Here is a 54,272-nt window from a genome sequence, read left to right as displayed (position 1 = left end):
GTCAGTTAAGCGTCTGACTCTTCATTTCAGCTCAGGTCACGATCTCATGGTTCACGAGATAGAGCCCCACATCAGGCTCTGCATTGATGGCACAGAGCCTGCTTGGGATTCTCTCTCTGGGTCCCTCCCCTACTCACACACTCTGTTTCTCTCTCAAAATAAATAAATAAACTTAAAAGGAAAAACAAAGAGTATACGGACAGTTCACCCAGTAGAGCAGGAGGGAAGACAGAGTCTATGAGCCCAGATACTGATAGATGGGTAGTTGTGGTTAAGGGAGCTTATGATGGAGTTTTCTTCTGATGGCTTCCATATTCTCAGTATATAGGACAGTATATCATGACAGTGAGGATGGGGAACGTGTGGTTGAAGTACTGAAAAGAGAAGAAAACGGCGTAAAACCATCCCCTGCCAGTAGAGTAAAATGAATGAAAAGCCTAGGCAAAGATAGTTTGGTTGCTGGGCAGCTGGAAGAGTCCACTAGAGATGAATGATCCGCAATTCAAAATGAGACCAGTCAGCTTGATGGTGCGTTTTTCTCCAGCTTCATTCAACTGTGTGGAAAGGAGCAGGGAAAACCTTTAATAAAGGTGGTAGTTTAGCTAAGTAAGCTTAACCAAGTGGGAGAGGGACAAGGAAATCGAGAGTATGTTCAAGGAAGTGATGAAAAATTTGACCACAGATTTAAGCTGAGTAAGGAGGGAAGTGAGGACCTGAAAAGAGTAAGCGGCAGTGAAAACACAGTTGGATTAATAGATCTTAGGTTCCAAAGGGGTTGAAGGATTGTTGAAATTCACAGAGTGTTTCAATGTCCACAAATATAAGCCTTAATGATGTCCAAAAATGCTAGAACTCAGGGGCTTGCCAGTGTGAGCTCCCACATAAACTCACCCCAAAATAAATAAATCAGGCTTCCTTAGCAAAATAAGTCAGAGAAAGAGAAATGCCCTAGGATTTCACTCCTATGTGGAATTTAGAAAACAAAACAAATGAACGAAGGAAAAAAAAGAGACACAAACCAAGAAACAGACTCTTAACTCTAGAGAACACACTGATGGCTACCAGAGGAGAGGTGTGTGGGGGAGGTAGGTGAAATAGGTCATGAGGATTAAAGAATACAGTTATCATGATGGCCACTGAGTAATAATATATGGAGTGACTGAACACCATATTGTACACCTGAAACTAATATAACACTGTATGTTAGCTCTACTAGAATTACAATTTTAAAACTTAATGGAAGTATTTTTTAAATAAAATAAATAAATCAGTCTTCTCCCCTCTCAGTGACGGAGAGAGTGACCTCATAATGTGGCATGATTAAATCCTGTTGCTGGATTCCGGATTTTCACACACTTCCTGCCATTTCCTGCAAATGGCAAAGTAGAGATTCCAGTGGGCTCTCTGACATGGCAGAATGCCAAGTCAACCAAAGAACCTCTCATTTCTGTAGCCTGAGGAGAACTGAACATCAGATCTCAGGCAGTCTATTGTGTTAATCAGATTTCAAAGCAAGGTCACATCTGTTTTAAGCTCTCCCACAGAGAGCTAGGTTACTCTTTCTTGAGCCCACTCTTGCCTCGGGTGTGGAATGGAGCGATAGACCAGAGCCTCCCTGGCCAAGCTCTTTAGAAGGAACAATGAAGAGCCTAACGCCTTGGACACGCACAAGAAGAGAAAAGAAGCCCCAAATCAAACATCTCAGGAAAGCCATTCTTTCTGAGTGGAGCGCCAGGGCTCACTCTCCTACAGCCAGTATCAAGCGAATGCTCTCCCAAGCTCTTCAATATGACTAACATCACAAAATATCTTAGAATCAAAAGGGCATATACACAAGTCATGCTGAAATTCTTTCTCTTCGTCTCTACCACTGAAAACTCAAAGTTTCTTCTAGTGTCTAAAATTAGTGACTCCATAGTCAGGCACTTTCAATTTCCCTTATATAAAGTCTCTTGTCAGGATTTTAGGACTTTAAACCTTTGTGTTCATTGAGTAACACAGGCTTGGAAGAGAGGAAATGGTCAATTAATAGCCTCCTTTCCCCCCACCCCTTTCAGCTTTTTTTTTTTTTTTAATCTCCCAGCAATAAATATAACACCAATTCTGAGTAAATGTGAGTTTATTTGGTTATGAACAAACAAAGCCAGCAAGTAATGTGTTCTGCTTTCCTGCAATTAAAAAAAAAAAAAGATGTAAAAAGCTTTAAAAAGTTTAAAATAAGCAACAAACACTACTCCTCTTTCACTTTTTAGTCAAGTTGTACATACCTACAATACCTGTCACCCTTCACAAACCCCAGATCCTATAAAAGGTTGAACTTAGATTATAAGGTAAAGATTTGCCATCAGAGAATGGAACTGAAATCAGAATGTCCCGCTTCTGTGAGTTTAAGAAAAAGCCTTAATGGTTCTTTTTAGTGTGGGGTTTTGGGTTGAGTAGTATTTAAAGCACTAAACTGTCTCTCCAGTATTTGAAGGGATTAGGTTTAGAGTTCATTGTGTTGACTGTCTTTTGAAAGATTAGATAGTTTAGTTAGGCTCCTACTGACCATGTAAATGTCTCAGTGTTTATTGACTGTCTGCAGTCATTATCAAAGACTCTGAACACAATCGACACCTTGTAAACAGAAATCCCATTATTTTTGTGGTACTGATAAGATTTACTGAGGATTTGATTTTTTCATGATTGACTAGCCAGTTAAAAATATTAATACAGTACAGGAGAGCATGATAAATGAGTATGAATTCAGTCAACAAACTTGCCCTTTTGTTTGGAAACTACAATCTCATTTTGCTTGCAGATTGTAGAAATAATGATCTGTACAGTACAGTGCTCTGTTTAAAAACACTTCTTGGGGCACCTGGGTGGTTCAGTCAGTTGAGTGTGCAACTTCAGCTCAGGTCATGGCCTCATGGTTTGTGAGTTCGAGCCCCGCATTGGGCTCACAACGCTCTCAGCACAGAGTCCACTTCGGATCCTCGGTCCCCCTCTCTCTACCCCTCCCCTGATTGCGCTCTCCCAAAAATAAAATATTTTTTTAAATAATAAAAATAAAAACACTTCTTAAATGCATTTGGATGTGTTATATGCATTTCTACTAACCCTTCAATGATTCACAAAGAGATTTAGGGCTTTTTTTTAAGAAATATGTCTTAAGTTTTTCAGCACACAGAAAAATTCTATGGATAGTGTACTAATTTAGTTCGGGAATATTATAAGGGCTTGTTTGTTGAGGGATCTAGGTCTGCATCTAAAAATGTTTTAATCAAAACAAAACTTGGAAAGGCAAGCATAGACGTGCTGCATTTGACCACAGGTAAAAACCCATGGGATCAATGTTATTTTGATTCTGAATTTGGTGATCACTGCCAGGGAGTTGCCATGCAAACTTCCTTCCCCACCTCCAGGAAGGTTTGTGAAAGATGCGAAAGATGGGTAAAGAAGTGTGCCTTCCCTGGGGACCTACACAGCAAGGCTTCAAGAAAAGATGACTTTTGGCAGCAGCTTCACGAAAGCGAGGAGGAGCCTTGCTGCAGGAAGCACTGGAAGAGATCTAATGTTCAACAGAAAACAGAAAGGCAGAACTGGGATTAGACAGTTTTGCCTGAGAGATGTAGAAAGGGTGCCCCCCCCCAGATTGCCTCAGAATCAAACATAAACTACTTCAGATAAAACACCGTAACTTTACAATTAAGCCCCAACACAGCCTACCAGCCTCATCAGCTCCCGGCCTTTGATCCCAGCCTTCAGGCCGCTGGCCTCTGTTTTTGCTGCACCCTGCTTCCTCAGCACCTGATTTGACATGCCACCTGCTTCCTCACCTCTCCTCTCTAGCGCCCAAATGTCAGCTCTTCTGTGATGCCTTCACAAACTCCCTCAGGCAAATACCTCACTTGCTTCACCGTCTGCACAGATTGCTATCATCTCTGTGTGCCCAGCTTCCCCACATCTGTAAGCTCCTACAGGGCAGGACAAATCTTATTAAAGCCCCTCAGGGTCTAGCACATACTATGTGCTCAATAAATGTATAGGGCAGGAAGAAAGAAGACACATACCCCTGCCTTTGCTCACTTACCCGCCTTTTTCCCTTCCACAATGAAACCTGCCCATCAGTGAAAAACCAACTGTGTTTTGAAAACATCCCTGACCAATGATCTCCCACCTCGGTCTAAACTCCCATAGCACCTAAGTGAGAATTACACAATTGACACTTAACGGACTTGTGTCCTCACCCTACTTGTGTTTTTGTATCTATGTGCTATTTCCCCAACCACAATCAAAGAGCTGTTTGGGGGGGGGGGGGGAGTCTTTAACGTCCTCACATCACCCACAATGCCTAGCAGTGCTCAGTGGAGGGTCATTACCTACCAAGTGTTTGTTGATGAAGGAGGAGAGAAGAAAGGTCTGAAAGGGAGCCAGGAAGGTGATTTTAACAGGCTCCGTGAAGGAGGGCACATTCAGGACAGCCCAGGCCCAGACAGAGGACAAGCAATGAGGAGCAGCAAGCAGACTGCCCCTAAATAATCAACCCTCAAAAGGAGACAAAGTCAGTCTGCCAGGTGTTTAACAGGGGAGGAAGAAAAAGGCCTGCACTTAAAGCTAATGACAAGCCAGAGTGTTGCAAATAGGAGCAAATGTCCACAGTCCGCTGCTGGAGTCAAACCAGGCAAAGAGAAAGTCCAAGAAGTGAGGACTTACTGAGCATTAATTATGTGCTAAGCATCTGATATACATTCTTTTCTAAAACATCTTTATTGAGGGGCGCCTGGGTGGCTCAGTTGGTTAAGCGTCCAACTTCGGCTCAGGTCATGATCTCGTGGTCCGTGAGTTCGAGCCCCGCGTCGGGCTCTGTGCTGACCGCTCAGAGCCTGGAGCCTGTTTCAGATTCTGTGTCTCCCTCTCCCTCTGACCCTCCCCCGTTCATGCTCTGTCTCTCTCTGTCTCAAAAATAAATAAACGTTAAAAAAAATAAATTAAAAAAATAATAAAACATCTTTATTGAAAGGGGCACCTAGGTAGCTTATTAGGTTGAGCGTCCAACTCTTGATCTTGGCTCAGGTCATGATCTCACAGTTCATGAGATCGAGCCCTGTGTCAGGCTCTGCACTGACAGCTTGGAACCTGCTTGGGATTCTCTCTCCGCTCCTCCCTCTCTCTGCCCCTTCCCAGCTCACTCTGTAAATAAATAAATACGTCATAAATAAATAAATATTTTTAAAACATCTTTATTGAGATATAATTTACATACCATACAATTCAGCTATTTAGCCAAATTCAGTGCAATTCACTGGGTTTTAGTGTATTCAGAGAGTTGTGCAACCAAAAGCCCAATCAATTTTACAATATTCTCATCACTCCAAAAGAACCCTGCACCCACTAGCAGTCACTCCCCATTTCCCTCATAGCATCCTTCCCCCCTCCCCCCGCCACCCAATCCCTACCTCCAACTCTAGGCAACCTCTACTCTGCTTTCTGTTTCTACAGATTTGCCTATTTTGGACATTTCATATAATGTAATCATACAACATGTGGTATTTTATGCCTGACTTCTTTCACTTAGCATAGATTTTAAGGTTCATCCATGTTGTAGAGTGTATCAGAACTTTATTGTTTCTTATTGCTAAATTGTATTCCATTGTGTGGATATATGACATTTTATTTATCCATTCAGCAGTTCGATGGACATTTCAAATGATTCTTGACATGCATTCCTTCATTTTTTCTCCCCAATACTTCTGGGAGGCAGGTATTTGTGTTCTCATTTCACAGATGAGTGAACTGAGCCTCAGAAAGGTTAACTACCCTGCCCCTTCATGTAAATAATGGCATTGAGACTGAACCAAGTCTGCCTGAGTCCAGAGCCTCTAAGTTCAATCACCACCTGTTATTTGGCAAACACTGTCAATGGGGGCATATAGATCATGCCAAGTTCCAACCACTCACAGACATCACTGATGTTCCCCACTGAGCTATAAATTTTAAAATGTGATAGTTGTGTGACATAGCAGGAAGATGATGAGCTTTGCAGCTAGACAGTCTTGAATTTGAATCCCACATACTAGCTTTGTGATTTGGGGTAGACTGTTTAACTCCTCTGAGCCTGTTTATTCACCTATGAAAATGCAGTTAATTCGTACCTTGCAGGATTAAATGAGCTCATAAATATAAAGTACTTGACATATAACAGGTAATCAAAATGTTATTCTCTTTTTGCAGTGATAATAAAATCAAGTAAAATACACACACACACACACACACACACACACACACACACACACTTCCCTCAGAGAGAGGAATCTCAGGACGCTGGTTTGGGATATGCAGTAGTAAGAAATCCAGTCAGAAGTCTCCAATGGTAGGCAGACACAGATAAGAGGCAGGAGCTCAGGTGAGGGGTCAGGGCTAGAGATATAGACTTGGGGGTTATCAGCATGGCACTCAGGGTTGAAGCTGTGACCACTATCTGGGTTGAACCGGGCAGAAAGTAAAGAAATGAGTCCAATGCCTGAGCCTTGGGATGTCCACAGTTAATTCCAGGAGAAAGAATAACAAACAGTAAGGGTTATAGAATTTGGAGGTTTGTAGTTATACCAGTATGGCATTTAATTTTGAAAGCCAAAGAAAAAATATATATTCAAGAAAGGGATAAGAGGTAGGGGAGAACGTTGAGAAGTTTATGTTGTAGAGACGTTTGCAATAAGGAGAACTGAAAGCAGACCACTGCATTTTGTAGTCAGGCAGTCAGTGTGACTTAGATCCTGAGCATCCATCCATCCATCCATCCATCCATCCATCCATCCATCCGTTCCTTGTTCATTCAGCATTCACTGAACACCTGTGGTGCACCAGGCACTGAACTATGCCTCTGAGAAACACATGGATAAAGAAAGCACAATCCTTTGCTGAACTGCACATGGCATAAAACGGAAGGGAAGTTCAGTGTTCTGAGACCCCTTCTGTACATGAGTTGGGCCCAGCAGGAGAAACTAGCTTCATGGGACAATTATGATAGAAAGAGAGAATTTGCAAATCAGGAGGGAACTGAAGGGCATATCAAAGGCAGGCTGAATGAAGAGGGGCTTTTTAATTTAATTTTAATAGGGGGATTAAAGAGGCGGGAAAAGCGAAGGCTGACACATCTGGGTTCACATATTTGACACAAATGTCATCTGGAGGCTTCTTCTCTCCTTGGTTCACAGTTGGAATGTGGCTACGTGAGTCTATCAATTTTTGAAACTTGGGGTGAATTTTTTTAAGGTTGACACTGCATTTTGAGTGCATATATGGATCATTTCTTTCTTTCTTTTTTAAGTTATTCTATTTATTTTGAGAGAGGGAGAGTGGAGGAGGGAGAGAGAGAGAGACAGAATCCCAACCAGGCTGTCAGCACAGAGCCCAACATGGGGTTCAAACCCACAAACCATGAAATCATGACCTGAGCCGAGATCAAGAGTTGGATGCTTAACCAACTGAGCCACCCAGGTGCCCCTATATTGATCATTTCGTTCCAAGAATCTTCAAGGATACAGAATTTTTTCTCCCAAAAGCTTGAGTAAAATGAATCCTTCAAAACAGCATACTATGTCCATCCTTTAATTCATGTAGGTCAAGTTTTAGCCACTACAGAAGCTAGAGATTCCTCCCCTTCCCCCATTCCCCAACCTTCAGTCAAGGTAGCCCCCCAGCGGAGAGACAAGTCAAGGAATGGGGGTCAGGATGCCATGGCATCAAGTCTGTGGCATACTTCCTATTTCTCATTAAAACACATAGATAAAGAACAGTGAAGAAAAATCAGTTCAGAAGTTACAGGTAGAAAACCAAAAATAGGCATTTAATAGAAATGGAAACGCTGAAGTTAAATAAAACCAGAAGCCCAACAAAGGCAAAACATTGTGACACATTTAATACTAAAGGATAAAACAAGTTGAAAGAGCTAAGTAAAAAAAAACAACAAAAAAGTTAGAGAACTAAGCTTGAAAAAGCTGAATGAACAAAAACCACAAAAATAAAAAAGACTAAATATTGACAAGCTGAAGTTACAACGAAACTTTTAAAACTGGATGATGCAAAAATGTTAGTAACATTACGATAAATAAAAAGGAAGACGATAGGAGAAGATTTTAATTTTTTTTTTTTTAGTTTATTTATTTTGAGACAGTGCGAGTGATGGAGGGGCGGAGAGAGAGGGAGAGAAAGAGAATTTCAAGCAGGTTTCACACCATCAGTGCAGAGCCCGATGGGGGTTCGAACCGTGAGATCATGACCTGAGCTGAAACCAAGAGTCAAACGCTTAACTGACTGAGCCACGCAGGCACCTCAGGAGTAGATTTTTAAAAGTCTAATCAAAATAGTCGAGGAATAGAAAAGAAAATAATAAAATGATAAGGTAAGAGAATAAAAATTATTCAAATACTAAAATCAGATCAAATGTAAAAGAATACAATTATATGGGGCACCTGGGTGGCTCAGTGGGTTGAGCGTCCAACTTTGGCTCAGGTCATGATCTCACGGTTTGAGTTCGAGCCCCATGTCGGGCTCTGTGCTGACAGTTCGGGGCCTGGAGCCTGCTTCGGATTCTGTGTCTCCCCCTCTCTGTGCCCCTCCCCTGCTCATGCGCTGTCTTTCTCTGTCTCTCAATAATAAATAAACGTTAAAAATTTAAAAAAAAGAATACAATTATATCAAATACTAAAATGCATAAAATTAGTGAAAATCAAGTTAAGAGAAATCAGGATTTAAAAAAACACATTAACAAAAATATGTGAATATTTTTAAAGCTAAGGTGTTAAAAATAAATCTCTGATAAGAATTAAACACACATCTACAGGGAAAAATTGACAGGTAGTATCTGTTCATAACATGATCCTCTGGGTTGAATGAAGCCACACCTACCCTGGTTCCTGATGGAGGGCGAGGACAGAGCCCAGGGAATAACAGCAGAGCAAGATTTCTCTCCTGCATCTTGATGGGGACACAGTACCAAGCCCTGGGTTCCAGGGCAGCTGGGAGAGGCCAGGCCTCCCCAGGATTCTGCTCCACCCTGCAAAAGTTCTTGAAAGTGATAACATCAGAAGACAACTGGTCACAGGGTGAAGGGCTCACAGGGTGTCAGCAAGATGTCCCTCTCTCACATATAAAAGGAAGTATCAGTTAGTTTAGGGTTAGCTGCAAGTAATACGGATCCAGAAAAAAAGAGAGTTCCACAACCTGGAAGTGCATTTCTTTCTCGTGTATCCATCCAAAGGTAAGCCCAGGCTCAGATGATAATTCTGCTCCCCGAAGTTCTCAGGGTCTTGGGCTCCTTCCGGCTTTCTGCTCACCATTCATAGGACCCTACACTCAGGCCTTGTCCAGCCAGTGGAGGTCCAGCCCCTCTCTCCAGAAGGAAGGAAATAAGAAAGGGCAAAGGGAATATGCCAGTCAGCCCTTTTTTTTTCCTCTTTTAATTTTATTTATTCCTGAGAGAGACAGAGAGACAGAGCATGAGTGGGGGAAAGGCAGAGTGATAAAGGTACACAGAATCTGAAGTAGGCTCCAGGCTCTGAGCTGTCAGCACAGAGTCCAACACGGAGCTTGAACTAATGAGCCAAGAGATCATGACCTGAGCCCAAGTCGGATGCTTGACCGACTGAGCCACCCAGGTGCCCCAGCTCCTTTTATTTAAAGTTTATTTATTCATTTTGAGAGAGAGAGAGAGAGAGGGATAGAGAGTGAGCAGGGGAGGCACAGAGAGAGAGGGAGAAAGAGAATCCCAAGCAGCTCCACGCTGTTAGCATGGAGCCCAATGTGAGGCTCAAACTCACAAACCGTGAGATCATGACCTGAGCCGAAACCAAGAGTCAGATGCTTAACCAACTCAGCCACCCATGCATCCCATTAAGGAAGGTTTCCAGAACTGCCCCCACAGCAGTTGTAAGTAACTAAGTAACACTTAGCGGCAAGAGATGCTGGAAGATGTAGTTGCACCTGCACAGCTGCACATTTTGTTATGACGGAAAGTGAGAATGGATCCTGAGGGTCATTAAAAGTCTCTGTCCTGGTTGGCTGTAACATCAGCACCCTTCTCCCTTCCTCTCCTGAAGAAGGTGCATTTATTTCAGGTGAGAGACAATTTTAAGCATCTTTGATAACCCATATCTTGCTAGAGGAAAGAAGACTCCAGTAAAACTACATGAACAAACACTGGCATAAATATGAATGTTTCCACACACTGTGAGAAGGGTCATGATTTGATCACAAGACGCCAACACCTTACCCTGCTCTAATGCGTCAGGAATCTGAAAATGAAAGTTATTATCCGGTGGTGAAGACCCAAGTTTGCCTCTTGATACAAAGGAAGTCATTAGATTTCTGGTTTGGTTTCTGCCTTCTATTTACTTCCCTCAATGTCCTGCCCTGAGTAAGTTACCCACCCGGATAAGCAGCCTTTCTCCCCATTTCCCTCTTTGGGATACACTGTTGGACCCAAAGAAATTTACAGAGGAATACAGAAGAATGTACAGGTCTCCCATTATACTTCCAGCACCGTATTAGTGACTAAGGAGTATCACAAAAGGAAAAGCCTTCAGGCCCTGTGACAAGCAGATGCATTTACAGGGCCTCAGTTTTACTTCCGTGTAATAAAGGAATTGAACTGCATTGGGGGTTCTATGGTCTGTATAAGGATATACTAAGTAGCTGGTCAAAAACGCCAGATCTCACATAGATGAGTAAATTTTAATGTAACAGTATGAAAACTCTGGTGATGTGATATCAGATTCCACACTGTAATTACCCTTTAAGAAACTGTTACTTGTCCCATTTTAGTGAAATATCAAAAAAAAAATCACAATTATCTGAGAATGCTATTAAAATGTCCTTATTTTTTCCAACTACATACCTGTACGAGACTCCCCAGACTTCAACCAAAACAACGTATCACAACAGATTCAATCAATGCAGAAGCAGAAAAGAGAATCCACCTGTCCTTAATTAAAGCCTGGATAATAAGGAGATTTGCAAAAATATAAAGATGATACCACTCTTCTCACTAAATTATTTGTTGTTTTGGAAAATATAATTATTGTTCATGAGATGTGTATGTTAACGTGCGATGTTTTTATCGTTATCTCAAAAGAGATTAATAAATAAATATTTCAACTTTAAAGACGAAAAAAATGATAAAATCCAAGCATCCAAGCCTTCCAACCTTCCCCTCACACCACCACGGCCAGCACCATGAAGGCTTCTGGTTCAGCAGGAATGAGGCTTGGACTAAGAATGTCCATTCCTTTTCCTTCTTCTTCTTTTTAAACTTTAGTTCACATACAGTGCAATATTGGTTTCAGAAGTAGAATTCAGTGATTCATCACTTATATACAACACCCAGGGCTCATCGTCACAAGTGCCCTTCTTAACACCCATCACACATCCAGCCCATCCCTCACCCACCTCCATCCGTCAACCCATAGTTTGTTCTCTATCATTAAGAGTCTCTTGTGGTTTGTTTCCCTCTCTTCTCTTCCCACCCCCCACAACATATTCATCCATTTTGTTTCTTAAATTCCACATGTGAATGAAATCACATGGTATTTTTCTTTCTCTGATTGACTTATTTCACTCAGCATAATGTATTCTAGCCCCATCCACATCATTGCAAATGGCAAGATTTCATCATCTTTGATGGCTGAGTAATATTCCATTACACACACGCACACACACCCCACATCTACTTTATCCATTCATCAGTCCATGGACATTTGGGCCCTCTCCATGGTTTGGTTATTGGTGATAATGTTGCTATAAACATTGGGGTGCATGTACCCCTTCAAACCTCTATTTTTGTATCCTTTGGATAGATATCTAATAGTGCAATTGATGGATCATAGTTCTATTTTTAGTTTCTTGAGGAGCTTCCACACTGTTATCCAGAGGGGCTGCACCAGTATGCATTCCCAACAGTACAAGAGGGTTCCCCTTTCTCTGCATCCTCACCAACACCTCCTGTTACTTGTGTTGTTAATTTTAGCCATAATGACAGGTGTGAGGTAGTATCTCATTGTGGTTTTGATTTGTACTTCCCTGATGATGAGTGATATTGAGCATCTTTTTATGTGTCTGTTTGCCATCTGTACGTCTTCTTTGGAAAACTTTCTATTCATGTCTTCTGCCCATTTCTTAACTGGGTTATTTGTTTTTTGGGTGCTGAGTTTGATAAGTTCTTTATAGATTTTGGATACTAACCCTTTATCAGATGTGTCACTGGCAAATATCTTCTCCCATTCCGTAGACTGCCTTTTAGTTTTGTTGGTTGTCTCCTTCACAAGAATATCCATTCTTGATAATTCCCCCAAGTGGTTCTGATGCAGATGGTACTCAGACTACGTTTTGGATGGGAGGTCTCTGTAGCCCTCCCACCCCTAATTATAAATAGGAAAGAAAGGAAGAGAAATATATTACTTGAAGGACAATGGAGAGATTTACAAATGGTATTTTTGTTTCCTCTGAGTAGATTTCAGGGCCAATCATGTGATCTCCCCTCACTTTGAGTTAATGCTTCAAAGTGTCATGGCTTCCTCACCTGTCCTTAAACCTGCCTATCCGGCCAGTGTGCATTTAGCTATGTTTGAACTGAATGTTTCCTTTGGTAAAGCTTTGCTCCATTATAGTCATTTCTCAAAGGATTTATAACCTTCAAGGTAAAGGTCCCTGAAACAGGATTCGAAGGATGATCTCCACCATAGACTCATTAAGACCACTTCAGGTACATTAACGTCCTCGGTCCCCAGATTTATTGCAACACAGTAAAAACTCTTTTTAGAAAGCATACTCTTAGTTCCATTTATCCAGCAAGCTTTTCCAGAAAGAGATTAGAAGTAAAATGATTTGAGATAGAATCAAAGAATTCCATCTTTTTAATTAGTGTGTTAAACACAGGAACACCTAATACAAATATTTGACTATGTGGTCCAGCATTGGCTCTGAGGTCACCAGGGTAAATTTATAGGAAACTCTGAAGGCCCTCACAATAATTTTCTTTGGTTATGACTTCTCGAATTGCTCTTCATTGCCAATAGCACTGCATTTGGACATAAATAAAATTTGCTGAATTAGGGCACTGCTCTGGTTAAAATGTTTAATCTTCACTTTAAATGAGTGGTGGTCATTGAGGCCCTTCTGTTTTGTGGAAGAGGGTACCTTTATACAAGGTAAGTTCTTTTTACACAGCCTAATGACTCACTAATTTAAAATCCTTTTTGGGTAGATGCCAGGCTTGTCTGGTCAACATGGGGACGGAGAGGAAGCAGAAATCTGTTTCAAAAGTATTTTATGTTAGTACAATGCTACGATGCATAGTTTATTATTGAACATATTATGTAAATGGTTTTATTACGTGCTTCCGTGGGGAAAAAGTTGCTAATCACATGCTTAAACAGTATCTGCTTTGCACAAAAACCTGTCTCACAAAAGAGATTTAGTATTTCATCACTGATGCTTTATATCACGGGCTCTGGACTGTCTGTGTCTAATGTGCCAAATTTGTTCCTTGTCTGAAGTAAGAGGCAGCTGTGCTATGGAGACAGAAGAGGCAAAGAACCTTGCACAGCCAGGACAACATGAGGACAAAGAGAGAGAGGAAAAAGCCCTAGGGACAGGGCATGGGGTGGAAGAGTGTGTGTTCTATTTCTGAGCACCTTTAAATGGACTTTTACCTTTCTATTAAGTTTTTACTCAGGGCTGTCTTTAAATTCTGTGTTAGGTAGAACCCTGAAATGTCTCCCTGTTACAGCACACTCTTCCAATAGCACCCCAAAACTGCCCACCCTCTACACAGCACCTAAAAGTTTCTTTGCCTCTCCAGGGCCCAACCTAGTGCCCAGCACTTGGTAGACATTCACTAAAGGTTTGTTGAATGAATGGATAGTTGGATGGAGAGAATAGAGAACCACCAATTTAACACATCTTTTAAAGTACAGATCTCTTCATGAAGGTTAGAGGTCTGTTGGTTGTTGTCATGAATGTGGATGGGTTGAATTAATTTCATTCCTTGGGAGAAGTTGAAGTGACAAAAAATTTGGAGTATGAGACACTAGCAGAGAGGAGAGGAGAAGGCAGGTCCTGTTCAGGACATCAGTGAGCAGCCAGAAGCAGAAGCAACATGAGGGCTTTGAGCCCCTGGAGGATGGTGGTGAGGGTGTAAAGAATCCCAGTGAATTTTCCAAACTAGGCTCACATTATTTCTGGTTGGACATGGTATCTCTCCTGAGCTTTAACAAAATTATTTTCTTTCTATTCATCCTCCACCCCAGTGTCAAGCCCCTGAGAAGCCAAGGTATCCTCTAGCAAAGAAATGCTTGCAATTACTTATTTTGAGCATCTCAAGGGGGAAATGGCATAGCTCCAAGAGAGGGCTCGGGAAAGTTAGAGAGGCATCAGCAGTGGCTCTCAGCCATACAGTTTGAACAATTTATTTAATTTCCCAATCTCTGACAGACCTGCCATCCTCCTCTCAGAAAATGATGCTATTTTCATCACCAGAAACAAGCCATTACGGGGGTGCCTGGGTGGCTCAGTCAGTTATGCGTCTGACTTCGGCTCAGGTAATGGTCTCATGTTTCATGAGTTCAAGCCCCGCATCTGGCTCTCTGCTGTCAGCATGGAGCCCACTTTGGATCCTCTTTCTTCTCTCTCTCTCTGCCCCTTCCCCACCTGCTCGCTCGCTCTCTCTCACACACAAAAATAAATAAACTTTAAAAAAAAAGCCATTACATTTATGTTAGAAAGAGCCTGTCCAGGGGTGCCTGGGTGGCTCAGTCAGTTAAGCATTCGACTTCAGCTCAGGTCATGATCTCACAGTTCGTTAGTTCAAGCCCCGTGTTGGGCTCTCTGCTGTCAGTGCAGAGCCTGCTCAGGATTCTCTGTCTCCCTCTCTCTCTGCCCCTCCGCCACCCCTCTCAAAACTAAACAAACACTAAAAAAAGAAAGAAAGAGCCTGTCCATTGATGAGGAAATAGTTATATTATAGATGACTATGCAACAGTTTAAAAGAATGAGGTTGATAAAAATCTACCAACAAGAAGAGTTCTCAAAGCCAAATTCTTAAATGAGAAAAGCAAATTGGGAAAAGTATGCTATTTCACCAATTTCTAAAAAACACACGTGTCAACAATATATTTCTGGATGTATGCATATATGTAAAATGATACAAATAGATCTAGAAGCACCACACTGGCAACACACTGCTCCTAGAGACAGGATTAGGACCAAAGGAAAACTGATCACAAGTAACTTCTGTTTCATCTGTATCAGTGCTGGAAACAAACAAGCAAAATCAAATTATGGCCTTTTCCTCTGGAAAATAAAAGAGGAAAGAGGTTCCTGGATGGCTCAGTCGGTTAAGCGCCTGACTTTGGCTCAGGTCATGATCTCACCGCTCGTGAGTTTGAGCCCCACATCGGTCTCTGTGCTGATAGCTCAGAGCCTGGAGCCTGCTTTGGATTCTATATTCCTCTCTTGGTCTGCCTCTCATCTGCTCGTCCTCTCTCTCTCTCTCTCTCTCTCTCTCTCTCAAGAATAAATTAAAAAAAATAGAGAGAGATATTCACGAATCACTCATTCACATTCTGGTGGGCCTCTGTACTCTTGACTTACTGAATCATTATCTCCAAAGGCTAGAAAGGGCCTACTCCATGTTTCTGTTGTCCATTACAGTTGCTACACAAGGCTAATGAGCACTTGAAATGTGGCTAGTCCAAGCTGAAATAGGTTGTCCCAAAATATACACCAGAATTCAAAGATTCAGTAAAAGCAAAACAAAACAAAAAATAGTAAAATACCTCATTAATAATATTGTGTATATTTATTACAGGTTGAAATTATATATTAAATAAAATATATTACTTAAATTAATTTTATTCATTTATTTTACTTGTTTTTCATTTATTTTACCTTTTTAAATGTGACTACTGGAAGATTTTAAATTACGTCATGTAGCTTATGTTACATTCCTGTTGGACAGTGCTGGTCTAGGTGATGAAAATTTTAAACATGGCAATTACCTGAATAATCCTATGAAATTTATACAGTAAACATTTTTTTTCTATCAAAGAAAATTTAAATGTGTGCTTCATCAGCTTTGGATCCATTTTGGCTGGCTTACATTCAACACATGCACTGAGTAGGTATGTCCAAAACTTCATACCGAGCTTTAGCTAAAGCTCATTACCTTGTAGGATTATAATGAAGATCCCAAGAGATGGCCTATTTAAGGTGCTTAGTCTGGAATTGTCTAAATGTGAAGTCATCTTTGGGCTGGAGGCTGAAACGAAATTATCCTTTTACTTCTCCCAGTCATTCAATAACCCTTCTAGGCCCAATAAATGTAAGTGCTCTCATCCTTCCTCAATTCAGTACTAAAAAGACACCCATTCAATTCTCAATTGCTCCACACAGATTTTTTTAAATAATTTTTTTTTCAAATTCACCCCACCTAATTTATTACCTATTTCCCTTTTTTCTCCCCTTTGGGTTGCTTCAACCTTTTTCATCATATTCTTCTAAAATTAACACCTCATTCTCAAACCTCTTCATTTTCTCAGCAACCTCCTCCAGGTGACCACCTCTGCCCTCTCGTTGTTATTTGCTGCAAACACAGACCTCCTAGAAAACCATTTATTCAGACTTAGTGATTTGGACATAGCTGTTTATTCGAATCAGCCATTTCCTTATTGTTCTAATTTCACTTTCAAATTCTATTTCCTTGGTTATTTGCTTCTCAGATTACAAATCACTTTTTTCCAGAAAGGAGGGAAAAATTTAGTACATATGGCAGCACTGAAGTATTTTCTCCAGTCCTTTCTTATAAAAGTAGTTGAGCTTAAACTGTATGTTTAAGAACTGTTCAATTCCCTGAAGGCAAATTAAGCTTCAATTAAAAAAAATAATAATAAGAGGGGCGCCTGGGTGGCTCAGTCAGTTGAGCGTCCAACTTCGGCTCACGTCATGATCTCACGGTCTGTGAGTTCGAGCCCCGCGTCGGGCTCTGTGTTGACAGCTCAGAGCCTGGAGCCTGCTTCGGATTCTGTGTCTCCCTCTCTCTCTTCCCCTCCCCTGTTCATGCTCTGTGTCTCTCTGTCTCAAAAATAAAAAAACATTAAAAAATTTAAAAAAAAAAAAGAGTAATTGAGCCAGACGTGTTTTTCTCTTAAGAAAAAAAAATTTTCAAAAAAAAAAAGAAAAAAAGAAAACAAAAGTTTCTCCCTAGTCCTCCGTTGACATTCCTAACAAGGAACCTTAACGGACACAAGGAATAACAATAGCCAACATTTATAGAGTCTGTTATAAACCCAGCACAGTTCCATGCACTTGACATTTAATTTTTTTTTTTTCTTAACAGCAATTCCCCAGCCTGCTCAAGAGGAAACTGCTGGGTAAAAGTAGTAGTTCATTACCTTGTCTTCTATTTGTTTTGTTTTGTTTTTTTCTGTTATGCACCAGGGAAAACCCTGGTCATAGGTTTCCCAATCCCTGGTTTTGAATATTCACACCCAAAGTCACTAATCTTTCTTGTTAACACCTTGTAGTTTGGCCCTTGATTAATTCAACCAGTGATTAGCACTTCTACAATAAGTGTTAATCTCTCTTTCAAAATACCTCAAAGCTCAGCCCTTTATTGAGGCTTTCTGCCCCAATCACAGTACACAGGAGAGGGTTTCCCTATTGTGAGTGGTATCTACAAGGCATTTCCCATGCACACCACCAGCTTGGGAAAGGCCTGCTTCAAAGTCCTTTGCACAATTAAAGCATGGACTCGTAGGCTCAGGTTTGCACCCACCACATGCAGTAGACTCCAAATGTGTACAGCCATTAATTATGTTAAAAGCAGGAGGCCAGCTACTTCGACACCAAAAGGGCATAAACCTCCAGAGGGCAACGTCAGCAGTTTAGCCTGGGAGGAGGGGACTCACTGCTGGGCAGTGCTTTCTGGTTCCCAGCCGCCCAGACGCGAAGTTGGTCAAGCATGAGAAACAGAGCCTTCTTAGAAGCAGCCAGCCTGGCCGTAAGTGCCTCGGCTGGCAGGTGTGAAGGCCTCAGCTCTCCCAGAGCAGTTTTCTCCCTGACAATGTATGTATGTGAACTAACGCATAATTTCGGGGAGGTACCCTAGTCCTTTCCATTTCACAAGTGAGGATATGGGTTTACTTTAGAGGCATTTGTCTAGGCTCACACTCTTGAAGTAGCAAGCCCTGAGAAGGCACCCCACGTGAAGAAAGACAAACATAACAAGCTAACTTTTCCTTTTCCATTTAAAAGAGAACGGCTTTGATCTTGGGTTCATGGTAGGTGGTCAGCTTTCATTGGAGGCTATAGTTTCAACACTTTAAAAAGTTTCATATAAAGGCAAACTTCCCCACATGCCCTCCACTACTTGTAGCTGGGGGAAGGGGGCACTCAACATAAAAGACTATTCTAAGAGAACACGCCAACTAATTTAAATATTTTTCTTTTATAGCACAGCAGTGATGCCACAACCCCACCTTTAGGATGCATTTGCCCATTAGCCCATTCTTTCCAGTCATCAACTCTTTGACACAGGCATAGCGAATATCCTCATTCCATTTTACAGATAAAGTGGAAGCCCAAAGGGGAAGCCCAAAGTCACCTAAATATATGATCACACAGCCATGATACTGAGTGGAGGTGAGATTTATATTTAGGTCCCTCTAGCTTGTGTGGCCAAGAGCATAAGCATGCTCTATTGGGCTCTTTCTCAATCAGAAGGATCAGAACTTGGCATAAGCTGTTTATCAGCAGCAGAGCAAGGGCTGGAAAAAAAATCAGTAAACATCACAGTTGAGTCACAGTAGAGTCAACAGTAGAGTCAAAAGGCTCAGGGAGCAACAAGCCTGGCATGGTGGTAGCAGTCCATTATGCAAAGACCCAAGAAACTAGGGTAGAGAGAAGTGGGAATTCCAAAAGAGGAGTCAAGGGCAACTGTGGGTAAAGGCATGCTTTCATTACACTTTACCCTCACTCTCTCCTAGACCAGATGGACCTGGACCAATACATGGTTCTTGAGTTTTAAAGTAAGATCTCAGTGAGGGGAGAGGGGTGGCTTATTAAAACACAGGTTCTGGGGGCACCTGGGTGGCTCAGTCAGTTGAGCATGTGACTCTTGATTGTGGCTCAAGTTGTGACCTCATGGTTTGTGAGATCCAGCTCCATGTAAGGCTCTGAGCTCTGAGCCGATGGCGCAGAGTCTGCTTGAGATTCCCTTTCCCTCTCTCTCTGCCTCCCCTCCCCCACCCCACTCATGCTCTCGCACGCTCGCTCTCTAAAATAAATAATTAAAAAAAAAACACACAGATTCCTTGTTCCACCTATTCCTATGAATCAAAATCTATGAAAGTGAGAATGTGCATTTAAACAAGCTTCCTAGGGATTCTGGCCACACTTGGAGAAGCATAGGCCAGATTGCAGGGGAAAGTGTGCAGGTGTGTGTGGCTTCCTGCAGCCAAGACAGCTCAGCTTGCTTCTGCATTGAATGAGAGCAGATAAGCAGGGGAAAGCTTTTGCATGAGCTGAAACAGGAAAGGACAATTACTATAAGAAGTGTGCAAATCCAATGAGAAAATGTTCCAACTTTTCCGACAGTGGTCCAGCATTGCAAAGGTGTAGGCGTATGAGATTAGACGGAAGAGCTGGCTCCCTGGACATCTATTACCAAACCAAGTCTAATGCCAGAAATGAAAGAGAAGATATCACTACAGATCCCATGGGCATTAAAAGGATAATAAAAGAATATTATAAACAATTCTATGCCCACACATTTGATAACCTAGATGAAATGCACCAATTCCTTGAAAAACACAACCTGCCAAAACTCACACAAGAAAAAGTAGCCAATCTTGGGGCGCCTGGGTGGCTCAGTCGGTTAAGCATCCAACTTTGGCTCGGGTCATGATCTCACAGTTTGTGAGTTCGAGCCCCGCATTGGGCTCTGTGCTGACAGCTCAGACCCTGGAGCCTGCTTCAGATTCTGTGTCTCCCCTCTTTCTGCTCCTCCCCCACTTGTGCTCTGTCTCTCTCTGTCTCTCAAAAATGAATAAATGTAGAAAAAAAATTTTTTAAATAGCCAATCTGAATAGGTCCATATCTATTTTAAAAAGTGAATCAATACTTAATAATCTTCCAAAACAGAAAGTGCCAGGCCCAGATGGGCCCACTGGTGAATTCTACCAAAAATTTAAAGAAGAAATTATACCAATTCTCTATCCTCTTTCTAAGGATATCCTCCTTCAGAGGACAGAAGCAGAGGAAATCTTCTGAACTTGTGCTATGAGACCAGCACTACCCTAATATCAAAACCAGATAAAGATACTGCAAGAAAAGAAAACTGCAGGCCAATATCTCTTATGAACACAGATGCAGAACTCCTTAAGAAAATATTAGCAAACTGAATCCAACAACAATGTATAAAAGGAATTATACACCATACCAAGTGGGACTTGTCCCAGGTATGCAAGACTGGTTCACAATTCAAAAATCAATTACTATAATCTATCATATCAACAGGCTAAAGAGGAAAAATCATATCATCATATCAAAAGATGCAGAAAAAGCATCTGCCAAAATTCAACAAACACCAATTCATGATAAAAAAAAAAATCTCTCAGTAAACTAGGAGGAGGATAACTTCCTCAACTTGATAAAGAATATCCACAAAAAAACCTACAACTAACATCACATTTAATGGTAAGAAACTTAAAGCTCTCCCACTAATCAGGAACAAAGCAAAAATATCCTTTTTCACCATTTGTTTTTAACATCATGCTGGAGGTTCTAGATAATGCAGTAAGACAAGAAAAGGAAATAGAAGATATACTGACTGGGAAAGAAGAAACAAAACTGTCTTTGTTCAAAGATGACATGATCATCTATGTAGAAAATCTGAAAGGAATGACAAAAAAAACTCCCATAATTAATAAGTGATTATAGCAAGACTGTAGGATTCAAGTTCAATATACAAAATCAATCACAATATACAAAATCAATCACTTTCTTATATACTATCAATGAACAAGTGGGACTTGAAATTAAAAAAAAAAAACATAATATCATTTATATTATCATTCCCCCAAAATGAAATACTTAGGTATAAATCTAACAAAATATGTACAAGATCTACATGAGGAAAACTACAAAACTCTGATGACAGAAATCAAAGAACTAAATGAATGGAGAAGATATTCCATGTTCATTCATAGATAGGAAGACTCAATATCATTAAGATGGCAGTTCTTCTCAACTTGATTTGTAAATTTAAGTCATTCCTCATCAAAATCCCAGCAGGTTATTTTGTGGATTTTGGCATACTGAGTTTAAACTTTATATGTAAAAGCAAAAGACCCAGAATAGCCAACACAATACTGAAGGAGAAGAACAAAGCTGAAGAACTGATAATACCCAACCTCAAGAATTACTATAAAGCTGCAGTAATCAAGACAGTGTACTATTGGCAAAAGAATAGACAAATAGATCAGTGGAGCAGAATATAGAGTCCAGAAATAGACCCACATAAATATAGTGAACTGATCTTTGACAAAGGAGCCAAGACAAATGGAGCAAAATAGTCCTTTCAACAAATGGTGCTAGAACAAGTGGATATCCACACACAAAATAATGAATCTAGACACAGACATTGCACATTTTGAATTTAACTCAAAATGCATCCTGGACCCAAATGTAAAACACAAAACTGTAAAACTCTTAGAAAATAAGATAGGAGAAAACCTAGATGGCTTTGGGCATGGTGATGACTTTTTAGTTACAACTCTAAAGGTATGTACATGCTGGACTTCATTAAAATTAAAAAGTTCTGCTCTGTGAAAAGACAGTATCAAGAGAATGAGAAAACAAGCCATAAACTGGGAGAAAGTATTTGCAAAAGACATACGTGATAAAGAACTGTTATCTAAAATAAAACCCAACAATAAAAAATGAACAGCCTTACACCGTGGTGAGCACAGCATAATGTATAGAGAGGTTAAATCAGCGTGTTTTACACCTGAAACTAATGTAACATCGTGTGCCAGCTATACCTAAATTTTAAAAAAATATTTTGAATGAATAACCTGATTAATAAATGGGCAAAATATCCGAACACATCACTAAAGAACATGTACAGATGGCAAAGAAGCATAAGAAAAGGGGGCGCCTGGGTGGCGCAGTCGGTTAAGCGTCCGACTTCAGCCAGGTCACGATCTCGCGGTCCGTGAGTTCGAGCCCCGCGTCAGGCTCTGGGCTGATGGCTCAGAGCCTGGAGCCTGTTTCCGATTCTGTGTCTCCCTCTCTCTCTCTGCCCCTCCCCTGTTCATGCTCTGTCTCTCTCTGTCCCAAAAATAAACAAATGTTGAAAAAAAAATTTTTAAAAAGAAAAGATGCCCAACATCAAAGGTCGTTAGAGAATTGCAAATTAAAACAACGAGATCCCACTACACACCTACTTGAACGGTCAGAATCCCAAACACCGACACCCCAAATGCTGGCAAGGCTGTGGAGCAACAGGAACTTTCATTCATTGCTGATGGAAACGCAAAATGATACAGACACTTTGGAAGACAGTTTGGCAGTTTCTCGCAACACTAAACATGTTCCTACTGTATGATCCAGCCATTGTGTTCCTTGACATTTACCCAAATGAGTTGAAAACATATGTCCACACAAAAACTTGCATACTAATGCTTATAGCAGCTTTATTCATAACTGCCAAAACATGGAAACAACTGAGATTTTCTTCACTAAATGAATGGATAAACTGTGGCACATGCAGACAATGAAATAGTATCCAGCACTAAAAAGAAATGAGCAACCAAAGAGGCTACACCTGTGTGGGGGCAAGGGGTTTATGGGAGATCTCTGTAACTTCCACTCAATTTTGCTGTGAACCTATACTGCTCAGGTCATGACCTCATGGTTTGTGAGTTCAAGCCCTTTCTCAGGCTTGGCACTGGCACTGTGGACCCTGCTTGGGATTCTCTCTCTCTCTCCCTCTCTTTCTGCCCCTCCCCTGCTCATACTCTCTCTCTCAAATTAAATAAACTTTATTTTTAAAATTAAAATTAAAAAAATTAAAAAAAATAAAATTATTATTATTATTAAAAAATTATAATAAATAAAATGTCATAATTAGTACACAGCACTTGGTCTTCCAAAATACTTTCAAATTTATACTGAAGATTTAAAAATATTGGGGCATCTGGGTGGCTGAGTTGGTTAAGCATTTGACTCTTGATTTTGGCTCAGGTCATGATCTCGCAGTTGTGAGATGGGGCTCTGCATCAGGCTCTACACTGACAGCACGGAGCTTGGGATACTCTCTCTCTGCCCCTCCTCTACTCACATGCTCTCTCTCAAAATAAATAAACATTTAAAAAAATATATCTACGTGGGTGACTATGTTATAAAAGGGACATTAAAAAGACCAGTAAGCTGGGGCGCCTGGGTGGCTCAGTCGGTTAAGCGTCCGACTTCAACTCAGGTCATGATCGTCAGGCTCTGGGCTGATGGCTCAGAGCCTGGAGCCTGCTTCGGATTCTGTGTCTCCCTCTCTCTCTGCCCCTCCCCCGTTCATGCTCTGTCTCTCTCTGTCTCAAAAATAAATAAACGTTTAAAAAAATTAAAAAAAAAAGACCAATAAGCTTAACTTTAATGTCCAAGAAAACACTGGAGAAAAAAATAATAAACCAATTTTTAAACCCCACAAGAGAACAAAGTACATGATACTGACTTTAAAGAAAATTCTGGTCAGGAGAAGAAGGCAGATTATACAGAGTAGCAGCAGAGCAGAACTGATCTGGCTAATTATCGTGAGACTTTTGTCCCACCTCCTTGGGCTTTCTAAAAGGTCAGGAAACAGGAGTTTAGTGATATTGTTCTTGGCTGGAAAGGCAAACATTTTCAATGAATTAAAGAACTGCAGAGAGCCTTTAGAGGTCAGTTGTGGGTCCAGTGGTATTGAAAGGGTCTGTGGGGAAGCCTTTAATACAGGAAAAAAGAAGGGCACTGCCAAGGTGGTGGGATGGTCAGAGGGAAGAGGTATGCTACCAGGCACCCCACTTTGGCAGGTCTTAACCAGAACTCCCTGAAAATTGCTCTTGGAAGGCCCCATCCCAGCTACAGAAACACTGATCCGGAATGTTCTGACCCTGTTGAAGTAAGAGCCATGTGAAACAGAAACAAAGACCAGATATGCACTTCTCCTCTTGCTTCCCCAAATATTCATTCATTCACTCTTTCCTTCATCAATATATATTGATAGAGTGCCTCCCGTGTGCTAGGGTATGTGCTAGGTGCTGAGGTCGCATCAGTAAATAAAAGAGTCCTCGCTTTCATGGAGGGAGAGGCAAACAATAATATAATAACTAGATATGTGATAACATGTTGGGATATGAGAGGTGCCATGAAGAAAAACATGGCAGGTAAAGGAATAGAGAGGGATGAAGTATTGGGGTGCTATTTTAGATGGAGGAAGGCTTCTCTGAGGGGGGTGAAGTTGGTGCAGAGACCTGACTGAAGGTGTTTTTATTTTTTATTTTTTTATATTAAATATAATTTATTGTCAAATTGGTTTCCATACAACACCCAGTCCTCATCCCAACAGGTGCCCTCCTCAATGCCCAGCCCAACACCCACTTTCCCCTCTCCTCCATCCCCCATCAACCCTCAGTTTGTTTTCAGTATTTTAGAGACTCTTACAGTTTGCCTCCCTCCCTCTCTGTAACTTTGTTTTTTCCCCTTCCCCTCCCCTTGGTCTTCTGTTAAGTTTCTCAAGATCCACATATGAGTGAAAACATATGGTATCTGTCTTTCTCCGACTTATTTCACTTAGCATAATACCCTCCAGTTCCCATCCACGTTGTTGTAAATGGCCAGACTTCTTTCTTTCTCGTTGCCAAGTAGTATTCCATTGTATATATAAACCACATCTTCTTTATCCATTCGTCAGTTGATGAAGGGGTTTTTAAAGAACTAGATTTAGTAATATCAATAGGAACGTGATGAAATGTTTCCTGTGGTACTGCAGGGATTCTCAAATATGAACTGAAAGGTGAAAAGGTGGTACCCAACTGAAAACAAGAAGTTGGGACAAGGAGACTAGAACGTGACAAGCAGAAGAGGATGGTGAATTTTGGTATCAGACAAACATGGCTTTCAATCCCCGCCCTGCTGTGTGACCTTTATGAAGTTATTTAACTTAAGTCAGCCTCAGTTTCCCCATCTGTATAACAAGGCCCAAGTAAAGTATCAGCTTTACAGATTTATAAGACTTATAAGAATTCAATGAGATGATATATATGGCTATCAAGCCCAGTACCTTGTCGTACTGTAAAAGTTTTTTTTTCAAGTTTACTTATTTTGAGTCAGAACGAGTGTGGGAGGGGCAGAGAGAGAGGAGAGAGAGAGAATCCCAAGCAGGCTCCACACTGTCAGCACAGAGCCCAACACGGGGCTCAAACTCACAAAGCTGTGAGATCATGACCTGAGTCAAAAGCAAGAGTCAGAAGTTTAACCGACTGAGCCAACCAGGCACCTCTACTGTAAGTTTTTCAAATAATAGCTATTATTATTTACCAGAATGTTACAAATTGGTTAGTTTAATTTTCTTACCCCAAAGAATTTTATTTTGTTTTATCCTATTCTATTTTCAAATATTTATTTAAATTCTAATTAATTAACATATAGTGTAATATGGTTTCAGGAGAATGTAGTGATTCATCAATTACATATAACACCCAGTGCTCATCATAACAAGCACCCTCCCTAATATGCATCATCCATCTAGCCCATCCCTCACCCACCTCCCTCCACCAACCCTGTTTGTTCTCTATCTTTAAGAGTCTCTTGTAGTTTGCTTCCCTCTCTTTTTTTTTTCCTTTCCATATGTTCATCTGTTTTGTTTCTTAAATTCCATATGAGTAAAATCATATGGTATTTGTCTTTCTCTAACTGACTTATTTCACTTAACATAATATACTCTGGCTCCATCCATGTCTTGTAAATAGCAAGATTTAATTTTTTTTTGATGGTGTGTGTGTGTGTGTGTGTGTGTGTGTGTGTGTGTATACCACATCTTCTCTATCCATTCATCAGTCAGTGGACATATTGCCCCAAAGAGTTTCAAAACAAATATGCCCAAAACATGCTCAAAAGAGAAGAGGGGTTTTAGTCTAGAATCCATGGATCTGTGTGTTGGGAATGAGAGTGTCCATGGATTGGTTTTTAAGATGTCTGTAAATCCCTGAAACTGTGTGCAAAATTTGGGGGATTATATGTGCATTTTTCTGAGAAGAGGACAACTGGCTTTCGTTACATTATCAAAGTAGACAATGACCTCAGCAATTAAGAGTCACTGCTTTTTAAATGAGCGTTTAATTGTCTTTGTTATTTGCCTGATTTTCCATTATAGGTTATTCTGGCTTTCTGATCAGAAAGTATTTTTTTCCAGAACAATGTAAGTTTTAAAAATGAACAAAAATATTTAAAGGTCTCTCTCTCCTTACCATCTTATTAGTTTAAGGATATTACCTATTGGTGATAACATTCTCTCTTTTTTTTAATGTTTGTTTATTTTGAGAGAGAGACAGTGAAAGCAGGGGAGGGGCAGAGAGAGAGGGAGAGACAGCTCAAGTAGGGGGGAGAGCAGAGAGAGAGGGAGAGAATCTCAAGCAGGCTCTGAGCCGTCATCATAGAGCCTGACACAATGCTCAATCCCACAAACCACGAAATCAAGACCTAAGCCAAAATCAAGAGTTGGACAGTTAACCCTCTGAACCACCCAGGTGCCCTGATAACATTCTCTTTCATTCTCCTTTTCACTTGCTAGGGCTGGAAAGTGAGTTTTGTTTGTGTTTTTTTAGTTGATTTACTTATTCTGAAACAGAAAGAGAGAGAGAGAGAGAGAAGGAGCATGCGTGTGAGCAGGGGTGGGGCAGAGAGAGAGGGAGAGAGCAAATCCCAAGCAGGCTCCATGCTATCAGCACGGAGTCCTACACAGGGATCAATTCCACGAACTGTGAGGTCATGATCTGAGCTGAGATCAAGAGTCGGCCATTCAACCAAATGAGCCACCCAGGTGCCCCTGCAAAGTGAGTTCTTATTCACTTTGATATTTCTTAAAAGGTGCATCTTCTTGGGTTGACTTTCTGATTCTATGCTTAAAAGAGACAGCTGCTGTTTCATTCTCCTTCTTACCTTTATAGCCTAATTTCCTTTTTTTTTTAATGGAATTTTCTTTTATTTATTATCTGCGAGTACAGCTGAAACCCAAGTTACATGAGTGATACACTCCTTAAAAAGAAGAAAGAAAAAAAAACAACTATGCAATCTGAGTCTATATAATGGAGAGCTTCACAACTATGGACTAGATTTAGAATGCATAAAATCTTGCAGTGAAATTTACAAATTTATCAAAAACTAGTACATACCAATTGCAATCTGAGGAAATGACCCATTGTTTTTATACTTGCATACAGTTTGCTAGGTCATTTGCTTCATTGGCCATATGACAGACTATGGCTGGCTCCTTCAGCCTGCCTGGTTGATTCTTTGGTGAGAAGTTAACAGTATCTGAAGAGTCAGGGCCTCCTGAGAGAAGAGAGTCTCTGAATACATTATTTGTTAAGACTCTTGATAGCAAAATCCACATCCACCTTCAACTGGACTAAGCACAGAGAGAGAACTCATAGGCTGAAGCAACTAAAAAGTCCAGGAGTCAATCTTTAAATTTAGACTCAACCAGACTAGGGTCCCACACTATCAGGCCCTCTCTCCATCTGACCTCTGAATCTCAAAAAAGCCCCATGCATGTAGGGGTCCTGGTAGAACAGGACATAAGTTTCCCTACAGCCAGCTCTCCCAACAAGAAGGCTTCACTTCCTCAAATAAGTCCAATGGAGGTTCTTGCAGGAATTAGAGGTGTCCTGCTATCCTCCTTACACATGCCTTGTGAATGGGGATGGTCCCTGTGATCCACATGGGCTGAATATGGGAGAGAGTAGATTCCCCAAAGAAAAACTGAGGTTCCATATCAGAGACTGTCCACTGCCACTCAGCATACATTTCCCCCCTTCCCTGCACAGAATTCTAATTATTCAGGTAGAATAGAGATCCCTTGATCGTAGGAAGAATTTGATCCCTGCACTACAGGATGAATTATGATTAGAAATCTTATTCCTTCAGCCCTACTATTGTTCTAGGGCTGGTCATGTGATTCAGTTCCAACCAATGAGAAATAAGCAGAAGTGTGTTGAGTAGAGCATTTCGGAAAGATGTGCTTTGCCGGAAAAAAAGATCTGCCATGATTCTTTCGGCTCTTTTGCTCTCTACCCTTCTTTCTACTAGGAATATGGATGTGATGCCAGGGAGGCAGCAGCCATATTGTCACTATAAGGCAATAAGCATGAGGATGCATATGAATACCCCCTCCCAAAGCTAGTAGACCAGAAAAATGTAAATTTTCTGGGTACCTGATAATTCCAATGAGCCCCTGCACTAGCCTTGACTATTATCTGATGCAAGACTTATTATCTGATGCAAGAAACTTTATTTGTTTAAGCTACTGTTCATTGTGTTTCCAGTTACTTGTGGCCAAATACAGTTCTAACTGCTGCAGATGCTATTACCAGAAGAATAGGGAATGGATCCTGGGCAGTCAAAAACAACCAATTTTCACCAGAGATATTGAAATACAGTAGTCCCCACCTTATTTGGGAAGGATACATTCCAAGACGCCGAGTGGATGCCTAAAAGCACAGATCATAATGAACCCTATATACATTATGTTCTTTCCTATCCGTACATGCTGATGATAAAGTTTAACTTATAAATTAGGCATAGTTAGAGATTAACAACAATAATAGTACAATTACAACAATATACTGTAACTAAAATTATGTGAATGTGGTCTCTCTCAAAATATCTTACTGTACTGTACTCACACTTCTTCTTGTGATGCTGTGAGATGATAAAATGCCTACATGATGAGATGACTGAGGTGACTGATGTAAGCATCGTGATGTAGCATTAGGCTACTACTGACCTAACAATACATCAGATCATCACCTCTGGACCACAGCTGACCACAGGTAACTGAAACTGTGAAAAGCAAAACCATAAGAGACTAATCTACTGATAAACCAAGGCTGGACTTTTCCATTTCTTCAAACCTGTACCAGGAAATCACTCTCTAAATCATAGAAAGGAAAAGCAAGAAGAGGTGGAAAGAGGATGCATAAAGGAATATGGAAAGAGGATGCATAAAGGAATATGCATCTCAGACTGATTTAGATCACTCTTTCCTCACTGAGAACAGATAGGGTGATAAATACCCATTCTACCAATTAAAGATGAATCTGAGTAGGGGCATCTGGGTGGATCAATAGGTTAAGTGTCTGACTCTTGATCTCAGCTCAGGTGAGATCACCAACCCATTTCAAGCCCATGTCGGGCTCTGTGCTGACACCACAGAGCCTACTTGAGATTCTCTCTCTTGCTCTCTCTCTGCCCCTCCCCAGCTTGTGCTTGCACTCTTGCTCGCTTGCTCTCTCAAAATAAATTAAACATTTAAAAAAGTAAAGATGAATTTGAATGAACAAGTTCTTAATTTTACTTTCTTTTAATTAGTTTTCTTTATTTTTAAAAGGCAGAGAGAGAGAAAGAGAGACAGAGCGCGAGTGGGGGAAGGGCAGAGACAGTGGGAGACACAGAATCCAAAACAGGCTCCAGGCTCTGAGCTGTCAGCACAGAGCCCCATGCGGGGCCCGAACTCATGGACCTTGAGATCATGACCTGAGCTAAAGTCGGATGCTCAACCGACTGAGCCACCCAGGCGCCCTGAGTGAACAAGTTCTTTAAAATGTTGGGGCGCCTGGGTGGCGCAGTCAGTTGGGCGTCCGACTTCAGCCAGGTCACAATCTCACGGTCCGTGAGTTCGAACCCCACATCGGGCTCTGGGCTGATGGCTCGGAGCCTGGAGCCTGTTTCCGATTCTGTGTCTCCCTCTCTCTCTGCCCCTCCCCTGTTCATGCTCTGTCTCTCTCTGTCCCAAAAATAAATAAACGTTGAAAAAAAAATTTTTTTTTAATAAAATGTTAACACCATGTTTCCAAGGAAGTTTACACCTAAGTCAAAAGAGAATAGACTCTAGGACTGCATTCAAATCCTATCTCTGCCCCTTATTAGCTGTAAGACCTAAAGAAAATTATAGTTAACTGAGTCTCAGTTTCCTCTTGTAAAGGATGGGGATAATGACCTCTATCTTATAGGGTTGGGTTTTTTTTTTTCCTCTGTTAATTTCTTTTAAAAAAAATTAAGACATCATATACATCACTGGTTTAAAAGATGTTATAAAATGTATATCCATGAACCGGGGCACCTGTCTGACTCAGTCAGTGAAGCATGTAACTCTTAATCTTGGGGTCAAGTTCAAGCCCCACGTTGGGTGTAGAGATTTTTATATATCTATATATACATATAGATATAGATAGATAGATAGATTTTTTTTTTACACCTGAACCTTTACACCTAGAAACCACACTCTCTTTCTGAGTTTCACTACCCTTTCAATTGTTCACAATCATTTACTCGCTTCATTTATTGGACCCCTCCTATGAGCAAAGCACATGTACATCTAGCATATATTATTTTATATTCTCATGAGGAACTTGATCACTGGTTCAACCGCAGGAAACTTGCCCCATATTTCCTACTCACTATGCATACTCCATAACAACACCATTAAGATGCATAGTGTCAACTCCCCACATGAATGTAACTTTCATTCCCAGGCTGGGATCTTTGTCATTTTTGTCTACTACTACATCCCCATCATATAAAATAGTCCTTGTCTTATATAGGGCACTCAATAAATATTTGGTGAATGGATGAATGAATCTTTTACCTCTGTTGGGTTCTGTGATAGGTACACCTTCTTCCTATTTGAGCCTTCCTATTTCCCTAAGCATGTTGAAATCTGTTTATTTCCTGAAGTTCACATGAGGCTTAAAATTGTGAAATAAAGGGAAGGATGCTTTCTGACTTTAGTCACCTTAAGAGAAGTGGCAACATGCTGAAAATGACACAAATGATAGTTCAGGCCAGGTCATGTCAAATGGACATAAGCCAAAGATTTAGTCATTCTGAATTGCCACATCTTTTTAAGACAACATAATAATAGTGACCAGGCATTGTGCTAAGTACATTACATATATGATCTCATTTACTCCTTCAAACAATCCGAAAAGACAGGTATCATTACCCCCAATTTACAGATGAAGACAGTGGGATTTAGAGAAAACAATGTATCTAAGATCAATCACCCAGATAGTAAGTGGTGGAGCCAGCACCCAACTCAGGTCTGTTGACTCTAGAAAAATGCTCTGAATCACGTTGCCATATTGCCTTATCTGAAAGCCAAAGCCCCTGAAAATAGGAAATAGACCGGTACAGATGGGTCCAACCAAACCTAATCTTGAAGTAATCTTGACCCATGCATAAGAGATGGTCAAGATCCAAAATTCAGATTATTATTCATAGGTATCCAATACGATTAGTTTCAGGTTCTCACCCAGGAAAGGGGCAGACCTTCTCCATTGACCAGCTGTTACTTATTTTAAATATCACCCCTTTGAATGACTTTTATTCACATAAATCAAAGTAGGTCACTGGAGATCAATAATATTCTACTTGAAAGCATACTTGCCAAAACATTTTTTTTTTTTGAGACAGAGAGAGGGCACAAGTGAGCAAGGGGCAGAGAGAGAGAGAAAAAATCTGAGAGGGTCTCGAGAGGGAGACAGAGAGAGAGAGAGAGAGAGAGAAGCAGGGCTCACCCAAAGTTGGGCACGAGCTCACCCGATGTGGGACTCAAATTCATGAACCGAGAGATCATGACGTGAGCCAAAGTCAGATGCTTAATGACTGAGCCACCCAGGCACCCCAAAATATTTTTTAACATTTTTAAAGTTTTTATTATAGAAAATTTCAAACATACCCAAAAAGAGAGAGAAAGTAACAGCTCTCCCTCACTCAATGAGTTTAATCCATTCCTAAAAATGCTTCCTCTAAATAAACAAGAAAACAAATTCAGTTAAGTGTATTAGTTTGCTAAGCCTGCCATAACACACTACAGCCTGGGTGGATGAAACAATAAAAATTTATTCTCTCACACTTCTGGTATAATGATAAAAAATCACCACACCAAAAGAAAGGGAGTTGTTACTATATACTAACTAATTTGGATGTAAATTAAAAAAAAAAAAAAATAGAAGACATTTAAAAAAAAAAAAGAAAGGGAGTTGTTGCTTAAAAAGTGGTACATTTCAAGAGTCACTATGGTGAAAAGTCATTAAGTGAGCAGTTGTTATATAAGTCTATACAATGAGCCTCCATGCTTCAAGTCACCAAGCTTCAATTATCAACCCATGGCCAATCCTGTTCCATCCATTCCTTCACCCAGTTTCCCCTCCCTCACCCAGATTAATTTGAAACAAGTCTAGGGGCGCCTTGGTGGCTCAGTCAGTGAAGCATCCGACTTCGGCTCAGACCATGATTTCACGGTACATGAGTCTGAGCCCCACATCAGGCTCTCTGTGGTTAGCATAGAGCCCGCTTCGGATCCTCTGTCCCCCTCTCTCTCTGCCCCTCCCCTGTTTGTGCTCTCTCTCTCTGTCTCTCTCAAAATAAATAAATAAACTTTAAAAAAATAAAAAAAGAAACAAGTCTGTACCATATTTCATCTGTAAATTAGAATTATTTTTGGAAAAGAGACATTGATAAGCTTTGAATAGATCATATGCAAATCACAGTGAAGTAAAGTTCTACAAATACTCCCCAATATCACATCAAATTTCCTGATAAAAGACTCTTTCCATACGAAGCATTTATGGTTTAGACATGGTTTAAAAGCTCAATTCTGTCATTATTCGCTGTATAATTTTGGCAAATTATCTAGTTTTTCTAAGCCTCAGCTCCCTCATTCAAAACATTGTTTTACTGAGTGTTTCACATTGTTATACTGAGCAATAAAATAATATATAATGTACTTAGCATAGTCCTGCCATCATAAACACATAATAAAGGTCGCTAATTTGTTTTTCAATGTCTGGCACAGAGTAAATGCTCAATAAAGTGTTACTTACCACATGGTTGTTTCATCCTGTGACATCTGATGAACTTTGCTGGTTTGGTTATCCATGCTTGGTACTGCCAGTGAGACTGTCTGACTCTAAATCTAGAATCTTCTCCCAGGGATGGATCTTCCCTAAGTACAGCTCAGCTAACTAGTTCCTCCCCTTCTCCTCACATCCACAAGCTAGTTAAAATTGAGAGAGCAGGGGCGCCTGAGTGGCTCAGTCAACTGAGCATATGACTCTTGATTTTGACTCAGGTCATGACTCCACGGTAGAGCTCTGCATCGGGGCTCCATGCTCAGCATGGAGACTGCCTAAGATTCTCTCTATGTCCCTGTGCCCTTCTCCTCTGCTTATGCTCTCTCTCTAAAATTAAAAAAAAAAAAAAAAAAAAAAAAGTCAAGGAGAGCACACAACCTAGCCCTCAAGTCGGTACTTGAAAAAAAGAAAAGTCGGTAAAGCAGAAGGAAGAATTCACCAAACTACATCCGAACATGTGGAAGGTCTAGAAATAGCTCCACATACTAAGCATGAGAAGATTTTCAAAAGCAGTGTGGCAGTGTATGCAAATACGCTGCAACAGAGAAATGAGGAAAATGACAAGATGATAAAACAGCAGAGTGAGATGAAAAGGGAGACAGAGGTTAAGGAAACAAATCAAGGGCCAAAGCAATACTACTGAAGAATTTTTTTAAGTTTTTTTGTTTTTGTTTTTGTTTTTGAGAGAGAGAGAGAGAACACGTGTGAACAAGCGGGGGAGGGGCAGAGACAGAGGGAGAGACAGAATCCCAAGCAAGCTCTGTGCTGATAGCTCAGAGCCCGAGACGCGGGGCTCCAACTCGCAAACCGTGAGATCACGACCTGAGCCGAAATCAAGAGTTGGATGCTCAACCGACTGAGCCACCCGGGTGCCCCACTACTGAACTATTAAGAAAATACGAACTAGGCTCTTTCATGTCAAAAACCAAAGGAGCAATATCTACCAAGTTTTGAGAAAAAGTATGACTCAAGATTTTATATCCAGCCAGGCTATTTTGCCAAGGAAATGGAAAGATATTCTCAAGAGTACACAATATCAAGGAATACAGTTACTATAGACTCTTTTTGGGAAGGGGGTTACTTGATGACGAAATCCATACACAAACCAGAGAAGAATTAAAGCAAAGAACTCCAGAATGAAGAAGATATGATTTAAAAAAAACAACAACTGATGCAGAACACTGAATTCACTTAAATATAGAACAAAGAGTAACCAACTGTGGAAATTATGGTTACAAAACAGAATGTAAATATTAAAAACCATAACCACATAAAAATGAAATGAACCAACTAGACTCAGCAGAGGAAAGAGGAGACAGAGGACTTTTTGGTGTACTAATGTTCTTAGCTGTCCTAGGAGAGCGTGAAAGATGCTCTCTAAAAGTGCAACGTGAAAGTGAAAAATAAAAAAACCATGATGACTCAAAACTCTCAATTTTATTATAATTTTTTCTAAATGTTAGGAATATCTTTATTTTTTTTAAATATATGAAATTTACTGTCAAATTGGTTTCCATACAACATCCACTGCTCATCCCAAAAGGTGCCCTCTTCAATACCCATCACCCACCCTCCCCTCCCTCCCACCCCCCATCAGCCCTCAGTTTGTTCTCATTTTTTAAGAGTCTCTTATGCTTTGGCTCTCTCCCACTCTAACCCCTCTTTTTAGGAGTATCTTTAAAGAACTAATGTTCCTTGTAATAAACAAACACTTAAGTTCAATTCCTTCACTTTCACTTTTGTTCCAGCTTCATTTCAGTTCCTTTCTCTTTAGTCAAATTTAAATAGGATTAAATTTAATATTGTTATTTTGGCATATCTAGAATGACTCCATTCCTGACTAGCAATCTTTTTTTCTGTTTGTACATAGCACATTTGAAGCAATGTTCTCTTATAACAAGGGTTAATGGCAGATTTGGGAGTAATGTTTCACTTTTTCCTATTTGTTGCTATATTCTTCTTTTTCTTCTTCTCCTCCTCCTTAGTCTTCTCCCACTCCTCCTTCTCCCCACCCTCTCCTTCCCCTCCTTATTTTTTTAATGTTTTTTTTTTGTTGTTTGTTTCTGAGAAAAAGAGACAGACAGACAAAGCACTAGCAGGGGAGGGTCAGAGAGAGAGAGGGAGACACAAAATCCAAAGCAGGCGCCAGGCGCCAAGCTGTCAGCACAGAGCCCGACATAGTGCTCGAACCCACAAGCTGTGAGATCATAATTTGAGCTGAAATCAGACACCCAACCAACTGAGCCACCCAGAAGCCCTTCCTTCTTCTTCTTTAAAGTGGATCTGCACTATGTTTACAAAAAAAGCAATCAGTATTCTAAAAAGTAAAAGTGAACAGGAATAGAGTTGGGTCAACGCACAGAATCTTTGCCATGATGCACCATACATACGACTTTAACAACCTTATTTAGCAACATAAATGCTTTGTGAAGGGAAAACACCAGTTGTAAAGAAAATGGCATGCAAGCAGTAGTAGTAAAGAGGATAATGGACAAGGCACTGAGAGGGCGACCTGGAAAGGTTGCACAGGTTTTGGTTTGTGAGTCACAAGACCTTAGTTCTTGTTCTGGTTCAAGCACTTATGCTTCGTGTGACCTTGGATAATCTCATTGTCGCCTTGGATACCTCACTGAGCCTTTCTGAGCATCACGTCCAATACTGCAATATATTCCTATTTATTTCTTTTAAGTATATTTGTTTATTTTTGAGAGAGAGAGAGATCATGTGCCCACAAGTAGGGGAGGGGCAGAGAGAGAGAGGGAGAGAGAGAATCCCAAGCAGGCTCCACACTGTCAGCGTAGTGCTGACACAGGGTTCAATTTCATGAATGGTGAGATCATGACCTGAGCCAAAATCAACAGTCAGACCCCTAACCAACTGAGTTAGTTACCTAAGTGCCCCCACAACATATTCCTATTTCTCATGAAAAAGTAGGAATATGTGTTTTTAGGTAAAATATCATGATATTTAAATTCAGGGAATGCATCCAAAATATTCTAAACACTTATAGGCTAAACAGAGCATATCTGAAGTCATATTCATCCTTGGGGGCTTACCACATGGTGACCAACATCATTCACATACTCCATCAGTGGACAAAGTTGGACCCAATGGAAGCTTTCCAGTAGCCTGCTGGAGCCAGCTCCTGCAGACTAACAAGAGCCAGTTATATGATTCAATGACATCACGTTGGTGGCTAAGGTCACATACTGACACCATGGGAATCAGAAAATGCTACAGATAAGCCCCCTGCCTCCCATCATAACTAAAGCATTTACTATAATACCATTGTAGCTACCTGTCCCAGCTGATCCTAGGGGTACTGTATTGTATGTCAGAGCCAGAAGAGATCTAAGATATCCTGCAGGAAATGAAAAGCTAACCAATCTGGCTAAGGCAAAAAGGGGGAAATTTAATTGAAAGAAGGATTGAACTACCAAACTTTAGGGAAACCAGAAATGTGGCCCTCTGACTAGGACAAGAAAAGACATAGGACTGTTTGCCACCCAGAATCCCTCTCTCTCCATCACTAGTGTTGGCCTCTCCCTGGGTGTTAGCTTTTTTTTCTCTCTTTCAGCTTTTCCTCTGTGGCAAGATCAAGGCTAGGGGTAGCAAAGAGAAGCACTTGCTCTGGAAGAGCACAGATCTGCCACTGGCACAGATGGTACCTTCTTCTTCTGGGCTGAGGGAGTCCCACACCAGCAGCTTAGGTAGGAAACATAGGCTTGGTTTCAGCCCTCGCTGGTTTCCACCTGGGTGCCTGGGCATAGTGCGCAAATTGCACAACTATACACAGTGGCCTCATATGAACACATTCTCCAAAAGTGGAACTTTTCAATAAGCTTTAGCTAAGATGTTGATGTAACGATGTTTAGAGTGTGGTGAAAATACAATAGGGAAGGAAGAGTTAGTTTGTTCAAAACAGAGCTGACACGGCGCCTGGGTGGCTCAGTCGGTTAAGTGTCAGACTTCAGCTCAGGTCATGATCTCACAGTTCGTGGGTTCAAGCCCCACGTCGGGCTCTGTGCTGATAGCTCAGAGCCCAGAGACTGTGTCAGATTCTGTGTCTCCAGCTCTCTCTGCCCCTCGCCTTCTCTCTCTCTCAAAAATAAATAAACATTAAAAATTGTAAGTAATAAAAAAATAGAGCTGATAGTTACACTTGGAAATCCAAGAGAAGGAGGCTCCCCTCGCCCTCCACCATTTTATAAAACTTTGGATTTGAGGATAATTTTAGATTTAAGAAAAATTACAAAGTCAGAGTTCCCACCCCAAGAAATGAAACGACCAGAGGAACTGCTTTTGTAACCTTATTGAAACTTCCAAAAGTATAAACATACAATTCCACTTTCTATTTAGTCCATTAGCAAAAAAAAAAAAAAAAAAAAAAAAAAAAAAAAAAAAAAAAAAAAGGGGGGGGTGTGAAGGCTGGGTTTAAAGTGCAGAATCTTGTGCTAAATTTATTCAAAATTTGTTTTGAAATAGTCACCGAGTGGTTACTTCCCCATACTTATCTCCATATAGTATCTTATATTGAAAATAAAGCCAAAGGAAGGAAAAGACTATTAGTAATTATGACAAGGGCTGTTCGTTCACTACCTTCATTCATTTGACAAGATTTCCACAGCTTTTGATATGCCTCAAGCATATTAAGGTAGAGGGCATAGAGTGATGTGGAAGATAAGCACCATCCTTACTCTAACGGAGCTTCTAGTTTAATGGAGACAGGCCAACGATACAAAGGTCTAGGGTACACAGGAAAGGAACACAAATTTGTGACATAGAATGACTGGGTAGGACCTGAGACAAACCAAAAAAATGTACTAGATAAAGTTCTTCAAGTTTAATTTTAAGAAAAGCAAAAAATATCTATGTGGGCCATGGAATACATCTGTAGGTACATTAGGCTCACACACCATTTGAAACATTAAATGAATTGCAAAAATAATTATGTAAGTGGAAGTAAAGACTATCTTTTTAGTCTATGATGCCGTGAGGAAGTGCAGTAATGGCCTCTGACCAATTCCTGAAGAAATTACCTTTTCTCAGAGATGTAAAAGATTAGTAGAAGTTAGGCAGTAAGGATTGGGGAAAGATTTAAGATAAATGTAACAGTAGAGGGGATAGGATATTTGAAGTTTTGATATGATTGAAGGCCAGAGAGTAAGGGGAAAAAGTCAAGAGATCAGCTGAAGAAGTTTCAGGGACCAGATAATGACAGATTGCATAGGCTGTATTGAGAATTTCCAACTTTACTCTAAAACTAATGAATATTCATTAAAGGATTATAAACAAGGGAGTGATGTGTTCTTGCATGTATAGTTACAAGACTACTCTGGTTGGAATGTCTGGTCGGAATTGATTGGAGAGAGAGGTCAAGATTGGATGTGGTTGGAACAGTCAGGATGCTAATGCAGCAGTTCAGGTGAGATGTGTTGGACTTGAACCAAGGGGTTAATGGTCAAAATGGAGAGATTTTTTTTTTTAATGTTTATCTATTTCTGAGACAGAGAGAGACAGAGCATGAGTGGGAGAGGGGCAGAGAGAGAGGGAGACACAGAATCCAAAGCAGACTCCAGGCTCTGAGCTGTCAGCACAGAGCCCGATGTGGGGCTCGAACCCACAAATTGTGAGATCATGACCTGAGCTGAAGTCAGTCACTCAACCGACTGAGCCACCCAGGCGCCCCGGAGAGATTTTTTTTTTTAAATGTTTATTTATTTATTTTTGAGAGACAGAGAGATATACAGCCAGCAGAGGAGGGGCAGAGAGAGAGGGAGACAGAATCCCAAGCAGGCACCCCACCATCAGTGCAGAGCCCCACATGGGGCTCAAACTCACAAACTGTGAGACCATGACCTGAGCCGAAAGCCAGAGTTGGATGCTCAACCAACTGAGTCACCCAGGCACCCCAAAATGGAGAGACATTTTATCATTTGGGATTAGGAATAGCTGGGACAGAAAACTCCAAATTACAATGGCTTGGACAGACAGATGTTTATGTCCGTCCGTCTGATATAACTGAAGTCTACACATAGTCAACCTAGAATTAGATTTGTGGCTCCACAATTTCCAAAGGACCAGATTCCCTCTATCTTGTTTCTCAACATGTGACTTCCACTGCCTAGTCCAAGATGGCTGCTCTGACTCCAATCATACTGTTTGCATTCCAGCCTACATGAATGAGAAAGGGAAAAAAAAAGGTATGTCCCCTCCCCTTAAGAGCATTTTTAGAAATGAAGCATGACACTTTTAGTTACAATTCATTGGAAAGAACTCACATGGGCCCCATCTGGTTGCAAGGAGTGTTGGGAAATAAAACGGTTACTCTAGAGACTACAGATCCAGCTGAAAATCAAGAGTTCTATGACCCAGGATGAAAGGAACAACAAACATTTGGGAATAGACAACATCTTCTGAAATAGAAGTAGACGAAGTTGAGATATGTTTGAGAGATAAAATTAACAGGATTTAATGATCAATTTAACCCGGGGGGGTGGGTGAGAAAAAGAGAAGAAACAAACCTGATTTCCATTATTCTGTCATAATCAACTGGATAAGTGGTATTGCTTTTCTGGAAATGGGGAAATGAAAAAAGTAACAGCTTTGAGACAAGGAATAAGAATTAACTGCTGGGAACATGTCCATCTAGCTGGCAAAATTATAAGGGAAACAACTTATCAGTGTTCTTGTATACCCTTTCAGGGATGTTGCATGCCCATAGATGTTCTATGCCATACAGGCATGTGTGTGTACATCTGTGACCTGGGTGTGTACACACACATGTGCACAACACACACACTTTTTTTTTTTTTTACAAAAATGATAGTTTTCAATTATACCGTTACACACCTTGAATTTTTCACTATGTGTGCCAACAACATAGATTTATCATATTTTGGGCATTTGTCTTTCAAATCATGCAAGAAATTAAAAGTAGAGTTACAAATTAAAATGCAATAATATTGGCTTTTTATTTACTTGTGTAATTACATTTACCCAAGATTTTTATTTTTTTGTATGGCCGAAAGTTGGACCTGAGAACTGCCTTTAACATTTCTTGTAGGGCAGGTCTATTCCTTTTTTTTTTTTTAATGTTTATTTATTTTTGAGACAATGAGAGAGACAGAGTGCAAGCAGCGGAGGGGCAGACAGAGGGAGACACAGAATCTGAAGCAGACTCCAGGCTCTGAGCTGTCAGCACAGAGCCCGTCCCCGGCTCAACTCACAAACCGCGAGACCATGACCTGACCTGAGCCGAAGTTGGACGCTCAACCGACTGAGCCACTCAGGTGCCCCAGGGCAGGTCTATTCTTAACAAACTCCCTCCGCTTTTATTTATCTGGTAATGTCTTAATTTCTCCTTCATTCTTGAAGGATAGTTTAGCCAGATATAGACTCTTGATTTTCCCCAGCACTTTAAATATTGCCTACTGCCTAAGAAATTGGCTGTTAGTGTTATTAAGAATCCCTTGAACATAATGAGTTTCTTTTACTGTTTTCCAAGATTCTGTCTTTGTTTCAACAGTTTAATTATAATGTGTCTCAGTATGAATTTCTTTGAGTTTACCATACTTGGAGTTTGTTGAGCTTCCTGGACATATAGAGTCATCAAACTGGAAAGTGTTTGGTCGCTATTACTTTAAGTAATCTCTCTGCCCCTTTCTCTGTCTCTTCCTTCTGGGACTCCCAAAACATATATGTTGGTTGGCTTGATTGTACCACAGGTACCTTGGGTTCTGTTCACTTTTCTTTTTTTTTTTGTTCTTTCTGCTTCTCAGTATATATAATTTCAATTGTCCTATCATTAAGTTCGTTTATTTGTTTCTTCTCTCTGCTCAATCTGCTACTGAATACCTCCAGTGAATTTTTTATTTCAGTTACTGTACTTTTCAGCTCCAGAATTTCTATTTGGCTCCTCTTTATAGCTTGTATTTCTTTATTGGTATTTTCATTGTATTCATGCATTATTTTTCTGATTTCCTTTAGCTCTTTGAGCATATTTAAGACTGTTAATTTTGGGATGCCTGGGTGGCTCAGTCAGTTAAGCGTCCAACTTCAGTTCAGGTCATGGTCTCATGGTTCATGAGTTTGAGCCCCACATCAGGCTCTCCATTGACAGCTCAGAACCTGGAGACCACTTCAGATTCTGTGTCTCCCTCTTTCTCTGTCCCTCCCCAACTCATGCTATCTCTCTCTCTTTATCAAAAATAAATAAACATTAAATTTTTTAAAAACCCTTTGTCTAATAACTCTAATATCTGGTCTTCTGTCAATTGATTTTTATCTCTTAAGTAGACCATACTTTGCTGTATCTTTGTGTAATTTTGTGATTTTTTTCATAGAACATTGTACATTTGAATATTATAATATGGTAATTCCAGAAATCAGATTTTCCTCCTTCTCCAGTGTTTACTGTTCTAGATTGTTGAGGATCACTGCTGTCCATTTGTCTGTGATTTTTCCAAACTATTTTTGTAAAGACTGTATTCTTTATTGTATATGGTCACTGAAGTCTCTGTTCCTTACCTGCATTCAGCTAGTCCTTCAAAATAGATTTCCTTGGAGTGCCTGGGTAATTCAGTCAGTTAAGCCTCCAACTTAGGTTCAGGTCCTGATCTCATGATTTGTGGGTTCAAGTCCCACACTGACAGCTCAGAGCCTGGAGCCTGCTTCAGATTCTGTGCCTCCCTCTGTCTCTGCTCCTCCCTCCCAAATAACCATTAAAATTTTTTTAAAAAAGAAAGGAAGAAAGAAAGATTTCCTTGATGCCAAGAGTTTAAAAACCAAACAAACAAAAAAATAAATATCTCTCGCATTCTTTGTAGATTGGCTATGTTGGGGCATTCTTTAATGCTTAGGCAGGCTACTTACAACACGGCCTTAGCCTTCACCTGCTACTTGCAACAAGCCTAAAGATCATCCAGAGTTGAAAGCTAGGGTCTTCCTGGGTCCTTTCTGAGGATGTGTCTTGTCTCGGGTATGCGCGTGGCTTTCTAAATTCCCCAGTATGTACACAGGCTTTTCTGAATAACCTAAGTTTCAAAAAAAAATCTCTCCCAGCTTACCTCCCAAGCCTTAGGTGGTCTATTGTATGTCTCAACTTTAATCTTTTTGCCCCCAAGAAGCTGCAGGGTGGTTGTTGTTGTTTTGATTTGTTTGTTTGTTTTTTATACCTTACAATGTCTGTGCTATGTCCACCATTTTTCTGTCCTGAGTAATCTCTGAGTTAGACGAAACACAGACATACCTTGTGTTAATTAGTCCTTCAGGTAGCCTTCAGAGTAGAGCAGACAAACACAATGACTAGCTAATAAGGTGTGCTCTGCTCTCTCTAGAACCAAGGCCAAGGTTCCACACTGGGAACTCAGGTTGCTATCTTCAAGACTGTCACTTTACTAGGGAGGTGTGAGGCAAGGGCAAGGGCAAGGGCAAGGAAAAATGCCACAGAGATTTCCTATCCCTTTTAGGTTCTTTTTCTTGATTCAACATTTGCTTCATTGCTCTAAGTTTTTTACTATTTTCCAGAGTTCTGACAAAGTTGGTTTTAACAGTTTCTGATATTTTTTTTATGTTTCTGTGGAGGGATGGGTGTTTGGAGTTGCCTACACCATGCCAATGATATCACCTTTTAGTAAGCTTTTTAATTCTGAGATAATTTCAGACTTAAATAAAAAAAGTTGCAAAAGTGGTAAAAAAAAAAAAAAAAAATTCCTACACTGTTCCTATAGCTTTCCCAAATGTTAACATCTTTTATGACCAAAAAAAAAAAAAAAAAAAAATCAAAACCATGAAATTAGTATTGATACAATACTATTAGCAAGTAGGGGGTGCCTGGATGGCTCAGTAGGTTAAGGCTCTGACTCTTAATTTCTGCTCAGGTCATGATCTCACAGGTCATGGGACTGAGCCCCACATCAGGCTCCAAGCTGATAGCATGGAGCCTGCTTAGGATTCTCTCTCTCCTCTCTCTCTCTCTCTCTCTGTGCCCCTCCCCTGCTCATGCACATGGCGTGTGCTTGCTCTTTCTCTCAAAATAAATAAATAAACAAACATTAATTTATTTAATAAATTATTCAAAAGTATTCAAATGCTTCCAATTATCTTACTAATGATCTTTTTTTGGGTCCAGGATGGAATCCAGATCATTCATTTCATGTAGTTTTCATGTCTCCTAAATTTCCCCAATTTGGAAGAATTCCTATCTTTCTTTGTCTTTCATGACCTTGACATTTTTTAAGGGCACCATCTAGTCATTTAAAGAATGTCTCTCAATCATATTTCCTAGTGGTTAAATTCAGGTGTATATTTTTAAAAAGAATACCACATAAGTAATACCGTACCCTTCTTGTTGCATCCTATCAGGAAGCATATGATGTTTATATTGCAGAGATAGTTTAGAGAGTTCTCAGCCTGTTTCCCCTAATGTCAACATCTTACATAAACATGGCATCTTCATTAAAACTACAAAATTAACATTGGTTATGAACAGTACTATTAACTATAGACATTACTTGGATCATCAGTTTTTCCACTGTCCTTTTTCCGTTACAGGACCCAATTCAGAACCTCACATTGCATTTAGAGGTAGCTCCTTTTTTATGTGATTACTCTCCCACTAACTCATAGCACAGAAGTCTCACCCCTTCCCTCTCTACATTAGGACCTCAATTCACTGATAATATGGTTACCAATGGCTACCAAGTTTCACTTCTCACATCTCCCCACCACAAGAGAGGAACTGCCCATATTGTCTGTGGTTCACATTAAAAAATCCTAAAGAAGGATTTTGATTGGATTTACTTGTGACAAATGGCTTCCACTAGAAAAATCAGATATGGCTGAGAAAGGAGTGTCTCATAATATAACATGGCTACTGAGGGCCTACGCTAAGGGAGTAAAGCTATTCCGGGAGAAGGGAAATCATTGTTAACTGGGCAGTGACCTCAGTTGATAGAAACCAATTAGCCCATTCACCTCATTTCACAGATGAAGAAACTGAAATCTGAAGAAATAAGTAACTTTCCAATGGCCCAGAGCTAGTCCTTAGCAAAATGAAGGCTAAACCTAGGCCTCCTAATTCCCAGTCCTAGACATTTGCCTCTATGTCCCTAGAACTACCATGATTGTGGAACTAATCCCAGGAATTAAAGAATCTGAAATTAGAAGCAACCTCAAAGTTTATCTAGCTTGTACTGATGTATGAATGTCCCAGTGTAACCAAGCTAACTTCAGAGTAATGGAAGCTATTCCTGTTTATTTTCCTCTAATATTGGGATTTCAAAAATAAATTCACATTCAGCAGTTAGGATGCAAACTGTTGGGTGAGGCAGGAGTGGGGAGGAGAAGAATACCTCAGCAGGTTTGTTAAACAACCTAGACTAAAATCATATAATACAACACCACATAGAATGTAAAAGAGAATAAAGAGATCTGCATGTGTGTTGACACAGGGAGCTGTTTCACAAGTCCTAAGTGGAAAACCAAATCCAAGTAAAAGGTGTGACTAGTGTAAATGTATTTATGTGGGAGACACCACACTGTTAACAGTCTTTATCAATGGTAGGTGGGATTACAGAATATTTTTTATTTTCTTCATTATACTTTCCTATAATTTGAATTATTAAACAAGTATGAACTGAAGATATTATACTGAGTGAAAGAAGTCAGACACAAAAGATCACAGCTATATGAATCCATTTGTATGAAATGTCCAGAATAAGCAAGTCCATAGAGACAGAAAGCAGATCAGTGACTGTCAGGGGCTGGTGTGAGGAAGGAAGCGCAAATAAATTGCTTACCTTTGTTATGTCAGTTCATCTATAAAATAAAAAGAGTTGAAGCAGCTGGGTCTCTAAAATCTACTGAGGCTCTACCATTATGATTCTAGACACATTCAACTTTTATTCATTCTCTTGTAATTCAAGCTGACTGCATAAGCTATTTTTCTGACATCATATCACTGACTACTATTAAGAGGGAAGAAGAGGAAGGGCGCCTGGATGGCTCATCAGTTAAGTGTCCACCTCCTGATATCAGCTCACGTCCTGATCTTACAGTCATGAGATTGAGCCTCATGTCAGGCTCCCCACACTGAGCATGGAGTCTGCTTGGGAGTCTCTCTTCCTCTTTCTCTCTGTCCCTCCCCTGCTCACTCTCTCTCTCTCAAAATAAATAAATAAACATTAAAAAAAAAAAGAGGAAAGAAGAGGTAAACCACTACTTTCAAAGATCACAAATGTATAGATTCATCCAAGTCCAATAATGAATGTCAAATGATTACAGAAAGGAGCAAGAAAGTCAGAGGAGTAAAAGGTAATGGTCATAGGTAACATGTATTGAGTATCTTCCATGGGCCAGGCACTGTGCTAGATGCCTTATGAATTTTATTCATAGTTTCACAGGCAGTCCTTAGAAGAAAACTGAAACTCCAAAAGGGTAAGTAACTTTCCCAAGGATACACAACTAGTAACAGGCAAAGTGGTGTTGAAACTCAGGCCTATTAATATGCCAAAGTCCGTGTTCCTTCCACTTACTCATGCTGTTTTCCAAAAAGAAAAAGGACTCAAGGAAAATGAGCTGGTGCCAAAGGCAAGGAAATGCAAAAGCAAACGGGAAAGAAAAGACAAAGAAAAATGAAAAGGGAATGATCAGTAAAAATCCAGGATTATCCCGATGCTTGAGAGTGGATCCTCTGTAGGCCAATATTCATGCTGATCCTCTGGGACACCTTCTGTATAATTATGATAAACTTTTCTTTTACCATAATCAGCTAAAAAAAAAAAAGCTTCAGTAAGTTTAAAGAATCTTGTAACATATTTCCATGAAGGAAAGTCTAAAAATCACTGGATTGAATATTATTGATTGGATATTATTTTGTCCTTTCCTTTTAACAAAGAAAGAGTTAAAGAGAAAAAGAAGTAGCTTCCAAAATAGATAAAGGAGGGGTAAATAAAAATAATCAGAATCAGTTGAAAGAATATGTAATATTTGGAGGAAAAATATTTAAAGTAAACAAATGTACAAATAACTAAAGAATCAAAGAGTTAGGTAAAATTACTATCAAGTAATTTTAAAGAAGTGAGGGAGAAGTAGAGACCAACTGTGGTTTTCCCAGCATGAGAAGCTGCTTGATAAAGGGCATTTAAAATCTGGGGAACAAGGGGCAAAGCATGTCCCAGACTTTGATTTGCAAAGGACACCAGACCACTTGCTGGTAAAAGTCATTTAGCAAAAATCAGGGAACAGCCAGTGGACAAACTGGCTGATGAGTCTGCAGGGAATGATTATTTCATTATGGAACCAAAGAAGGAAATGGAAAAGAGAAGGTGGTCAACCCTCCAAGAATGGCAGATTTGACCACCAGCCAGAGGAAAAATACTTTAGAAATAAGGTACTTTCTCTGAGTGAACCAGTTTTCAAATTAAACTTATCAAGTAAGGAAGGAAGTCCTCAAATAAAGGAAAGAGAAAGAACAAATAGCATGCATAAAACCAAAGAGTCAGAAAAGACCACTACATGTGATTTCATTGCTTGAGGCAGCCCAATCAATGAACTACCAGATCTGAAATCTAAACCAAAGGACTGCTCATCAAGCTGGCTGCCTTTAGGGCTACTCCTGGAGCCTTTCCATCCAGATTGGAAAGGAAGAAGTAAAATTATCTGTATCCACAAACAACATGATCACATATGTAGAAAAGACTGAGGAATCTACAAAAAAATCTAGTAAAACTAATAGCAAGGTCACAGGACACAAAGTCAACATACAAAAATCAATTATATTTCTAAACATTTTTTTGTTTTGTTTTTTAATTTGAGAAAGAGAGTGCAGGGGAGGGCAAAGAGAGAGAGAGAGAGAGAGAGAGAGAGACAGAATCTTAAGCAGGTTTCACACTCAGCACAGAGCCCAACATGGGGCTTGATCCAGCAACCCTGGGATCATGACTTGAGCTGAAATCAAGAGTCGATGCTCAATCAACTAAGCCACCCAGGCACCCCCAATTATATTTTTATATACAAGCAACAAAAAACTGGAAATGAAATTTTTTTAAATCTATGTACAATAGCATGCAAAAACATAAAATGGGGATACATTTAAATAATAGCTGTGTAGGATTCTCTAAGGTTAAAAGTGAAAGTGAATACTTTTAGCCTAATAAGCACTCAGCTATCACAGTAACTATTGTGACGTAGGGAACAGTATTAAGAGGGAAGAAGAGGAGACTGACTTTTGTTTGAATTTTCATTTTGGGGTTGTCAAGTTGAGAAATTAGAACAGATCAAGGCAGAAGGATAAAGATGAGCTAAGTGATTCTGGAACTCAGCCTTCCATGTCCATAACCTCAGTTTAATAAAAATCAAGAGTTTTGGTATCCAGAACATACCATTTGGTATTCATTGAGACTCTGGGAGTAGAAAAGGTGAACCTGAGGATGTATCTTAGTCCAATTAAAATATAATTTTCTTGGGGCACCTGAATGGCTCAGTCAGTTGAGGTCCAACTTAGGCTCAGGTCATGATCTTCTGGTTCGTGAATTTGAGCCCTGCATCAGGCTCACTGCTGTCAGCGTAGAGCCCACTTTGGATCCTCTATCGCCCTGTCCCTTTGCCTCTCCCCTGCTCATGCACACACGCACACTCTCTCTCTCTCTCAAAACTGAATAAGCATTTTTTTAAGTTTGTTTATTTTGAGAGACAGGAGGAGAACAAAAGCAGGGAAGGGGCAGAGAAAGAAGGAGAGACAGAATCCCAAGCAGGTTCTGCTGTCAGCACGCAGCCCAATGTGGGGCGTGAACCCACAAACTGTATGATCATGACCTGAACTGAAATCAAGAGTCAGATGCTTAACCAACTGAGCCACTCAGGTGCCCCAAAGATTTATTTATTTATTTTTTTAATTTTTTTTTAACGTTTATTCATTTTTGAGACAGAGAGAGACAGAGCATGAACGGGGAGGGTCAGGGAGAGAGGGAGACACAGAATGGGAAGCAGGCTCCAGGCTCTGAGCCATCAGCCCAGAGCCCGATGCGGGGCTCGAACTCACGGACCGTGAGATCGTGACCTGAGCCGAAGTCGGACGCTCAACCGACGGAGCCACCCAGGCGCCCCCAAAGATTTATTTTTAAAAGAAGGTAATTTTCATGTCACAAAGACGTAATTAAGATCAGATTTCTCTTTCCTCTGAGACCACTGACTTACAAGAAATAACTAAAGCAAAAATAAGCTAGAACTACTACTTCCCATTGTCTCTCTGCCCAGTAGGGAGAAGAGGGAGGTCCCTACTCCAAAAGTAGTGAAGGAGGTTGTAGCTTCCCATCCCTTCAGTCAGAACTCAGCACCCATTTAAAAGGGTAGGTATTGTTATAGCCACCTGTGGGCCCCTCATCCCCTCTGGAGAGGTCCAGAAATTCTGCCAGAAGATCCCAACTGGCCTAACAGTGGCTTCACAGACCAGGTGAAGTCCAACCACCTCTTGCTGCCCAGAGGAGAAAGCCATGCACTATTCTGCTTTGGGGGTTTAAGCAGGATATTATGACTTACTGAGCATGGCCAGATATTAAGGAGCTGGTCTGCTCATGCTCAAGTCATACACTGATCCTTTAAAGATTCACCATTCAAAGCCAAAGATAATCTTGTATTTCAGGTATTGAGCATTCAGGTATTTAGGTATTCAGAATTTGTGCCTACATTCAAATTGTTGTGCTATAATCAAATTGCATCTGCCTGATTCAACTAATTCAGGAGACGGCATGGAGACTAATCTCATTAAAAATGGCAGATGTTGGGGCACCAGGGGGGCTCAGTCATTAAGCGTCTGACTTCCAGTCAGGTCATGATCTCACAGGTGGTAAATTCGAGCCCACTGGGCTCTGCCCTGCTGGTGCAGAACCTGCTTGGGATTCTCTCTCTGTTCCCCTCTCTGCCCTTCCTCCACTTGCATGCACACACTTTCTCTCTCTCTCAAAATAAATAAATATATTCTTTTAATATGGCAGATGCATGGGTATCATAGCCTGAAAAGGGGCATGTGACTCAATCCCGGCCAGTGGGACCTGGGTAGGGGCAGATATCTGCAGGCAAGCTAGTTGGAAGTTTTCCTTAATGATCAAAAATGAAGCTTGAGAATTGGGGATAGGAGAGCCTTTTTTGGACCTGTGGAGATAGCTGTCTATAATGTGATGACCAGAAGTATGGCAGCCATTTTGAAACCACAAAAGCACAAGCCGAGTAAAACATAGCAGCAAAAGTATCTGCACCCAAGACTGCTAAGCCACTGCCCAACTCGGGAATACCTTATCTTTAGATATCATATTCTAGAATAATAAACAATAAATACAAGTCATCTTTTAGTAAGCATTCTGAAAACATCCTAACTGCTGCACAGATCAATAAGAAAAAGACAACTCATTGGGTCACCTGGGTGGCTCAGTCGGTTGAACATCTGATTTCCGCTCAGGTCATGATCTCACGGTTCGTGGGTTCAAGCCCCACCATCGGGCTCTGTGCTGACAGCTCAGAGCCTGGAGCCTGTTTCAGATTCTGTGTCTCCCTCTCTCTCTGCCCCTCCCCCACTCGTGCTCTGTCTCCGTCTCAAAAATAAACAAACATTAAAAAAAGAAAAAGACAACAGAAAATTGGATAAAGGATACAAACAGAAAACTCTCATAAGAGGAAATATGGATAGTCAAAAAAACATTCTAAAAGATGTCCAACATTGCTAATAATAAAAGCAACACGAATGAACAAGTTTTTTGCCCAGTAGACTTACAAAATTTAGTAATACTAGAGTTGGTAAGTATTTGAGGAAACAGGGCTTCTCAGATTTCTTAGCAGATCGCAAACTGGTACACCGATACACAATTTAACATAGTTAATTAAAATTTGAAATGTGCATCCCTTTCAACCCAACAATTCTACAGAAATACTCACACATGCACACAAAGATGTTTGTACAAGGATGTTCAGTATTGCACTGCTTGTTAAGCCAAAGAAAAAAATCTTAAATAGTGCAAGGTCCATGAGTAAGGAATCGAGTAAATAATTTATAGTCCACTCTACTGTGGAATAGCCACAGTCATACAAAATAATGGAGTAAATCTGTGTATGCTGGCATTTCAATCTATTCAAGATATACTGTTAAGGAAAACACACAAATTACAGAAGAATAGGTATGCATCCCATTCTCATTTTTTGTGTGTGAAGTAAAGAATGCTTTTATATGCACTGAAATAAATCTGAGACAGTATATAACAAAGAATTATCACTAGGAGGTTAATATGAAGCCCTTCAATTTTAAATTTTACATATTTCTGTGTTTAGGAGCTTGTGTGTGTGTGTGTGTGTGTGTGTGTGTGTGTGCGCGCGCGCGCACGCACGTGTGTATGCATCTATTGCTTTTGCAATTAGAAAAAAAATGTATTTTAATCAAATCAATCAAAAGAAAGACCTGGTTTTCCACTAGCATTCACTACTGTTTCAAGAGAGTTGTAGCCAAATGTCTCAACTCTTCCCAGAGCCCAAGATGCTAGATTCCAGCCTGGGAATCTGTCTCTTGTGCAGAGCTTGAGGGTGACATGAGACTGGCCCTCCAGTCACGAACGGGAGCTCCAAGAGCCAGCATCCAAGGACAAGAGCTAAAGAGATAGCCAAAGAGCTCACCCCATGGGGCCAGGCAGAGAGGCAAAATCCACTGGATGAGAACCTCTGACACCAAGCCAAAGCCAGCTGGCGCTGAATGGAAGGTGTTTGTGGCTCTGAAGTGATCTGAACAGCTGAGGTGGAGTGTGGCTCACAGGGCATCTGCCACCTCAGAAGCCGGAAGGGAGGAAACCATCAAGGTAGGGAGCCATCAGTGAATAACCAGAGTATAAAGACGCAATAAAGCATTATGCTTGTTTCAATTTCCTATTTAGAATGGTTTCAGACTTTCAAAAAGGAAAAGAAAAAACATTTACCTCCTTAAATGATAAAGTTTTTTAGGTGTAATTTAATTTCTTTCCAGTCATAGGTCTGTGAAAATTTGCATACTGCCATGATGCAAATAATTTTTTTTTTTCAGAGCACCTCATTATACTCCACTGGCTTGGAAGGATTTTATAAAATCAAGCCTATCCCTCTTCCTTTGACATATGATTTTGGTAAATGATCATCATATCAGACAGTTGCTGCAAGATGGTACCCCCAACTCCCAAAACATTCGTCTGGGAGGAAGAAGTTCCCTTCCCCATTTCTATCCCCCGAAAGCTGTTTGTCTGAGCCCTCTAGGGCAGGCAGCCATCGCCCAGTGCAGCAGAGCAGAGTGAGAAGTCCTTTTTAGGCAAGATATTAAAAGGAGTTGGCTGAGCAGATCTAAAACCCTTGGTCAACAGGGCGGGGCCAGCCCCGGGGCAGAAGTATTACTTCACAGTTGCATCGGCTTCCTGTGGCTGCCAATAGAGGCGGCATCTGGCAGCCAGCCCACCGCAGAGAAGAGGGAACTCCGCAGAGAAGAAACTAGCAACGAGGCCCCAAAGGTGGAAGTGCAGCCTGAGAAACTTGAGCCAGCCCGGGACTGTGCCGGCCTTGCCACTCACTCTGCAGGGTGTGGCGTGCAGGACCCCTCCGGCTTCACAAGACTGATATGCCTCCTGTGGTGAGCACATTCCATATGCACTTTCCACACACTATTTCATCCCTATCATTTATTCCATATCATAAGGCTATTAGGCAGGTGCTGTAATTTTTCCATTTTTCAGACACAGAAACGGAAGCCCAAGGAGGTGAAATAACTTGCCCCAGGACGCACAAGCAGGAAACAGAGGAGCCAGGATTCAAACCCCCTGTGTGGCCATCCCTGGAGCCCAGACTCTGACCGCAGCAACTTCAGCTTTCAAGTGAAAATCAAGATGATGAGGTAAAGGTTAGTGCTGCCTCCAACTGACACTGGGGATTGGAGCAATCTTGTCTCCTCCCTTGTAGGTAATATTTTGGGTTTCCTTCCTTGCACACAACCAGGCAAATGACTGCAATTCTAAAACGAGATAAATATAAAAACAAGAAGTGAAACACTACAGACACCTGAAACCCGACCATTTCTGCAAGCTCGAGCTAGCAGAGTCGCCTCGCAACAGAAATAGTTCTGTCCTGTTTAGATAGGCTTTGTTTTGCTACATGGCTGCATATGCAGTGAAGTGATATCAAGTCCTGAGGGTCCACTCCTTTGATGAGTTAAACACACAAAGGCCTACATTTTGATGTAATCTGATAGCATGTAGTTAAGTCCTAGACAAAGTGCAACTGTGAGGAAGTGATAAACCCAACTTCCTGCACAAAGCCGCCTGAGATAACACTTTCCATGGACTGGAGAAAAAAAGAGAGAGAGAGAGAGAGAGAGAGAGAGAGAGAGAGAGAGAGAGAGAGAGAGATGATTGCTACAGAATTTTAAAAGAACTATTCCATTCTTAAATAAACCCTTCTCCATGGGGCTCCAGCAACAGCTAAATAAAACTGACTGCAGTCAGGTGACTATGTAGTATTTCCACATATGACTTAATTCTCACTTTTATTCATAGACAGTGTCAATCACTGGAGATTCACTTGATTTTTTTCTCTTAAGAGTACTTTAGTTCAAACTCAAAATCTCAGGTATCTTCTTGGCCAGAACATCCCTGCAGTTGACCAAGAACTCGAATTGAGGGAATTGAGTTTGCATTAACTGGCTTAATGGTGTTCCCACTGAGTCATTAAAGAGGTTGAATCAGTCTGAATAAACACACATTGGAAGAGTTGTCAGATTATGGAAGGACCAATAACTATTTCCACAATGCCAAAACAAGGTCAGTCATGGTTTCACTAAGGGTTCTCAAGAATCATGTCCTATCTAAACAACCAATAAGGGCTGACTGTGCTGGGAATATTCTGTGAATACATTTACTCCTTTACTAATATCGCAAATATTGTAGAGATTTTTATCTCACAATAGTCCCCAAAGAGCACCTACTATGTGCTAGGAAATACAATAGCAAACACAGAAAGAAACAGCCCCTTCCCTCAAAGACTAGTTAGGAAGATGAATAAAGTAAACATAGAAATATGTGTAAATCACAAATTTTATTGAGTGCTTTGACGAGAAAGAACAGGGTGGCCTGATTTCGGTTTTGGATGAGGTGATCACTTCCCTGATGATGTGATATTTAGGCCTGAATCATTCAAGCAGACCAAGAGGGAGGGAAGACAGTTTCGGCAGAGAAAACAGGCCATATCAAGGCCTTGAGTTGGCAAACAGCATGGTGCCTTCAGAAGCTAAAGGAAGGCCATGTGTCCAGAATAAATTAAATAAGGAGAGAGAGAGTCTGATATAATCCTGGAAAGCACAGAGGAGCCAGATCAGGCAAGGGCCTTGCAGGCCATGTAAAGAAGTTTGGCTTTATCGTGAGCTTACTGGAGATTATTCCAGAAAACACTGCTGAACCTCTAATAGTGTTTTGTTTGTACATTGTTTACTAGGCAAGGCTCTCAGAGAAATGAAGCAGCCCTAACATTCTTTGGGGAATATTGTGAGATAAAAATCTCTACAAGTAATCTGGATCATTAAAGGTATTCCCCTCAGTTCAGCCAGTTCAGCCAAGCCACAAACTGGGAGGGGGGAAAAATCAGAATGATAAAAAAATTTAACGAACCACATGTCATTTTATTATTTTGATATGATTATAGAGTCACTGGCCATATGGACAAATCCTCTTGTTTTACAAAAGAAACTAAGGCCCAGAAATAGACTTCGGAGATTCCTTTGCTGCAGTCATTGGGATGGGAAAGTGAATGTCCTGCTGCTGAGAATATCACAATGGATCTGAAAAACTGGGCTTCCAACTTGTAAAACCAGTTTCAAGTTTTCTTTCATTAGGGCTTCTTAATGTGTTGGTTTTATTCCACAATCAAGTGATGCTTTAAATCTTTCAGGCACAGGTTAATAAAAGTCATTTTTTCCTCTTGTGTCTATTTCCAAGCCCTGACCCCTATGTTTCTGAGAACCTACTCTGCATAAACCCCACTGGCTACCTGGCCCTCAACTGATGGGTTTTGAAGCAC

The 54,272-nt window shown here is 40.6% G+C and overlaps 2 long non-coding RNA genes across 3 annotated transcripts; one reads left to right on the top strand and one right to left on the bottom strand.

Annotated features, from left to right (window-relative positions):
• Positions 1 to 12,178: 12,178 nt before the first annotated feature.
• LOC123380852 lies at positions 12,179 to 29,512 on the bottom strand. The gene is made up of 3 exons (XR_006587172.1): positions 28,977 to 29,512; positions 16,205 to 16,297; positions 12,179 to 12,398 (listed from the first exon to the last, which is right to left on the bottom strand). It is a non-coding gene; the product is annotated as an uncharacterized LOC123380852 (long non-coding RNA).
• A 22,010-nt stretch (positions 29,513 to 51,522) lies between these two features.
• Positions 51,523 to 54,189, top strand: LOC109492588. Of its 2 annotated transcripts, none has more exons than XR_002146511.3 (3): positions 51,523 to 51,837; positions 51,941 to 52,104; positions 53,898 to 54,189. It is a non-coding gene; the product is annotated as an uncharacterized LOC109492588 (long non-coding RNA). The 2 variants fall into 2 exon arrangements; XR_002146510.3 differs by having other exon boundaries at positions 51,525 to 51,837; positions 51,941 to 52,098.
• Positions 54,190 to 54,272: the final 83 nt, after the last annotated feature.

Source organism: Felis catus, chromosome D2 (assembly GCF_018350175.1).
Source record: "Felis catus isolate Fca126 chromosome D2, F.catus_Fca126_mat1.0, whole genome shotgun sequence".
Classification (NCBI taxonomy): Eukaryota; Metazoa; Chordata; class Mammalia; order Carnivora; family Felidae; genus Felis; species Felis catus.
Note: the sequence above shows the minus strand (reverse complement) of the source record. Positions and strands in the feature narration are given on the sequence as shown.